Here is a 54,918-nt window from a genome sequence, read left to right as displayed (position 1 = left end):
GTGAGGGCAGAGCTGAGCCGCTCACACCGGGCAGAGAGAGGCAGCAGCCAGCGGACAAAAGTGTTTAAAAAAACAAAACAAAACACACTGCTTTGCTTTAAATGCACAGTAAGCTATTTCAGATGATCAGCGTGGCCCGTCTTTTTCCTAAAAGGCTTTATTTCACTCGTTTGTCACGTTGGAAAGCTGTAGCTTTTGTGCTAATTTGATTAGCATTTGTTCTACTACTTCTTGGTTTTCTGGGGGCATTACAGCGCCACATACAGGCCTGGCATATGTACTACAACGTTAAACGAAGCTTCGAGGCACAGAATTTGCCTCGAACATTTTTTGTAATCGAATTATTCGAATTACTCAACTAATCGTTTCAGCCTTAATTTGGTTTAATCTTTTTTTGTAGGTTGTGGTGGCTTCGAGGGTGAAGATAGAATGTTTCTGCGCCTTTGGCGTCAGTTTCAATTTCCATTCCCAGCCCACAGTAGTCAACAAGCGCTTTAGCTTTACCGTTAGCATTAGCCATTCCCTTATTAGCTTTGGCTATCAGTACATTAAAAGTCGTTAATTTAATAAAGTTTTTACTTATTCCGGTCCCGGTGAGACTTATTGTTTGTCCAAGTTGGTCAGAAGGTTAATCTTGGTAATGGTGGTCCAGTTAATGTTTATTCAGGTTTTGCTCTGGAGGTCAGTTAAACTGAATGGAGACGGCACCTGTCCTGCAGCAAATCGGTCACGTGATTGAAAACCTTCTATTGCATTTGTTGAAATAAAGTTTTGAAAAAAAAAAAAAAAGTCACTCTGTGTGGAAGTCACGTGTTTCCCGTCATGACGTGTTTCCGGTGTGTTGGTGTCTGATCGTCATGTTTCTGGGCTTCGATTTCAGCACACAGCAGGTAAAAAAAAAGAATAAGTTTAACGCACGCGCATTCCGCGCAGCTGTGGCAGAAGTTTGTTTTTTTGCGTCAGCGTTGCGTTAAAAAGTTTAATTTCGAGCGTGTTTGCGCTGGTGAACTTTGAACTCGCACGCACGCGCTTCAGTCTTCTTCTTCTTTTATGTTTCCGGCAGACTAGACGCCCCCGGGCGTGTTGCTGCCTCTCACAGGTTGCTGTCAGTACTACGCGGGTTTACACAAATCTTTAGATGGAGATTTGTGCAGTAAATAAACTACACAAAAACTTCCTCTCTGTGTCTATCTGGACCAAGAAGAGTCTGCAGAGAGATTTTTTTATAGAGGCGCCTAGGGCTGCAGCTATCAAATATTTTTGGAATCGAGTTTTCTATCGATTATTTTATCGATTAATTGCGTAATCGGATAAAAAAGTACTTTTGTATTTTTTAAACAATATCAGTCGTGGCAGGGCTCTCCCTAAGCAATGGCACAATGTCGCTGTGTCGTCATGCAGATGTTTAACTTTAGGATGTTCCCTCTCTCTGTTTAGGTCATTATTTATTTTTTCACATTATTAAGACTTTTGGAGCTTTGTCAAACCATAAGCCCAGGTGTGAAATCTTCAGTCTGCAGACAGGACATTCTTTTTTTTTTTTTCTTATTGCACGTTTCATTTGCACTTTTTATTGCTGTGATTTATTCAGTGTTTAGTGTATATTTCTACATGCCGAACAGAGTCAAATTCCTTGTTTTCTGTGGACACTTGGTGAATAACAAAGCCTTTGAAAAAACAGCTGTGGAGTGCAACATTTCCACAACAGCTGCACTGATAAATTAACTCTACAGCCTGTTGATAAAAACTCTTATCAAATCTGAATCTAGGCATTTTTTGAATAGTTAAACATGATTCATTTAAAGTGTGCTTCCTTTCGCTTCATCTGTGGAGGTGGAGAGCAGCCAGTGGAGACAAAATATACATCTAAAAACACACTGCTTCACTTTAAATGGACGATCAGCACAGACCCTTTCTCTTAAAAGGCTTTATTTTACTCAGCATGTGGCTTTGTAAATTTTGTAGCATCACCTGCTACATTAGTTATAAACCTGGAATGTTCGTGCGCGCCTCAATCTGTTACCGTCACTAACCACAGGGCGGCGCCATTACTAAGGGTGGAGATGTGCAGATCATCAATAATAAACTGACTGCTTTTTTTGCACTAGCGTCGCTATTTCTTAACGAATTTTAATAAATGTAGGCTTGTTTTAAAGCCATTTGAAAGCTCTTTCCAATGAACCTATGCATGTGTGGGTGAAAAAAAAGTTTATGTAAAATTCAGAAATTTGGGGAAATTCTGACAAACTGTGCTGCTTTTCTCTCTCTATTGTCACCATTTGTTAACAGATTTTAATAAAAGTAGGCTTGTTTTAAAGCCCTTTAATTGCTCTTTCTAATGAACCCATACATGCCTGGGTAGAAAAAAATGTTTTATGTAAAGTGTGGAAATTTGGGGAAAAATATACTATTCTGTTAATTCTCGATGGATTTTTATAAATGAAGCCTTGTAAGTTGTATTTATGCTGATTCAAAGCTCTAATGAACCCATACACGTCTGGATAAACAATCCTTATGTATTAAAATATAAATCTGAAGTCTTGCCATTGTGCTCATTTATCTTGCTGCTTTTTCCACTGTAATATTATTACTAGTCTTTTAATGACAACAACATATATCTGATTTTTACTAACATTTTATTCCAAGTAGATATAAAGCCATTCAGAATTTATGACTTTTGACCCTCAGTCAGGGTAAAAAGTACCTCCTCCATCCCATCCAACCACACTGTTCAAATTTAAATGCCTCCTGTCACCACCATGAACATATCATATTAAACACTGCAAGTATATAGACATAAATATATTTAAACATTTTTGTTTCCGCATGTGAACACAGCTTAATGAAAAGAACTTATGGTGTTGAGTTATAGTCTCAGTATATTGATATTAAATTATGACATAACGACTTTAAAATAGACATTTGTTTTACATAATTACATTAAGGCTCTTGTACAGTTCATTTTAGTATTTGGAGAATTTGTTTTTGTAGTTGGTGCAGTTGATGGTGAAGCACTGGCTGCCTTTTTTTTCCCTCATTTCACTTGTTTAACTGGCTCAAGGTCTCTGTCCATCCTTAGTAATGGCCGCCGTGCTGCACGCCGCTAGTCACGTGACGTCCATTCCAGGTCTCTATTTTTATTTGCCCTACTGACGTTTCAAATCCCGCAAAACTTCAGAGAGGTCGCCGCACTGCAAGATCTCAGTAACATTGAGAACTGCATTGAGACTCTCTGATCACGCTGCACTTTAACCGCTGCACACGGACAACACCATTAACATCACAACATAAAACTATTTTTATATTGTGCCTAAAACTCTCATGAATATATTGTCTGGGTTTATAGACGTTGTTATTGTGTTTGTTTTATGTAAACGTGAGAATCACAGTCTGTCTCTCCGTTATTTTCAATGGGAGCTGCTGTGAGCTACAATCGCTTCCTGATCATGTTGTTCTGGGGGAAAGTGAAGTTTGCTCTTTAATGTCTTGATTATTGTTCTTTACAACACTGTTTGTCTATGGGGTTAAAATTGTCTCATTAATATTTGTAAATGCACACAGGGTGATCTACAAATAATCATTGATTTGCAAATGTGTTCAGATATCCACAAATGCAAATTTCATATTTGTAACTTGTAAATTGGTCTTTGCAAATAATGTTGTATTTGCAAATATAAAACTTAATTTGTAAAAAAAAAAAATTCCATTTGTAAAACTGGAAATTGTATTTGTGAATTGAGTTTCAGCATTTGTGGATCACCAATTACACGCATTCATCGCTTTCCTCTGCGACGTGATTTTGAGACATTCTTTTTGCGAAATCCACAGGGATCCACAAACAAATGCCTACTGATTCACAAACACACACTCATTATGGGATACACCAATAGAGCAAATGGTTATGGGCATGCTCTACAGTCTTCTTCCCGGTTTTTGTGGGAGTGCTACAGTGCCACCTACAGGCCTGGCATATGTACTACAGCTTTAAACAAAGCTTCAAGGCAAAGAATTTGCCTCGAACATTTTTTGTACTCGAATTATTCGAATTACTTGATTCATCATTTCAGCCCTAGAGGTGCCTTCTCTCCACTTTATAGGTGAGACACTCCATCAGGACACATGCTTTACGGCAGGGGTGCTCATGTTTTTCGTCTTTAATGCATTTTATCAACATCTTGTTTTGATATTGCTGTCAAAAATGTCACTGTACTAATGTTATAAATGTTTACATGGGGTATTTAGGGGCTATTTATTACACTGGTTGCACTTTTTTTTATTATGCATGTGGATGCTCCAGACATAATTTCATTGTTCTTTGTGGCAATGACAATAAATGCTTGAATTAAGAACTGAATTAATTAAGCTGGATGTCTAGAAACTTCCTACTTTTAAACTCTGATAAGACTGAAATGATGGTTCTTGGTCCAGTGGGACATCGGCATCAATTTGACCAGCTAGCGCAGGGGTGCCACATGGGGTGTGCAGCCAGTACATTCTGAGTGCCGGTCCCAAGCCCGGATAAATGAGGAGGGTTGCGTCAGGAAGGGCATCCGGCGTAAAACAAGCCAACCCAACTATGCAGACTCAGAATCGAATTCCCATACCGGATCAGTCGCGGCCCGGGTTAACAACGTCCGCCACCGGTGCTATTGTCCAACAGGGTGCCAGTGGAAATTGGGCTACTGCTGGGCGAAGATGACGAAGAAGAGGAGGAAAACGTTGCCACGAACAGCAGGAGAAGAAGAAAACTAGAAGGGTGGAAATGAGAGTGGGGACTTTGAATGTTGGTAGTATGACTGGTAAAGGGAGAGAGCTGGCTGATATGATGGAGAGGAGAAAGGTAGACATATTGTGTGTGCAAGAGACCAAGTGGAAGGGAAGTAAGAGCAGGAGCATCGGCGGTGGGTACAAGTTGTTGTACCATGGTGAGGACAGGAAGAGAAATGGTGTTGGGGTCATTTTAAAGGAAGAGTGTTGGGAAGGTGTCGTGACACGGACCCACAACAGGGGGCGTTAATGAACGGACAATGGATAAGCCAAAAAGTAACAATTTAATGTTGTGAAGCGCACAACGAAGTACAGACAATAACAATAGTGCGGAATGTCAATCATACACAAGGTGGCGTGTGGCAGGCTCGAAGATAGAAGACGTCCGGTGATAGAAGAGCCGGAACCCACACAGCTTCCACCACCAACGGATCTGAAGAACACCGGAGCCGCCAAGCCCTGCGCCCCAGGTGGCCACTGTCTTCAGCAGTCAGACCCGGTACTGCTGGCAGAGAACAGAAACAGTTTGATGAGTGTGAGTACGCACACTCAGTAATCCCACAGTCTGTGTTCAGTTAGGAGGGAGCACCTCCACCTCCAATCACACACTCGTACAGCTCCTGTGAAACCACTTGTCTGGTTTGGGGTGTGAGGCGAAGCCGTCGCTGTCCAGACCAAACGCCAATACCGCAGATAAGGACACAGTCACAGGAAAACGGCTGCAAATGAGATCAGACTATTAGTCACAGTTAAGCTTAGCAGAGAAATTACCTGTATGGTAGATGATTTCTCGGCAGGGAGGTGGAGTTGCAGTCCGGCTTTTATGGAGGTTGACGTTGATGAGTGACAGCTGGTGGTGATGATGACAGCTGTCACTCCACTGGTTCCGGCGCCCTCTCGTGCTTGAAGCCCGCACTCCAAGCAGGGCGCCATCTGGTGGTGGTGGGCCAGCAGTACCTCCTCTTCAGCGCCCCACACAACAGAAGAGTATGTTAAAAGTGTGTTGGAGGTTAAGCGAGTGTGAAGATTTCTGGAGTGTATTAGATGAGGTGGTGGAGAGTGTGCCCAAGCATGAAAGAGTGGTGATAGGAGCAGACTTCAATGGGCATGTTGGTGAAGGGAACAGAGGTGATGAGGAAGTAATGAGTAGATATGGTATCAAGGATAGGAATGGGGAAGGACAGATGGTAGTTGATTTTGCAAAAAGGATGGAAATGGCTGTGGTGAATACCTACTTTAAGAAAAGGGAGGAGCACAGGGTAACATATAAGAGTGGAGGAAGGTGCACACAGGTGGACTACATTCTTTATAGGAGATGCAAGCTAAAAGAAATCGCAGACTGTAAGGTGGTAGCAGGAGAGAGTGTCACTAGACAGCATAGGATGGTTGTATGTAGGATGACTTTAGAGGTAAAGAAGAAGAAGAGAGTGAGAGCTCAACAAAGGATCAGATGGTGGAAGCTGAAGGAGGAAGACTGTTGTGTGAAATTTAGCGAGCAGGTGAGAGAAGCACTAGTTGGAGGGGAAGCAATTTTGGACAACTGGAAAAGTACTGCAGATGTGGTGAGGGAGACAGCTAGGGCAGTACTGGGTATGACATCTGGACAGTGGAAGGAAGACAAGGAGACTTGGTGGTGGAATGAAGCGGTCCAGGAAAGCATAAGGAGAAAGAGGTTGGCGAAAAAGTTTTGGGATAGTCGGAGAGATGAAGAAAGTAGACAGGAGTACAAGGAGATGCAGCGTAAGATGAGAAGAGAAGTGGCAAAAGCAAAGGAAAAGGCATATTGCGAGCTGTACAAGAAGTTGAATATTAAGGAAGGAGAAAAGGACTTGTACCGATTGGCCAGACAAAGGGACAGAGCTGGAAAGGATGTGCAGCAGGTTAGGGTGGTAAAAGATGCACATGGTAATGTGCTGACAAGTGAGGAGTGTGTGCTGAGAAGGTGGAGGGAATATTTTGAAGAGCTGATGAATAAAGAAAATGAGCGAGAGAAAAGGCTGGATGATGTGGTGAGAGTAAATCAGGAAGTACAAGAGATTAGCAAGGAAGAAGTGAGGGCTGCTATGAAGAGGATGAAGAGTGGAAAGGCAGTTGGTCCAGATGACATTCCAATGGAGGCATGGAAATGTCTAGGAGAGATGGCAGTAGAGTTTCTAACCAGATTGTTTAATAAAATCTTAGAAAGTGAGAGGATGCCTGAGGAGTGGAGACGAAGTGTGCTGGTTCCTATTTTCAAGAACAAGGGTGATGTGCAGAGCTGCAGTAAGTACAGAGGCATAAAGCTGATCAGCCACAGCATGAAGTTATGGGAAAGAGTAGTAGAAGCTAGGCTTAGAAAACAGGTGAAGATCTGTGAGCAGCAATATGGTTTCATGCCGAGAAAGAGCACCACAGATGCAATGTTTGCTCTGAGAATACTGTTGGAAAAGTACAGAGAAGGACAGAAAGAGTTACATTGTGTGTTTGTGGACTTAGAAAAAGCTTATGATAGGGTGCCAAGAGAAGAGTTGTGGCATTGTATGAGGAAGTCTGGAGTGGCAGAGAAGTATGTTAGGGTAGCGCAGGACATGTACAAGAATAGTGTGACAGCGGTGAGATGCGCAGTCGGAATGACAGACTCATTCAAGGTGGAGTTGGGATTACACCAAGGATCAGCTCTGAGTCCTTTCTTGTTGCAGTGGTGATGGACAGGTTGACAGATGAGATCAGACAGGAGTCCCCATGGACTATGATGTTTGCAGATGACATTGTGATCTGTAGTGAGAGTAGAGAGCAAGTTGAGTCTAGTCTGGAGAAGTGGAGATATGCTTTGGAGAGAAGGGGAATGAAAGTCAATAGAAGCAAGACTGAGTACATGTGTGTGAACGAGAGGGAGCCCAGTGGAATAGTGCAGTTACAAGGAGTATTAGTGGTGAAAGTAGATGAGTTTAAATATTTGGGGTCAACTGTTCAAAGTAAGGGAGAGTGTGGTAGAGAGGTGAAGAAGAGAGTGCAGGCAGGGTGGAGTGGGTGGAGAAAGGTGGCAGGAGTGATTTGTGACCGAAGAATATCAGCAAGAGTGAAGGGGAAAGTTTACAAAACAGTAGTGAGACCAGCTATGTTGTATGGTTTAGAGACGGTGGCACTAACAAAAAGACAGGAGGCAGAGCTGGAGGTGGCAGAGCTGAAGATGTTGAGATTCTCTTTGGGAGTGACAAGAATGGACAAGATTAGGAATGAACATATCAGAGGGACAGCTCAGGTGGGACGGTTTGGAGACAAAGTCAGAGAGGCGAGATTGAGATGGTTTGGACATGTGCAGAGGAGGGACCCAGGGTATATAGGGAGAAGGATGCTGAGTATGGAGCCACCAGGCAGGAGGAGAAGAGGGAGACCAAAGAGGAGGTTCATGGATGTGCTGAGAGAGGACATGCAGGTGGTTGGTGTGACAGAGGAAGATACAGAGGACAGGGTGAGATGGAAACGATTGATCTGCTGTGGCAACCCCTAACGGGAACAGCCGAAAGACAAAGAAGAAGCGCAGGGGTGGCCAAGTTCGGTCCTCGAGAGCCACCTTCCTGACACTCTTAGTTGTCTCCCTGCTCCAACACACCTGAATCCAATGAAAGGCTCATTAAAAGCCTGCTAACGAGTCTTTCATTGGATTCAGGTGTGTTGGAGCAGGGAGACAACTAAGAGTGTAAGGAAGGTGGCTCTCGAGGACCGAACTTGAGCACCCATGCTTTACGGTTTCTTCTTTTCCACACGAGCAGAGCGCATCAGTCCTTTTTCCAATCAAACACAGGTCAGGAGTCAGGCCACAATGTCCCAGCCTTAATCTTGAAAACTCACTTGCTCTGAGCTGCTTTTCCCCCTTTAATGTCCCTCTGCACTCGATGGTGACGCCTCCCTCTCTGCTCAGAGTCCCACTCTCACTGCCACTGACTCAGCACCTTTCTGACCACCGCACTCAGGACTCCGAGAACCCCAATGTGGTAAACACACTGATAAAATCCTGCCTCAGAGTCTGCTTGGCAGTCAGGTCTGCCACCTCGTTCCCCGCCACGCCCACATGGGCTGGTACCCACATAAAAGCGACAGATGAGTCCACCATATCAGCTCTTTGTAGAGCAACTAACATTTCAAAAATGAAGTCAGTCCGCCCCCGTGGTGCTCCAGCCTCCAAAGACATTAACGCAGCAGCTGAATCTGTACAAATTAAAGCATGTTGAGGCCCAGTTTTGCCCATTCTAGAGCACAAAACAAGGCTGTAACATCTGATCTGGAAGTCCATAACCCCGAGGCTCAAGCCAGCCTCAGGAATGTGTTCAGGAAACGTAATCGTTAATTCAGAGATCTATCATTGTAAACGTGCTTCAGTCTGAAACAGTCTCATGAAAAAGACTTTTCACACTCTGGGAATACGCATGCGCGGCCAGGCCGGGTCAAAGGTCAAGAGGTTAAAAACGTAAACAGACACTGAGTCAGTCAGTGACGGCATCAAACAACTGCCTAAATCCAAAATAAACATAATTTTACAGATGCTTATAAGAAGGAGTGAAAATGCAGCTGTTTTACCAAAACATTACAATATAAATATTATAAATAATTACCTTTGAGATGATCACAAACGCTTTTTTCACCCGCACAAGAAAAGCTGCTGTAGAAAATTCCTCTGTGTTTCTGGAGCGATTAGAGATGGTTTTATCAGACAGTCTCAGAGCAAATCATTAAATCCACTGCGAAATAATTTTTTTTATATAGGGCAGCATCCAGCAGCACGCAGCGCGGCGTCCAGCAGCACGCAGCGTGGCGTCCAGCAGCGCACAGCGCGGCACGCAGCGCGGCACGCTGCGCGGCGCCCAGCAGCACACAGCGTCCAGCAGCACGCAGTGCGGCGTCCAGCAGCACACAGCGAGGCATCCAGCAGCACACAGCGAGGCGTCCAGCAGCACGCAGCGTCCAGCAGCACGCAGCGCGGCGTCCAGCAGCACACAGCGAGGCGTCCAGCAGCACGCAGCGCGGCGTCCAGCAGCATGCAGCATCCAGCAGCACGCAGCGTGGCGTCCAGAGGCACGCAGTGCGGCGCCCAGCGGCACGCAGCGCGGGACCCAGCGGCATGCAGCGCGGCGTCCAGCGGGTCGTGTTGGTCCGGTGAATTGTGCAGCAGTGCCATTGAGTCCTGCTGCTCTACAACCCCTGGCAAAAATTATGGAATCACCGGCCTCGGAGGATGTTCATTCAGTTGTTTAATTTTGTAGAAAAAAAGCAGATCACAGACATGACACAAAACTAAAGTCATTTCAAATGGCAACTTTCTGGCTTTAAGAAACACAAAGAGAGTAAATCATCATGCAATGTTGCAAAAGATGTTGGTTGTTCACAGTCAGCTGTGTCTAAACTCTGGAACAAATACAAACAACATGGGAAGGTTGTTAAAGGCAAACATACTGGTAGACCAAGGAAGACATCAAAGCGTCAAGACAGAAAACTTAAAGCAATATGTCTCAAAAATTGAAAAATGTACAACAAAACAAATGAGGAACGAATGGGAGGAAACTGGAGTCAACGTCTGTGACCGAACTGTAAGAAACCACCTAAAGGAAATGGGATGAAAATTTACAGGGTGATTCCATAATTTTTTCCTCAGAATTGAGTGATTCCATATTTTTTCCCTCTGCTTGGTCTAAAAAAGTAACCGTTACTGACCTCCACAATCTTTTTTTCCTAATTTCTTATAGTGTTTCTTAAAGCCAGAAAGTTGCCATTTGAAATGACTTTAGTTTTGTGTCATGTCTGTGATCTGCTTTTTTTCTACAAAATTAAACAACTGAATGAACATCCTCCGAGGCCGGTGATTCCATAATTTTTGCCAGGGGTTGTATTATCCAGACAGCCGGACTCAAATTCAGATATCGGGTCGGGGAATGATTTGCCGTCATCATTTTTTCAAAGGGCAGTGTAATCTGTCGCTGCTCTGTTGTGATACAGATCAGGTTTAAGGATATGATTCCTTCTTTATGTTCTCTAATGCCATATACCAACACAGTGCAGAGTAGCTACCTAAACTCTGTAAGTGAGATAGAGTATCTCATCAATAGTTTTACATCCTCATTGTTGACAACTTTGGATGCTGTAGCTCCTCTGAAAAAGAGAGCTTTAAATCAGAAGTGCCTGACTCCGTGGTATAACTCACAAACTTGCAGCTTAAAGCAGATAACCCGTAAGTTGGAGAGGAAATGGCGTCTCACTAATTTAGAAGATCTTCACTTAGACTAGAAAAAGAGTCTGTTGCTCTATAAAAAAGCCCTCCGTAAAGCTAGGACATCTTACTACTCATCACTAATTGAAGAAAATAAGAACAACCCCAGGTTTCTTTTAAGCACTGTAGCCAGGCTGACAAAGAGTCAGAGCTCTATTGAGCCGAGTATTCCTTTAACTTTAACTAGTAATGACTTCATGACTTTCTTTGCTAATAAAATTTTAACTATTAGAGAAAAAATTACTCATAACCATCCCAAAGACGTATCGTTATCGTTGGCTGCTTTCAGTGATGCCGGTATTTGGTTAGACTCTTTCTCTCCGATTATTCTGTCTGAGTTATTTTCATTAGTTACTTCATCCAAACCATCAACATGTCTATTAGACCCCATTCCTACCAGGCTGCTCAAGGAAACCCTACCATTATTTAATGCTTCGATCTTAAATATGATCAATCTATCTTTATTAGTTGGCTATGTACCACAGGCTTTTAAGGTGGCAGTAATTAAACCATTACTTAAAAATCCATCACTTGACCCAGCTATCTTAGCTAATTATAGGCCAATCTCCAACCTTCCTTTTCTCTCAAAAATTCTTGAAAGGGTAGTTGTAAAACAGCTAACTGATCATCTGCAGATGAATGGTCTATTTGAAGAGTTTCAGTCACGTTTTAGAATTCATCATAGTACAGAAACAGCATTAGTGAAGGTTACAAATGATCTTCTTATGGCCTCAGACAGTGGACTCATCTCTGTGCTTGTTCTGTTAGACCTCAGTGCTGCTACCCGCACCGTAAACAGTGCCGGTGGAGAGCTGCTTCCACCTCCTGAGGCGTCGGACAGTTTGCCAGAATCTCTTCGAGGCCGACCGATAGTCCTCCTCCATAGCCTCCCGAACTCCTCCCAGACCCAAGTTTTTGCCTCTGTGACCGCACGGGCTGCGGCACGCTTGGCCTACCGGTACCTGTCAGCTGCCTCTGGGGTCCCACATACCAACAAAGATAAGTAGGACTCCTTCGTCAGCTTAAAGGCATCCCTTACTTCCGGTGTACTACCGGGTTCGGGGATTGCCGCCGCGACAGGCACCAGAGACCTTGCGACCACAGCTACGAGCGGCCGCATCAACAATGGAGGTGGAGAACATGGTCCACTCGGACTCCATGTCTCTAACCTCCCCCGGGATCTGGGAGAAGCTCTCCCGGAGGTGGGAGTTGAAGACCTCCCTGACAGAGGGTTCCGCCAGTCATTCCCAGCAGACCCTCACGATACATTTGGGCCTGCCAGGTCTGACCGGCTTCCTCCACTCCCAGCGGATCCAACTCACCACCAGGTGGTGATCGGTCGACAGCTCTGCCCCTCTCTTTACTCGAGTGTCCGAGACATGTGGTCGAAGGTCAGATAATACAACTACAAAGTCGATCATCGACCTCCGGCTCAGGGTGTCCTGGTGCCACGTGCACTTATGGACACCCTTGTGCTCGAACATGGTGTTTGTGATGGACAAACTGTGACTAGCACAGAAGTCTGAACACCACTCGGGTTCAGATCAGGGAGGCCGTGCTTCCCTATCACCCCCCTCCAGGTCTCACTGTCGCCGCCCACGTGGGCGTTGAAATCCCCCAGGAGAACAATGGAGTCCCCAGTCGGAGCGCTATCTAGTACCCCTCCCAGGGACTCCAGGAAGGTCGGGTACTCTGCACTGCCGCTCGGCCCGTAGGCCATTGACAACGGTCAATAAGCAATGCAACCCCAGCTCTCCTCCTCTCCCCGTGGGCAACGCCAGAAAAATGAAGCGTCCAGCCCCTCTCCAGGAGTTGGGTACCAGAACCCATGCTGTGCGTGGAGGTGAGCCCGACTATCTCTAGTCGGTATCTCTCAACCTCCCGCACAAGCTCAGGCTCCTTGCCCCCCAGCGAGGTGACATTCCACATCCCAACAGCCAGGGGCTGTGAGCATGGACCGGGCCGCCGGGCCTCCCGCCCTCGACCGCTACCCAGTCCTCTCTGCACCCGACCCCCATGGCCCCCTCTGCAGGTGGTGAACCCACAGGAGGGCGGGCCCATGTTGCTTCTTCGGGCTGAGCCCGGCCGGGCCCCATGGGCTAAGGCCCGACCACCAGGCGCTCGCGCGCGAGCCTCAACCCCAGGCCTGGCTCCAGGGTGGGACCCCGGCTCCGCCATACCGGGCGACGTCTCAGTCCTTGATCTTTCACTGGTCATGGAGGTTCTGAGCTGCCCTTAGTTTGACCAAAACAAACTGTCATTAAACTTAAATAAAACAGGGATGAAATGGAGGTGTGACAGTCACTAGGTGTTCACAGGTAACACTTATTTATTTCTGTATGTATTTATTTTTGTTCATTGTTAGTTGGTTTTATATTTTCTGTTGTGTTTTAATCAGGTTCTTTTTGTCTCTTTCTCTAAAATTGTATTGTAGCATTATTAGTTATTACTATTATTGGTGTTATTATTATTAATATATAAACAAAAATAAATTTAAAAAACATTACAATTTGTAATACATTTGACTCTTTACAACAACAAACGCTGAGCCATTAATTATTATACAAAAAACAAATGCACACAAACATGCTGTGATGCGAACAGCTTAATGCTAACTTTAACATTGAAAACGCTACAGACATGCTAACACGTTAGTATCGGTCCCGTTTTTAAGTTATAAAATACATCTATCAACTGTTTCAGAAGACCATAACAGGTCGGTTTAATGTAAAAAAGGTAAATAATACTCACAGACATATGCTCTTTGGGGTTTTAGCGGGGAAAAATTAAGATAAAGCGAAATAAAACAAAGAACCACGAAGCAGTGGGTCTGATGAATGCTTCATTGCTTCAAGCTTCAAAGAAGAGCTGCGCTGCAGAAACGGTTAATTACAGACCCTGCAGGGGTCCTTTTCATTTTCTTAGCAAACACCCCCAAAAACAACGGCCGCTCTGAAGGACCGATACGGGAATCATTTAGCAAAAAGGTTATTGATGTCGGTGGATCGAATCATTTCTTAACGATACCTGAAAAGAACCGGTTCTCGATACCCAACCCTAGTCATGATGCCTCCAGACTGCAGTTTACACCTCTTGCCCTTTGACCCGGAAGCGAGTGAGACTGTGAAAAGGCTTATAATCAATTTGAAATCATTCTTTGGTGTTTTCAGCCAATTAAATAAATCCTTGAAAAAAACCCTCTCCGGATCTGGATCACGTGGTTCACCTGGAAAGAAGGATAAGAGATTAAACCGGGATTCCGTGGTTATTCTTGTTCAACTCCTCCATGAGTAACTCCCAAATTTTTTCCAGATTTTCCCACCAGAGATTCAGTGATGATACAGGATACTGTCACACATTAAAGTATGTACAGTTGGGTAAAAAAGTATTTAGTCAGTCCCTGATTGTACAAGTTCTCCTACTTAGAAAGATGAGAGAGGTCTGTAATTTTCATCATAGGTACACTTCAACTACGAGAGACAAAATGAGAAAAAAAAAATCCAGAAAATCACATTGTAGGATTTTTAAAGAATTTATTTGTAAACCATGGTGGAAAATAAGTATTTGGCCAGTAACAAAAGTTCAACTCAATACTTTGTAACATAATCTTTGTTGGCAATGACAGAGGTCAATCATTTCCTGTAAGTCTTCACCAGGTTTGCACACACTGTAGCTGGTATTTTGGCCCATTCCTCCATGCAGATCTCCTCTAGAGCAGTGATGTTTTGGGGCTGTCGCTGGGCAACACGGACTTTCAACTCTCTCAACAAATTGTCTATGGGGTTGAGGTCTGGAGACTCGCTTGGCCACTCCAGGACCTTGAAATGCTTTTTACGGAGCCACTCCTTCGTTGCCTGAGTGGTGTGTTTGGGATCATTGTCATGCTGGAAGACCCAGCCACTCTCACTGATGGAAGGATGTTTTGGCTTAAAATCTCATGATACATGACCACGTTCATTCTTCCCTTAACATGGCTCAGTCGTCCTGTCCTCTTCGCAGAAAAACAGCCCCAAAGCATGATGTTTCCACCCCCATGCTTCACAGTAGATATGGTTTTCTTGGGATGCAACTCAGCATTCTTCTTCGTCCAAACACGACGAGTTGAGTTTTTACCAAAAAGTTCTATTTTGGTTTCATCTGACCACATGATATTCTCCCAATCCTCTTCTGGATCATCCATATGCTCTCTGGAAAAGTTCAGATGGGCCTGGACACGTACTGTCTTAAAAAGGGGGACACGCCTGGCACTGCAGGATTTGAGTCCCTCTCTGCGTAGTGTGTAACCTTTGTTACTTTGGTCAACAACAATAATCAAGACGTTAAAGAGCAAACTTCACTTTCCCCCAGAACGACATGATCAGGAAGCGATTGTAGCTCACGGCAGCTCCCATTGAAAATAACGGAGAGACAGACTGTGATTCTCACATGTCTAAAAACCCAGAGAATATATTCATGAGAGTTTTAGGCACAATATAAAAATAGTTTTATTATTGTGATGTTAATGGTGATGTCTGTGTGCAGCGGTTAAAGTGCAGTTTTTGTAAATTAAGTTTGAAAAAAAAGCTTCTGTTTACGTTTTGCTTCTGGAAACATGAGTCCGACATGTGGTTTTTGAATGTACAAGTACAGTGATTAAAAATATCAGCCCAGCTTCAGTTTGAATACTGCCATGAACACTACTGGCCAGTAGATGGCAATAGAGACCTTGAAAACTTGCAAACACAAAATTCCAGATAATCTTTGTTGCTACTTACTACGTTTAAGATGCGCGGAATCTAATAAACGCAAACACAATAACGACGTCTATAAACCCAGAGAATACATTCACGTGAGTTTTAGGCACTAGAGTTTAATGCTGTTGTCCTGATCAGAGTGTCTGAAATGCATTTCTCCTGTCGTGAACGTACTGAGATTACCCTACCCCATAATGCACCTGGACACAACATGCCCCGCACTAAAACCTTAAAAATTAGCGCATTACTTTAAAACTAAAACATATATCTGATATTTTCACTTTATAAAACTTCAGAAGTGACGTTAATTTAAATAACTTGTCTGAAATAAGTCTGGTTTAAGTCTTATTTGAACCATAAGTTAACTAGAAGCACTCAGAGAGTGCAAACCTCCGCCAAGGCCATGGGGTCACTGACACCATAACATCTACACACCTTGGAATCATTGAACCTAAAAAAGTCTAACAATGATGTTTGCTCAGTAGTAAAAAAAGTTTCATCTGCTGTGACTGGATAGCATGTATCCTTAGCGCTTGGCCTCACAGTTTATTGCAACTTGCACCTTTCCCAGAATCTACTGTCATCTGAGCACTGATATTGATATTGCATGTGCTTATAGACAAAAACAAATAAGAGACAAAATTCAATTTATTATTCAACTAAACTGCAAATATATGAATTTATTAACATTTATGAAACACTTCTCTAAACAAGGCCATAGGGTCACTGACCCTAAAGAGATTCCCTCCTTGGCACAGCGATCTATTTCTTTTTGTCTCTTTCTCTAAAATTGTATATAATAATCATTAGATTATTAATATATAAACAAAAATAAATTTAAGAAATATTACAATTTGAAAACAAATGCACCCGAACATGATGACAGCTGCAACTGCTTAATGCTAACTTTTAACATTGAAAATGCCATAGACATGCTAACGCGTTAGCATCGGGATCCGGATCGTGATCCGGATCACCACTAAAATTTAATCACTTGTTCCTCTTGACATTTCCAGCCACTCCAAAAAATTTCATCAAAATCCGTTCAAAACGTTTTGAGTTATCCTGCTGACAAACAGACAGACAAACAAACAAACAAACAAACAAACACAACCGAAAACATAACCTCCTTGGCGGAGGTAATAAAGATGTATGCCTCTGGATGGCTTTTGTGATATTGGCCACATATCAGTATGGGGTTAAAAAAATTAGTTTTTTTTTTTCTTTGTTTGTTTGTTTTTGTGACCAGTTCTCCTTTGACTGCAGAGGATAGAGCGGTTTCTTCTAGAAGCAGCTCTCCTCTGTTTGCAGAGGGTAGAACTATACATCTGTTCACTTTTGTTTACCACGTTAATGGTCTAAAAGTTATCGGTCAAAAACTTATTGGGAGGTAATTAGTCCGATAATGGTTTTCAAAGTTATCTGAAAAGATAACCCGATAATGAAAACTTTATCTTCGATAATTATCGGTTATCGGATTATCAGAACTGTGCCCACCACTGTTGTTTACAGATAAATGTGCTTTTGTAAAATATTCTATTTTTTTATTTGTAAAAACAGGCATTTTTTAAAAAACAAAAAAGCCAAGTTGTAATTAGATAACCGTCTGATATAACCGGTGTCAAAATAAATAGAACACTGCCATGATCTACTGGTGCCAGATGTTCAGGACTTAAACTGGGTTTACACTGTGCGAGTTTTGGCCCTTTGTCAGCTGATTTTTCATTCGTGCGAGAATTTTTTGGATCGCACTGAGTTTCAGGATAATCGCGCGTCATGCATCGTTTAGTATACATGGAGTAACGAGCTGCGTTTAACATCTCACGACCACCTTCTGATTGCCGATTGTATGGTCGGATGAAAATCAAACCTGTTTGATATTCTGGTCGGCCGTCGTGAGGGTATCCTGTTGCTGAAGAGCTACAACCATCCAACCTCTCGCACTGTGCATGTGCAAACACCGCAGACCTGTCTTGTAATGTTTTTTTTAAACTTTGATGTCTCTCATCGAGAGTTTTTGTAAAAAAAAAAAAAAGAAATGTAAATTAAATTTGAAAAAGCTTCTGTTTACATTTTGCTTCTGGAAACACGAGTCCAACGTGTGGTTTTTGAACGTACATTGTGTGTGAGAACATAAATCGTGCGCTCTGAACTTTAACTGCATGCGGTTCTGTGGTACAGTTTGAGCTGGAACCGAGTACAGTGATTGAAAATATCAGCCCAGCTTCAGGGTAAATACTGCCATGAACACTACTGGCCAGTAGATGGCAGTAGAGACCGTGAAAACTTGACAAAACAAAATTCCAGATAGTCTGTGTCTGCTACATTTAAGATGCGTGGAATTTAACAAACGCAAACACAATAACAACGTCTATAAACCCAGAGAATATATTCACGAGAGTTTTAGTTTTAGGCACTAGAGTTTAATGCTGTTGTCCGTGGAGCCTGAACAGAGTGTCTGAAATGCATTTCACATGTCGTGAATGTACTGAGATTACCATATCCTACCCATAATGCACCTGGACACAGCATGTCCACACTAAAACCTTAAAAATTAGCGCATTACTTTAAAACTAAAACATATATCTGATATTTTCACTTTATAAAACTTCAGACGTGATGTTAATTTAAATAACTTGTCCGAAATTAGTTTGGTTAAAATTTGAACCATTAGTTAAAAATGTATGCCTCTGGATGACTTGGGTGATATTGCCCACGTAAGTATGGGGTTAAAAGAAATTTTTTTTTTTTTTTTTTTTTTTTTGGTGACTAGTTCTCCTTTGCCCACCCGGAGGGTATGGTGCTTTCCCAACAACCACCCCTGGGTGACCCCTGAGCTGAAGGTTCTGATGAACCAGAAGAAGAGGGCTTTCAACTCGGGAGACAGAGAGGAGCAGCGTAGAGCCCAACAGGAGCTCCAGTGGAAGATCCGTGCAGCCAAGAAGGTGTATGGAGAGAAGATGGAGGAGCAGCTGGCCAAGAACAACGTCAGGGACATGTGGAGATGTCTCAAGACCGCCTCCGGATTTTGGGCAGGATGCCAGCAGGACTGCAGATGGAGATTTTCGGTTTGCAGAGGAGCTAAACAGCTACTTTTAACGTTTTGGCTCCTCCACGCCTGCCCTCCTGCCTGCTCCCGGCTCTCCAGCAGCCAGCCCTCCAGTCCCTCTGTCCACCCACCTTCTACCCCCTGGTCACCTCCACTGCACCCCGGACTTTGTCCCTCCTCCCCTGGACTGTATTCACCACCAGTACACCTCAGCTCACACCTCAGCTCCCCCCTCCCTCCCCCCTCACTGTAACTCTGACTGAGGTGAGAGGCCAGCTGCTGCAGATAAAGCAGAGGAAAGCAGCAGGACCTGATGGGATCTCCCTGAGGCTGCTGAGGACCTGTGCAGATGAGCTCTGTGAGGTCCTCAGCCACATCTTCAACAAGAGCCTCAGCCTGGGGGTGGTCCCCACCCTGTGGAAGACCTCCTGTGTGGTCCTGGTTCCCAAAACACCGCACACCAAGGAACCGGCCCACTACAGACCTCTGCTTAAGACCTTCTATGACTCTGTTGTAGTCTCAGCTCTCCTCTATGCTGTCGTCTGTTGGGCCCCTGGCAGCACAGAGCGGGAGCGGGAGAGAAAGAGACTGAACAAGCTGGTTAGGAAGTCCAGCTCTGTCCTGGGCTGTCCTCTGGACTCTCTGGAGGAGGTGGCTGAGAGGAGGGTGTTAACCAAGTTCAAATCCATCATGGACAACTCCTCTCACCCTCTGCACCAGACTGTAGTGGAGCTGAGCAGCTCATTCAGTGACAGACTGAGGCACCCTCAGTGCAAGAAGGAACGATACCACAGGTCGTTCCTCCCTGCTGCTGTCAGGCTGAACAATAACACTGTGAAATAACCACATGCAATAATATGTCCACAAATCACGTGCAATATTATTAATACGAGGTCTATTAGAAAAGAAACCGACCTTTTTATTTTTTCAAAAACTATATGGATTTGAATCACGTGTGATTGCATCAGACAAGCTTGAACCCTCATGCGCATGCATGAGTTTTTTCACGCCTGTCGGTTGCGTCATTCGCCTGTGGGCAGGCTTTGAGTGAGCACTGGTCCACCCCCCTCATCGGAATTCCTTTGTCTGACTTCTTCCTGAGAGACTGGCGCTTTGCTTGATCAAAATTTTTTCTGAAACTGTAAGGCACATCCAAGTGGACACCATTCGAGAAATTCAGACGGTTTTCGGTGAAAATATTAACGGCTGATGAGAGATTATGGAGTGTTACTGTCGTTTTAAGGACAGCCCACGGAGCCGGACGGCGCGCCACGCCCCGAGCCGCGCCCCGAGCCGCCGTCGTCAGCCTGTTTCGAGCTGAAAACTTCCAAATTTAAGCCTCTGTTGACCCAGGACGTCGTGAGATAACAGAGAACTTTCAGAAGAGGTCGGGATCAGCAGTTTATCCGGACATACCACTGTTAAAGGAGATTTTGTAATGAAAGACGTGCGGATGGATTTGCGCGTCGGCACCCAGCCGCTCATGGCGCGGCGCCACAGGAAAACACCTCCGTTGGAAGCATTACAGGACAAGTTTGAACATGCCCAGCTGTTAAACAATTTCTCGGATACTCACTCGACTGGATGCCATCGAAAACTGCCTGAATTTTACGAATGGTTATCAACACGTATGTCCACAACTCATGTGCAATATTATTAAAATGTCCACAAATCATGTGCAATATTATTAATATGTCCACAAATCTTCTGCAGTATTATTAATATGTCCACAAATCATGTGCAATATTACTAATATGTCCACAAATCTTCTGCAATATTATTAATATGTCCACATATCTTCTGCAATATTATTAATGTCCACAAATCATGTGCAGTATTATTAATATGTCCACAAATCTTCTGCAATATTATTAATATGTCCACAAATCATGTGCAATATTATTAATATGTCCACAAATCTTCTGCAGTATTATTAATATGTCCACAAATCATGTGCAATATTATTAATATGTCCACATATCTTCTGCAATATTATTATGTCCACAAATCATGTGCAATGCAATATTATTAATATGTCCACATATCTTCTGCAATATTATTAATATGTCCACAAATCATGTGCAATATTAATATGTCCACAAATCATGTGCAATATTATTAATATGTCCACAAATCTTCTGCAATATTATTAATATGTCCACATATCTTCTGCAATATTATGTCCACAAATCATGTGCAATATTAATATGTCCACAAATCATGTGCAATATTATTAATATGTCCACATATCTTCTGCAATATTATTAATATGTCCACAAATCATGTGCAATATTAATATGTCCACAAATCATGTGCAATAACAACTTGTTTACAAATCCCTGCACTAATGTCACCTTATCACATCTAAATTCCATTTCACATATTGTAAAGAAGATGCTCCTATCTCCTTTTCAGTCCCAATCATGTTTATATATATATGCATATGTGTATGTGTATACATGTGTGCATGTGTATATATATATATATATATATATATATATATATATATATATATATATTCTATTTCTACCTCATTTTCTTATTTTATTGTACTGTTGCAAGTATTATTATTATTGCTTATTCTTGCACATGCTGTTGATGAACATTTTCTTCTACTTGCACCCATCTTGTGTGTTTTTTAAAAGCTGACGTAAAAGGTGAATTTCTCCTCTGTCAGATCAATAAAGTTTTATCTTATCTCTGCCTGCAGAGGATAGAGCAGTTTCTTATAGAAGCAGCTCTTCTCTGTTTTGCAGACGGTAGAACTACACATCTTCTGTGAAACATTTAACAGGTTGGTGCTCAACTGATTTTAAATTTGATAAATGTTTGTAGCTGTTCAGCTTTATTTACCATGTTATCGGTCTAAACATTATTGGACAAAAATTTATCACAAGATAATTAGTCCGATAATGTTTTTTTAAAGTTATCTAAAAAGATAATCCGATAATGAAAACATTATCTTTGATAATTATCGGTTATCGGATTAACACAGAATATACAGAAACTGTATAGTTGTTCAGCTAAAACGAGAGCGTCCGCTGCCTGAGCTTGTGGTGCGCGTGAGAGTATGTGGATTACATTGCAGCAAGTCATGACGCGTCTATGTATATAATGTCTATGTGGGAGAGTGAGACGTGTCAGGACATAAAAGCCCCCAGAGAGTCAGTCCGTGGAGCTGCTCCAGACCAGGATCAGAGATCAGATCCTGGATCTGAACATCTGATCTCAGTCAGCAGATAAACTGTGATGGCAGCTGACGTCACAATCATTAGAGAATCTACAGGGTCAAATGACCAAAATACACATCAAAGAGTAAACTGATGTACCTTTTTATTGAATAAGGATCAATCAAAGCAGGTAAAGTGACGTCACACACAGACTAAACACACACTCAGAGGTCTGATTAACACTCAGCACACCAACGGATCCAAACACACGCACAGATTAAACACACACTCGGAGGTCTGATTAACACTCAGCACACCAACGGATCCAAACACACGCACAGATTAAACACGCACTCGGAGGTCTGATTAACACTCAGCACACCGACGGATCCAAACACCCACACACTCGGAGGTCTGATTAACACTCAGCACACCGGCGGATCCAAACACACGCACAGACTAAACACACACTCGGAGGTCTGATTAACACTCAGCACACCGACGGATCCAAACACACACACACAGACTAAACACACACTCAGAGGTCTGATTAACACTCAGCACAACAACGGATCCAAACACACACACACAGACTAAACACACACTCAGAGGTCTGATTAACACTCAGCACACCAACGGATCCAAACACACGCACAGATTAAACACGCACTCAGAGGTCTGATTAACACTCAGCACACCAACGGATCCAAACACACGCACAGATTAAACACGCACTCAGAGGTCTGATTAACACTCAGCACACCAACGGATCCAAACACACGCACAGATTAAACACGCACTCAGAGGTCTGATTAACACTCAGCACACCAACGGATCCAAACACACGCACAGATTAAACACGCACTCAGAGGTCTGATTAACACTCAGCACACCAACGGATCCAAACACACGCACAGATTAAACACGCACTCGGAGGTCTGATTAACACTCAGCACACCGACGGATCCAAACACACACACACAGACTAAACACACACTCGGAGGTCTGATTAGCACTCAGCACACCGACGGATCCAAACACACACACACTCGGAGGTCTGATTAACACTCAGCACACCGGCGGATCCAAACACACGCACAGACTAAACACACACTCGGAGGTCTGATTAACACTCAGCACACCGGCAGATCCAAACACACGCACAGACTAAACACACACGGAGGTGTGATTAACACTCAGCACACCGGCGGATCCAAACACACGCACAGACTAAACACACACTCGGAGGTGTGATTAACACTCAGCACACCGGCGGATCCAAACACACGCACAGACTAAACACACACTCGGAGGTGTGATTAACACTCAGCACACCGGCGGATCCAAACACACGCACAGACTAAACACACACTCGGAGGTCTGATTAACACTCAGCACACCGGCGGATCCAAACACACGCACAGACTAAACACACACTCGGAGGTCTGATTAACACTCAGCACACCGGCGGATCCAAACACACGCACAGACTAAACACACACTCGGAGGTCTGATTAACACTCAGCACACCGACGGATCCAAACACACGCACAGACTAAACACACACTCGGAGGTGTGATTAACACTCAGCACACCGACGGATCCAAACACACACACACAGACTAAACACACACTCGGAGGTCTGATTAACACTCAGCACACCGGCGGATCCAAACACACGCACAGACTAAACACACACTCGGAGGTCTGATTAACACTCAGCACACCGGCGGATCCAAACACACACACGGTAGCTGTGGGACAGATTGAACTGAACTAGAATCAAACTGGTCAACACGCTTTTTCTTGGTTTATTTTTGGTGGAGAGTGAGACACCGACTGAAACCTGAGATGATCAAAACCACCGAGAACTGAACCACCGTCCAGATTTACAGCCAAATATCATTTATTCGTTATGAATCGTCATCCACAACTTAAACTTCAGTTCTTCTTCTTCTGTGTGTGGTGAAGGTGAAGGTGGTGGTGATCGACCAAAACCTGAACGTGGTTCATCAGAACAATGTCCAGTTTGATTCTGAGCTGCCAGAGTTCAGGTGAAGCCACACACACTTTTATTATTATAAGTATTATGAGTAATAATAATTAATAACAACAATAATTATTATAATTGTTATTAATTGATAATAATAATATGATACTAATAATAGTTATTATTATTCATAATAATATTACTAATAATAGTTATTGTTGTTGTTATTAATTATTATTATGAATCATAATATTCAGTGCAAAATTTGTGCCACAAGTGTTTCAAACTATGTCCACTAGGGGGCACATGAGAGCTGATGATGATGTTTTCTGCCTGTCACAATGATGCCGCTGTTTGACGATGATGTTTGCAGATGGTCACATTTGCTTTACCGTATTAAACACACGTCCACTAGGTGGCAGTATTTCATTTAACATTTTTTTTTTAATCTAAATGGTAGAATGGACCCCTAGTGGAAGTTTAAATAATTACAGCTGAAATTAGTTGATTATTCATTATTTGTATTAATTGTTTTTGTCTCCTGGGTCATTTTTGAGGTCAGTGCTGAGTGGCTTGTCTTTTTTACATCAGGCACCTTGTTGGGCAGCTCAGGGGTCCTCAGGATGATAATATTGATCGTTATAATATCATTCGCTTTTAGATTGATGGCAGTCTGTGTTTGTGATATAAACGGTCTGTTAACGATTGTTAATTTGTTCTTTCGATATGCAAATAGAACAGCTAATTTGTCCACAGGACTCCCCCCCCCCCCCCCAGTAACTTTGGGTTTCAGCTTCTTTTTTCTTTTTTTCACCACTTTCACCTCTGTAATTAGTTGATTGAAAGAAAAAAACTTATCTCATGAATAAAGCACATGACCTGATCACAGTAATCAATAAGAATCAGCACAGTCCTGATGCTCCTGGTGTCTCTGTGTCTCAGGACCGAGGGCGGCGTCCACCTGCACTCGGACCGGCTCACCGTCACGTCTCCCGTGCTCATGTGGGTGAAGGTATGACCTTTGACCTCTGGCACCGACCTTACTCATCATCAAACAGGCCCAGTGTTTGTCTATCAGGCTGTTGTCTGATTGGTCTGTGTATCTCTGGCTGCTCTCAGGCTCTGGACCTGCTATTGGACAAGATGAAGGGGGCGGGGTTTGACTTCTCCCAGGTCCGAGCGTTGTCCGGCAGCGGGCAGGTGAGTGCGCCAGGAAACGTTAATTATTAAACAAACCCACCAAATTGTTTAACATTTAACACTTTAATGACCATGCAAAGCTCCCTCTGCTGGCCACTGCAAGTACTGACAAAAGAAAATGTTAATTTGGAAATTAAGATTATTAAAGTGACGCATCAGTGATCCAGATCCTAGTTCAGATGATCTAAAACCTGGTCCAGATGATCCAGATCCAAGTCTAGATGATCCAGATGCGGGACTGAAGTTTTGTGCAGATTTACAATCTTATTAAAATGTTTCAGATGTGACGTTTGTCCACAGACCTTGTGGACATGGGGACATGCGCGTGCGACTCCTTAATGAGTGTCTTTTGTCCCTCAGCAACACGGCAGTGTGTACTGGAGGAAAGGAGCGGCTCGGACCTTGAACGAGCTCGACCCGGAACGCCCGCTGCACCACCTGCTGCAGGTGAAAGCTGCTCTCTGTACTTGGACTGGATCAGGACCAGGATCCAGTGTTCTTCAGTAGCGCTGTCCGTGTGTCTCACAGGACAGTTTCTCAGTGTCTGACTCTCCGGTCTGGATGGACTCCAGCAGCACGCAGCAGTGTCAGTACCTGCAGGCAGCAGTAGGGGGCAGTCTAAAGCTGGCAGAGATCACTGGATCCACAGCTTATGAGGTCAGAGACTGTCTGTCTGTACCTGTTTCTCTGTCTGTACTTGTCTATCTATCTGTCTCTGTGTCGGTCTGTACCGGTCTGTCTGTACCTGTCTGTTGGTCTGTACCTGTCTCTCTGTCTATCTCTGTGTCGGTCTGTACCGGTCTGTCTGTCTGTCTGTACCGGTCTGTCTGTCTGTACCTGTCTCTCTGTCTGTCTCTGTGTCGGTCTGTACCGGTCTGTCTGTCTGTCTGTACCCATTTGTCTGTACCTGTCTGTCTCTGTGTCGGTCTGTTGGTCTATCTCTGTGTCGGTCTGTACCAGTCTGTCTGTCTGTACCCATTTGTCTGTACCTGTCTCTCTGTCTATCTCTGTGTCTGTCTGTACCTGTCTGTCTGTCTGTGTCTGTCTGTACCTGTCTCTCTGTCTATCTCTGTGTCTGTCTGTACCTGTCTGTGTGTCTGTACCTGTCTGTACCTGTCTCTCTGTCTATCTCTGTGTCTGTCTGTCTCTGTCTGTCTGTCTGTACCTGTCTGTACCTGTCTCTCTGTCTATTTCTGTGTCTGTCTGTACCTGTCTGTCTGTCTGTACCTGTCTGTACCTGTCTCTCTGTCTATTTCTGTGTCTGTCTGTACCTGTCTGTCTGTCTGTACCTGTCTGTCTGTCTGTACCTGTCTCTCTGTCTGTACCTGCATTTGTCAATGTCACTCACCTGTTCACCGAGTTAACGACTGACCTTTTTAGGCTAGCCTGTTAGCTATGCCTGCTAGATTGGCTAGTTAGCATTGAGCAAACATGAAACTATGTTTATTGTTTTTCGCTTGTTTGCTTTGTGTTTGTGTTATTGCAGCGATTTACAGGAAACCAGATCGCTAAACTGAGACAGAAGCGACCGGTGGAGTTCCAGGATACTGAGGTAAACAGACGCCACGTCACTGCGAACTTTGACTCCATGATGGCAGAGTGCTGAGGTTAAAGGTCGCAGTGAGCAACAACTTTAAATGCTTTATGACAGTAATCTTACAGACTTTTTTGTGTTTTAGAGGATCTCATTGGTCAGCAGCTTTGCCGCCTCCCTCTTCCTCGGTGATTACGCCGCTATCGACTACAGCGACGGTGAGAAGTGGCGGGAATTTTCTCAGTGACTGACCGCTGGTCTTTGGTCAATAACCCGAGTCCTTTTGGATGTGGATCCGGAATCTTTATTTTTATTTTGATTATTCTCAACTTGTCCTCTAACACTCCGAAACGGAGGTGTTCCTTTGTCTTGCTCGATCAGCGAATCGGTCCTGATGCGCGAAGCCTCCGCGTGGCTTTCCATGACAAAGTCTCTTGTAAAAAGTGAAATCTGCTGGGAAATGGCTGATGTCCAGCTCTTATGATAACCAGAGAAATTGCTCACGATGGTCCCGGCTCCACACAGCCATCCGTTTAGAAATGATGTGGTGTTTTCTGCCTCTCGATGGCCGCATGGAGGGCAGCACGCCGTGCGCCATTGTGGGGCGTCCTTAAAGCTGTAGTAACACTCCTTATTCTCTGTGAAGCCCGTAAAATTTTCACCGAAAGCCAGATAAATTTTTCGAGTGGTTTCCAGCTGCCTGTCTCTAACAGTTTCTGAAAAAATTCTGATGGAAAAAAACCCCAAATCATTCCGCCATTTCCTGACAATGAAAATCCGACGAGGGGGTGGACCACTCCTCCCACAAGGTGTGCTCACAGGCGAATGACGCAACCGACAGGCGTGGAAAAACTCATGCATGCGCACAAAGGTTCAAGCTTGGCTGACGTAAAAACATATGAATCAAATCCATATAGTTTTTGAAAAAAATAAAAAGGTACGATACTTTATGGACAGACCTCGTATATTCACTCATAGTCACAGACTCACACATACTACTTTTAAGATTAGGCTTAAAACTTTCCTTTTTGCTAAAGCTTATAGTTAGGGCTGGATCAGGTGACCCTGAACCATCCCTTAGTTATGCTGCTATAGACGTAGACTGCTGGGGGGTTCCCATGATGCACTGTTTCTTTCTCTTTTTGCTCTGTATGCACCACTCTGCATTTAATCATTAGTGATCGATCTCTGCTCCCCTCCACAGCATGTCTTTTTCCCGGTTCTCTCCCTCAGCCCCAACCAGTCCCAGCAGAAGACTGCCCCTCCCTGAGCCTGGTTCTGCTGGAGGTTTCTTCCTGTTAAAAGGGAGTTTTTCCTTCCCACTGTAGCCAAGTGCTTGCTCACAGGGGGTCGTTTTGACCGTTGGGGTTTTACATCATTATTGTATGGCCTTGCCTTACAATATAAAGCGCCTTGGGGCAACTGTTTGTTGTGATTTGGCGCTATATAAAAAAAAAATTGAATTGAATTGAATATCACTACACAGACACACATATCACTACACAGTCACAGACTCACACATATCACTACACAGACACAGACTCACACATATCACTACACAGTCACAGACTCACACATCACTACACAGTCACAGACTCACACATATCACTACACAGACTCACACATATCACTACACAGACACACACATATCACTACACAGACACACACATATCACTACACAGTCACAGACACACATATCACTACACAGACTCACACATATCACTACACAGACACACACATATCACTACACAGACACACACATATCACTACACAGTCACAGACTCACACATATCAGGACACAGACTCACACATATCACTACACAGTCACAGACTCACACATATCACTACACAGACACAGACTCACACATATCACTACACAGACACAGACTCACACATATCACTACACAGACTCATACATATCACTACACAGACACAGACTCACACATATCACTACACAGACTCACACATATCACTACACAGACACACATATCACTACACAGACACAGACACACATATCACTACACAGTCACAGACTCACACATATCACTACACAGACACAGACTCACACATATCACTACACAGACACAGACATATCACTACACAGACTCACACATATCACTACACAGACACAGACTCACACATATCACTACACAGACACAGACATATCACTACACAGACTCACACATATCACTACACAGTCACAGACTCACACATATCACTACACAGACACAGACATATCACTACACAGACTCACACATATCACTACACAGACACAGACTCACACATATCACTACACAGACTCACACATATCACTACACAGACTCACACGTATCACTACACAGACACAGACTCACACATATCACTACACAGACTCACACATATCACTACACAGACTCACACGTATCACTACACAGACTCACACGTATCACTACACAGACACAGACCCACACATATCACTACACAGACTCACACATATCACTACACAGACTCACACATATCATGACACAGACCCACACATATCACTACACAGACACAGACTCACACATATCACTACACAGACACACACATATCACTACACAGTCACAGACTCACACATATCAGGACACAGACACAGACTCACACATATCAGGACACAGACTCACACATATCACTACACAGTCACAGACTCACACATATCACTACACAGACACAGACTGACACATATCACGACACATACTCACACATATCAGGACACAGACTCACACATATCACTACACAGTCACAGACTCACACATATCACTACACAGACACAGACTCACACATATCACGACACAGACTCACACATATCACGACACAGACTCACACATATCACGACACAGACTCACACATATCACTACACAGTCACAGACTCACACATATCAGGACACAGACTCACACATATCACTACACAGTCACAGACTCACACATATCACGACACAGACACAGACTCACACATATCACGACACAGACTCACACATATCACGACACAGACTCACACATATCACGACACAGACTCACACATATCACGACACAGACTCACACATATCACTACACAGACACACACATATCACTACACAGTCACAGACTCACACATATCACTACGCAGACACAGACTCACACATATCACTACACAGACTCACACATATCACTACACAGACTCACACATATCACTACACAGACACAGACATATCACTACACAGACTCACACATATCACTACACAGACACAGACTCACACATATCACTACACAGACACAGACATATCACTACACAGACACAGACATATCACTACACAGACTCACACATATCACTACACAGACACAGACTCACACATATCACTACACAGTCACAGACTCACACATATCACTACACAGTCACAGACTCACATATCACTACACAGACACACACATATCACTACACAGACACAGACTCACACATCACTACACAGACTCACACATATCACTACACAGACACAGACTCACACATATCACTACACAGTCACAGACTCACACATATCACTACACAGACACAGACTCACACATATCACTACACAGACTCACACATATCACTACACAGACACACACATATCACTACACAGTCACAGACACACATATCACTACACAGACACACACATATCACTACACAGTCACAGACTCACACATATCAGGACACAGACTCACACATATCACGACACAGACTCACACATATCACGACACAGACTCACACATATCACTACACAGTCACAGACTCACACATATCACTACACAGACACAGACTCACACATATCATGACACAGACTCACACATATCACGACACAGACTCACACATATCACGACACAGACTCACACATATCACTACACAGACACACACATATCACTACACAGTCACAGACTCACACATATCACTACACAGTCACAGACTCACACATATCACTACGCAGACACAGACTCACACATATCACTACACAGACACAGACATATCACTACACAGACTCACACATATCACTACACAGACACAGACTCACACATATCACTACACAGACATAGACATATCACTACACAGACTCACACATATCACTACACAGACACAGACTCACACATATCACTACACAGACATAGACATATCACTACACAGACTCACACATATCACTACACAGACACAGACTCACACATATCACTACACAGACACAGACTCACACATGTCACTACACAGTCACAGACTCACACATATCACTACACAGACACAGACTCACACATATCACTACACAGACACAGACTCACACATGTCACTACACAGTCACAGACTCACACATATCACTACACAGACACAGACTCACACATATCACTACACAGTCACAGACTCACACATATCACTACACAGTCACAGACTCACATATCACTACACAGTCACAGACTCACACATATCACTACACAGACTCACACATATCACTACACATTCACAGACTCACACATCACTACACAGACACAGACTCACACATATCATGACACAGACCCACACATATCACTACACAGACACACACATATCACTACACAGACACAGACTCACACATATCACTACACAGACTCACACATATCACTACACAGACAGACTCACACATATCACTACACAGACTCACACATATCACTACACAGACTCACACATATCACTACACAGACACACACATATCACTACACAGACACAGACTCACACATATCATTACACAGTCACAGACTCACACATATCACTACACAGTCACATATTCATACACTCACACAAACACATGATACATACATGTCCACACACACATATATGCATATATTTGTCCATAATTAAACAAGACCTATAATTCATATCATATTTTCTTCACTGTAATACTTTGTTATAATATTCTTTTTAAATAATCTCTTAGTGCCACTAAAGTGCCACACATTCTAATCTCTGTTGGACATTCATTCCACTTCTTCACCCCAATCACAGACACACAAAACCCTTTGCATTTGTTCTTACTTGTGGTTTCTTAAAAATTGCACAACCTCGTAAACTGTAACCGGATCCCTTAATACTGATATTAATTAACTGCCTGATTGGCAGGCAAGTAATTGGAGGACTCATCTGATTGGCCGCTGGTGTCTCTGTCTTACAGGATCAGGAATGAACCTGCTGGACATCCGGAGCAGAGACTGGTCTGAGGTCTGTCTGGAGGCCACTGCTCCTGGTCTGGACCAGCTGCTGGGAACTCCTCAGCCCTCCTCGTCTGTGCTGGTAACTCTGGTCTGGTTTTCCATCTGGAAACACCAGAACTCATACCTGTGTGACATCATTAAGCAGAACCAGAGGCTCTTGGGCCAGAACTGTGGAATGAATCCAGGACTTTGAGCTCAGACTCCTTGTTCCTGAACTTGGTGCCAGTGTCGCCGACTAAACGTCCCCCCTAAAAATCGGTCCCCCCTAAAAATCGCTCCCCCTGCGTTCACTGCGCCTGCATCATTTCAAAGCATCAGTAACGACTCGCCAATTATCGCCTTGTTTTCTGCTTCAAACTGACTTTAGAATGATTCAGAGGTTTGACTTTGTAATCTGATGGTTAATAAACACATTAATCCCTTTGATCACTTTGGGTGACGAGACTCAGAAGAGCTGCTGTGGTCTGAAATGACGCGTGCGCAGTGAATGTAGGGGGACCGATTTTATGGGGGTCCATTCAGTCGGCGACACCGGAATGAAAAATCCGTTGATGCTAACGAAGTCTTTGTGTCCGCAGGGCGCCGTCTCCTCCTACTTTGTACAGCGATATGGTTTCTCCAAGAGCTGCAGAGTCGTAACTTTCACTGGAGACAATCCAGGCAGGTACCGAACCACAAAACCCGGCAGGCTGAAGGTTTTTTAAAGACAGAAAACAGGCGGAGCAATAAAGTTTGATCATTACAGCCAATAAACTCGTCAGGAAAAGCTGCAAAGTTCAACTGTTGGAAAGAAAAGTCACATAGAATCACCTTAGAAATGGAGCGACGCCCAGCAACCAAGTGATAACCGAGCAACCATCTCAAAAACTCAGATCAGATCAACTTTACTGATTCCCTGAAGGAGAAAATTAAATATCACAGCAGCTGAAGAATCAAAAAACAAACAAACACAGAACACGTTAAAAGTTCTTATGTCCTCAAAAACTACTAATAATTTGTTTCTTCCTCTCATAGCGTCTCTGGCGGGAATGCGGCTCAGTGACGGAGACGTCGCGGTGAGTTCCTGTTTACAACGTCTTTCATGTAGTTGCTGCTGTCGTTTTCAATTGTCACGTGTCTGTGTGTGTCTGTATGTATGTGTATGTCTGTATATGTGTGTGTGTGTCTGTGTGTGTGTGTCTGTATGTATGTGTGTGTGTGTGTATGTGTGTGTGTGTGTGTCTGTATGTGTGTGTGTGTATGTCTGTATGTGTGTGTGTGTATGTGTGTGTGTGTCTGTGTGTATGTCTGTATGTGTGTGTGTCTGTGTGTGTGTGTCTGTATGTGTGTGTGTGTGTGTATGTGTGTGTGTGTGTGTATGCCTGTGTGTGTGTATCTGTGTGTATGTCTGTATGTGTGTGTGTCTGTGTGTGTGTGTGTGTATGTGTGTGTGTGTCTGTGTATGTGTGTATGTCTGTGTGTGTGTGTATGTCTGTATGTATGTGTGTGTGTCTGTGTGTGTGTGTTTGTGTATGTCTATGTGTGTGTATGTCTGTGTGTGTGTGTTTGTGTATGTCTATGTGTGTGTATGTCTGTGTGTGTGTGTGTGTGTGTATGTCTATGTGTGTGTGTTTGTGTATGTCTATGTGTGTGTATGTCTGTGTGTGTGTGTATGTGTGTGTGTATGTCTGTATGTGTGTGTATGTCTGTATGTGTGTGTGTATGTCTGTATGTGTGTGTGTATGTCTGTGTATGTGTGTGTGTGTATGTGTGTGTGTGTATGTCTGTGTATGTGTGTGTGTATGTCTGTGTATGTGTATGTCTGTGTGTGTATGTGTATGTGTGTGTGTGTATGTGTATGTCTGTGTGTGTGTGTGTCTGTCTGTGTGTGTATCTGTGTGTGTGTGTCTGTATGTGTGTGTGTATGTGTGTGTGTGTGTATGTGTATGTCTGTGTGTGTGTGTGTCTGTCTGTGTGTGTATCTGTGTGTGTGTCTGTATGTGTGTGTATGTCTGTGTGTCTGTATGTGTGTGTATGTGTATGTGTGTGTATGTCTGTGTGTGTGTGTCTGTGTGTATGTGTGTGTGTATGTGTGTGTGTGTGTGTGTGTGTATGTGTGTGTGTGTACAGGTGAGTTTGGGCACCAGTGACACAGTGTTTCTGTGGCTCCAGAAGCCCCGCCCAGCACTGGAGGGTCACGTCTTGTGTAACCCGGTGGACTGGCGAGCGTTCATGGCTCTGCTGTGGTACGACGTGCACACATTCCTCCACTTTAACACACAGCACGGAAACAACGTGCACGCGACGTGTGAAAACACTCCACCTGCTCTAACACAGCTTGAGGGCGGAGCCTAACGTGGTGCCAAAGTGTCACAGCCAACATGCGCCTGAAAAAAGTGTTTTAAAGTTGAAGGAAGTGAACCCAGAAGGATCAATAATCAAACATCAACATGTCCTGATCACGTCTGTGGGTGACAACATGACGCCGGCGTCAAGTTTGGTGTTTGTGGTTCTTGTTTGTTTACAGCTTCAAGAACGGATCACTGACGCGGGAACGCATCAGGAACGAGCGCACAGGAGGATCATGGGAACTGTTTTCACTCGCCTTGAGAGAAACGCCCCTCGGAAACCACGGCTACATAGGTGACTCCTCCCCGTCCTTGTGTGTGTGTTTGTGCGTGTGTGTGATTCGCTGCTCGCCGGCTGCTTCTTACTTTTTAGATCGTTCACTCTGCAGATATTTAGCGGTTCAAAGTTCATGTAAATCTGGTTTCTTCTGGTCCTCAGTTTGAACGTCTTCAGCGTGTCTGAAGGTGCCATGTTTCTGACACGTGATTGGCTGATGAGTGTTTGTGGTGTGACTGTTTGCAGGCTTTTATTTTGATGTCATGGAGATCACACCTCCTGCAGTGGGAGTTCACCGCTTCGACGCCAATGACAGTGAGGTGGGTGCAGAGACACGCCCCCTGATGTTTGTGTCTGTGTGTTTCATCATATGCTCACACCGTGCACGGACCAGGTTCATGACACCTGCCACACCCTCCGCCCATCAACCAGCGGGAGGAGACGGGTCACATGATTCAAATCTTGAGCTGATAGAAACACGCGTTTCAAACGGCTCTAAAAAGCTTCACTTCCTGTTACATCAGAAATCATCCAGAGATGTTTCTGTGTCCGTCTGTCGCTCTGACTGAGCTCCAGAACAGGAAGGTTTGAAATTACATCCGTGTCCTGCAGGTGTCCTCAGTGAGTGCTCAGGTGGAGGTTCGGGCATTGGTGGAGGGTCAGTTCCTGTCCAGGAGACTCCACGCAGAACGACTCGGATACTCCATCAGTAAGACCGTGTGTGTGTGTGTGTGAGTGACCCCCATCCGCTCTTCCCGATCAGCCTACAATATCCTACTCAAAGCCAACCGACAGCTTCTATCAGGAAGGGCCGACCACCAAAACAACACAAAGACAGACAAGAACGAGAGACAAGTGGTAAAGACAATAACTGTGACGTGAGACAACGAGGAGACGGGACCCCAACAACACAACTTACCAGGACAAACAACCACACATGAACAAACAGTGACAGCAACAGTCTGTTGTCTAATTATTGAGCATCCATACCAATCCAATCCAATCAATTTTATTTATATAGCGGCAAATCACAACAAACAGTTGCCCCAAGGTGCTTTAAATTGTAAGGCAAGGCCATACAATAATTACGTAAAAACCCCAATGGTCAAAACGACCCCCTGTGAGCAAGCACTTGGCGACAGTGGGAAGGAAAAACTCCCTTTTAACAGGAAGAAACCTCCAGCAGAACCAGGCTCAGGGAGGGGCAGTCTTCTGCTGGGACTGGTTGGGGCTGAGGGAGAGAACCAGGAAAAAGACATGCTGTGGAGGGGAGCAGAGATCAATCACTAATGATTAAATACAGAGTGGTGCATACAGAGCAAAAAGAGAAAGAAACACTCAGTGCATCATGGGAACCCCCCAGCAGTCTAAGTCTATAGCAGCATAACTAAGGGATGGTTCAGGGTCACCTGATCCAGCCCTAACTATAAGCTTTAGCAAAAAGGAAAGTTTTAAGCCTAATCTTAAAAGTAGAGAGGGTGTCTGTCTCCCTGATCTGAATTGGGAGCTGGTTCCACAGGAGAGGAGCCTGAAAGCTGAAGGCTCTGCCTCCCATTCTACTCTTACAAACCCTAGGAACTACAAGTAAGCCTGCAGTCTGAGAGCGAAGCGCTCTATTGGGGTGATATGGTACTATGAGGTCCCTAAGATAAGATGGGACCTGATTATTCAAAACCTTATAAGTAAGAAGAAGAATTTTAAATTCTATTCTAGAATTAACAGGAAGCCAATGAAGAGAGGCCAATATGGGTGAGATATGCTCTCTCCTTCTAGTCCCCGTCAGTACTCTAGCTGCAGCATTTTGAATTAACTGAAGGCTTTTCAGGGAACTTTTAGGACAACCTGATAATAATGAATTACAATAGTCCAGCCTAGAGGAAATAAATGCATGAATTAGTTTTTCAGCATCACTCTGAGACAAGATCTTTCTAATTTTAGAGATATTGCGCAAATGTAAAAAAGCAGTCTTACGTATTTGCTTAATATGTGCATTGAAGGACATATCCTGATCAAAAATGACTCCAAGATTTCTCACAGTATTACTGGAGGTCAGGGTAATGCCATCCAGAGTAAGGATCTGGTTAGACACCATGTTTCTAAGATTTGTGGGGCCAAGTACAATAACTTCAGTTTTATCTGAATTTAAAAGCAGGAAATTAGAGGTCATCCATGTCTTTATGTCTGAAAGACATTCCTGCAGTTCCAAGGTTGGAGATTGGTCTATAATTAGCTAAGATAGCTGGGTCAAGTGATGGCTTTTTAAGTAATGGTTTAATTACTGCCACCTTAAAACCCTGTGGTACATAGCCAATTAATAAAGATAGATTGATCATATTTAAGATCGAAGCATTAATTAATGGTAGGGCTTCCTTGAGCAGCCTGGTAGGAATGGGGTCTAATAGACATGTTGATGGTTTGGAGGAAGTGACTAATGAAAGTAACTCAGACAGAAGTAGAGAAGCTTGAATCTTCGACTGGACTGGGTTGCTTGACGCGAGGACGTTTCGCTTCAAATCGCAGAAGCTTCCTCAGCTAAAATTCCTGCTCTGGTAGTCTGACTTCTGTCTTGACTCTTGTAGCGAAGAATACACGGAAGCCACAAATGCTGGCGTTTTAAACCTAACCAGACCCCTCCTACCGAGAGGCCGACTGCTATAGGCTGGTGACTAAACAATAGCTCTCATTAGCACCTATTGTGCTCTAGTAAGCACCCTCCTAATGACAGGGCAGCTGTCCCTCCTAATGATGGGATGGAAGCCTCTCCTGATGGCTCCCTTGACAACTCTCCTGATGACGTGAATGACTCTTTACCATGAACAAAAGACTGAAACTGCTTTGACCTGAGTACCCCATTGTAAACAGGGGACAAAGCGTGTCTCAGACCTTTGACCCCTCTCTCAAACCATTTCTTCTCTCTGGCTAAGATTTTAACTTCCTTGTCCTCAAACACGTGGTTAGTGTCTTTCAGGTGGAGACGAACTGCAGACTGAGGTCCATTTGCGCCCTCTCTGCGGTGCTGGTATAGCCTTTTGTGTAAAGGTTGCTTAGTCTCACCTATGTAGTGTTTGTTACTGTTTTCCTGACATCTGATAGAATACACTACATTGCTCTGTTTGTAACTAGGGATCCTGTCCTTAGGGTGAACTAATTTCTGTCTCAAGGTGTTAACCGGTTTAAAGTAAACTGGGATTTTGTGCTGTCTGAAGATTCTCTGTAGTTTTTCCCGTACTCCTGCTAAATAAGGGAGAGACTGTCTCGTCTCCTGTCTATCTGGTCTCTTTGTTTTCTGGGACTTCTGTTGTGAAAGTGTAGTGACACGGACCCACAACAGGGGGCGCAAATGAACGGTCAATAGATGAGCCAAAATATAACAATTTAATGTTGTGAAGGTGCACAACGAATACACAGACAATCTCAGAATATGATTACAGTCAATCCACAAAGGTGATGTGTGGGCAGGCTCAAGGATAGAAGACGTCTGTCCTGAGAAGAGCCGGAACCACCCGATTTACGCCGCCACCGAACCTGGTGAATACTGGAGCCGCCAAGTCCCGAATTCCCAGGTGATCACCGTCCCCGACTGTCGGATCTGGTACTGCTGGCGAAGAACAAAGACAGTCAAGTGTGGGTGTGTGTACACCCAGTAACAATAACGGTGGGAATGCCACTTCCACCTCTCACTCAATATGCTGATGAATTTACAGTGATCCCTCAGAGGAAAAGAGTGCCGTCCTGCACTCACTCAGCCTCCACAGGAAGAGGGACCGGTACTCCTGCAAACACTCACAATATACAGCTTATAAGTAAACACAAATGGCTGAGGATATTACCTCCATTGAAGTACGATATCTCGGCGATGAGGTGGAGATGACGTCTGGGTTTTATGGAGTGGGATGATGAAGAATGAGTGACAGCTGTCAGGACATAATGAGTAACAGCTGTCACTCCCTGCTGTGTCCGTGGCGGCAGCGCCCTCTCGTGCCTGAAGCCCGCACTTCAGGCAGGGCGCCCTCTGGTGGTGGGCCAGCAGTACCTCCTCTTCTGGCGGCCCACACAACAACTTCTGCACTTTGTCCAGGGACCATCGTGGGTACCCACATACTGTGAGGGCTTTCCGTACAAGTTGTTGTTCTTTAGCCCTTCCCTCTGCAGTTGTGGGCACCTGTAGGGCTCTGTGTTGAAGAGTCCTGATCACCCCGAGCTTGTGTTCAAGGGGGTGGTTTGAGCCAAAGAGCAGATATTGGTCAGTGTGAGTGGGTTTTCTGTAAACCCCTGTCTGGAGCTGCCTGTTCTCTCCAATCGTAACATCACAGTCCAAGAAGGCTAAATGGTTGTTTCTGGCATCCTCACGTGTGAACTTGATATTGGAATCCACCGAGTTGATGTGTTCTGTAAAGTCCTCAACCTCCTGTTGCTTGATTTTGACACGTGTCATCGACATATCTGAACCAGTGTGTTATGTGTCGGACGCAGCTCGGAGAACCGACCAGCGTTTGAAGGACCCAGTATAAAATAAGCAGAGCACGGTACAAAGGCTAACTGAATTTAATACATAACAGTGATACAAAAAATAACAAAAGAAAGTGCGGTCTGGCGTGGTGCGCTCCCAGCAGCGCTAACGGTCCGGAGCCAGAAGCTGTTCGGACCCAAGGACCCCGCCGACACCCCCCAGGTGGCCGCAACAAACCGAGTCTGTGAAAGAAGGAACCATTATGTGAGTCCACACTCTACACACAGAGAGAACACTTAAAGGTGTACAAACAGCAAACACTTCCTGGCTTAATTACTAATCAGCTTCCCAACCTGCAGGCATGGAACATCCAGTTCACAAAACTCCACTGCAGTGGAAGCCGATACATGACTAACATACAGCTCAATATAAAAAGGTGTGAGGGACACCACATTTACTGACTGTATAAATGTTAGTCACAAAATCTAACGTACCTCAGGAAGTGTGCTGACGAGCGTGAGACCTCACCCCCCTCCTCTTTCACAGACCGTGCATCAAACCCTGGACGTTCTCTGCATCCACTGATGATGAGATGGCTCCCGAGACGACGATCTCACCCGTCTGGTCACAAGGTCGAGTCTCTGGCAAATACACACTGTATACTCCAGTCTTAAATGCCACCATGTTCCAATCCATATAGATGCACCACAGCTGTGAGTCCTGACGAGCCGCAGGTGATCAGGGTGAGGTCCTGATAACCTCAGCAACACAGCCACTCAGTCCCAAATGCAAGCCACCTGGAAGGAAAAACAAAAGACAGAAACAAAAAGGCAGCCAGGCCCCCCAGCCATACAACACAGTGACTGGGAGGGATGCCCATGAAAGACATCAAGGCTGTCTTCTCCACTCGCTCCATGTACACATTGGCCACAATGGGGGATATTGAGGAAGCTTCTGCGATTTGAAGCGAAACGTCCTCGCGTCATGCAACCCAGTCCAGTCGAAGATTCAAGCTTCTCTACTGTGGAAACCACCTGGACAACTGAGAGCCTAGACAGAAACATTGCGACCAACTGTGGGCATGAGGCCCTGGCACTGGTACGTAAGCTGGAAAAGACTGCTAAAAAGATAGCTAACTTTAGAAACCACTTAAGATTTAACCTGAGATGCAAACAAAACAATGTTATTCCCAAATGCATGAAGCAAAAGGCACTAGAAGCAGGTCACACAGCAGAAAAGATCCAGCACAGTTACCTTAGGAGGATTTTGGGTCTTAGAATTAGAAGGCTTCATTTTAAAATATTAGACCGCCAAAATAATCTTGATAGTCTTCACAAAAGGTTAGAAACCTTAGTGGGGGAAGAGGCCTATAATAACATCACAAAGTTCATAGTTAAAATTCAAATGGCTGAGCATTTAAAAAGTAAGGAGCGGCAAATCAGGAAGTTTCACAACCTTTTAGTGCAGAAAAGGCGTACTTTCAGTGGGAGTAGTTTTAAAGATACACCCAGACAAATTAGTGACAACAGGGAAAATTTGGTAAAGAATCTGTCCGACAGGGTTCTTACACAGACAGAAAAGGATGTGCTCGCTAAAGGACTAAATTTCTCAGTGACCCCTAAACATATACCGACAGTAGATTACATCACTGCAGTAGGGTCAGCCATTAAACATAACAGTTTGTCAGAGTCAGAAGCTGGGGACCTCCGACTGAGAGTCACAGCAGTGCTGAACAGTGCTAAGCCTCCTCCGTCCAACATCACAGGAGAAGAACAGAAAGCTTTGTCAGCACTGCAGAAGGACCAAAGCATCCTTATCCTGCCAGCGGATAAAGGCAGATGCACGGTGGTCCTGAACACATTGGACTATGAGGCCAAGATCAACAACTTGCTCAGTGACTCCAATACATACGAACGTCTGAAGAGAGACCCCACGAGCGGCTACAAGAAGAAAATCATTAGCTACCTCCAAAACCTGGAGAAAGAGGGACTCATCGACAGGCAGACATACCACAGACTGTACCCTGGGGACGCCACTCCATGCATCTATGGACTGCCCAAAATCCACAAACAGGACGTGCCACTCAGGCCTATTGTATGTAGCACAGATTCTATCACATACAATTTGGCCAAGCACCTCAAGTGGATTTTGGCTCCTCTAGTGGGTAACTCAGACCACCATGTGGAGAACACACAAGATTTTGTGAACAAGATCAAGGACCTGCAGCTGGAGGCAGATGAAACTATGGTGTCATTTGATGTGACATCGTTGTTCACCTGCATCCCCACTGCTGAGGCCGTCTCAGCTGTGAGGCAGAGACTGCTGGAGGATGTGTCTCTACTTGAAAGGACCAAACTCACACCAGACCACATCTGCCAACTCTTGGAGATCTGTCTTAACACCACGTATTTCCTGTTTAGGGGGAATTACTACAGGCAGATCCATGGTTGTGCGATGGGGTCTCCGGTATCACCCATTGTGGCTAATCTGTACATGGCGCGAGTGGAGAAGACAGCCTTGACGTATTTCACGGGCATCTCTCCCAGTCACTGGTTCAGATATGTCGATGACACATGGGTCAAAATCAAGCAACAGGAGGTTGAGGACTTTACAGAACACATCAACTCGGTGGATTCCAATATCACGTTCACACGTGAGGATGCCAGAAACAACCATTTAGCCTTCTTGGACTGTGATGTTACGATTGGAGAGAACAGGCAGCTCCAGACAGGGGTTTACAGAAAACCGACTCACACTGACCAATATCTGCTCTTTGGCTCAAACCACCCCCTTGAACACAAGCTTGGGGTGATCAGGACTCTTAAACATAGAGCCCTACAGGTGCCCACAACTGCAGAGGGAAGGGCTAAAGAACAACAACTTGTCCGGAAAGCCCTCACAGTATGTGGGTACCCACGATGGTCCCTGGACAAAGTGCAGAAGTCCCAGAAAACAAAGAGACCAGATAGACAGGAGATGGAGACAAGAAGAAGAGGAGTGTCTCTCCCTTATTTAGTAGGGGAAAAACTACAGAGGATCTTCAGACAGCACAAAATCCCAGTTTACTTTAAACCGGTTAACACCTTGAGACAGAAATTAGTTCACCCTAAAGACAGGATCCCTAGTTACAAACAGAGCAATGTAGTGTATTCTATCAGATGTCAGGAAAACTGTAATGAACACTACATAGGTGAGACTAAGCAACCTTTACACAAAAGGCTATACCAGCACCGCAGAGAGGGCACAAATGGACCTCAGTCTGCAGTTCATCTCCACCTGAAAGACACTAACCACACGTTTGAGGACAAGGAAGTTTAAATCTTAGCCAGAGAGAAGAAATGGTTTGAGAGAGGGGTCAAAGAGGCATTCTGTGTGAAACAGTTGAAACCCAGCCTTAACCGGGGAGGGGGTCTGATACATACTTTGTCCCCTGTTTACAGTGGGGTACTCAGGTCAAAGCAGTTTCAGTCTTTTGTGTTGGGAAAGTGTAGTGACACGGACCCACAACAGGGGGCGTAAATGAACGGACAATGGAAGGAGTTAAATTAGAACACTTTACTGTTGTGAATGTCACAACCAAACACGGCAGATTACAGAATGTAGACAAGTCAATTAATAAAGGTGTCGTGTGGGCAGGCTCGACGATAGGAGACGCCCGTCTGGAGATGAACCGGAACCACACGATTTCCACTGCCACCGAACCCGAGGGATACTGGAGCCGCCAAGTCCCGAAGTCCCCAGGTGGCCACCGTCATGGCGTGTCGGATCTGGTACTGCTGGCAGAAAGCAAAGACAGTCAGGTGTGGGTGTGTGAACACCCAGTAACAATCCTGGTGGGAATTCCACCTCCACCTCTCACTCTATAACTTGCAGAGTACTGTAGTGATTCCTCAGGGGAAAAGAGTGCCTTCTAGCGCTCTCTCAGCTTCCACCGACAGAGGTACCGGTACTCCTGCAAACACTCACAATATACAAATAATATTGTAACACAACGGCTGAGGATATTACCTCTTGAAGAAGAAGATATCTCGGCAATGTGGTGGAGGTGTCTTCCTGCTTTTATTAAAGATGTGAGTAGATGATTAGTGACAGCTGTCATGGATGATGAGTGACAGCTGTCACCACGGCTTGTTCCTGGAGGCGGCAGCGCCCTCTCGTGCCTGAAGCCCGCACTTCAGGCAGGGCGCCCTCTGGTGGTGGGCCAGCAGTACCTCCTCTTCTGGCGGCCCACACAACATTTTGTTCATGGTAAAGAGTCATTCACGTCATCAGGAGAGTCGTCAAGGGAGCCATCAGGAGAGGCTGCCGTCCCATCATTAGGAGGGACAGCTGCCCTGTCATTAGGAGGGTGCTAACTAGAGCACAATAGGTGCTAATGAGAGCTATTGTTTAGTCACCAGCCTATAGCAGTCGGCCTTTCGGTAGGAGGGGTCTGGTTAGGTTTAAAACTCCAGCTTTTGTGGCTTCTGTTTATTCTTCTCTACAAGAGTCAAGACAGAAGTCAGACTACCAGAGCAAGAATTTTAGCTGAGGAAGCTTCTGCGATTTGAAGCGAAACGTCCTCGCGTCAAGCGACCCAGTCCAGTCGAAGATTCAAGCTTCTCTACTATGGAAACCACCTGGACAACTGACACCCTACACAGAAACTCAGACAGAACAATCAGAGAGAAAGAGTCTAACCAAATACCAGCATTACTGAAAGCAGCCGAACATAAAGATATGTCTTTGGGATGGTTATGAATAATTTTTTCTCTAATAGTTAAAATTTTATTTGCAAAGAAATTCATGAAGTCATTACTAGTTAAAGTTAAAGGAATACTCGGCTCAATAGAGCTCTGACTCTTTGTCAGCCTGGCTACAGTGCTGAAAATAAACCTGGGGTTCTTATTTTGTTCAATTAGTGATGAATAGTAAGATGTCCTAGCTTTACGGAGGGCTTTTTTATAGAGCAACAGAGTCTTTTTCCAGGCTAAATGAAGATCTTCTAAGTTAGTGAGACGCCATTTCCTCTCCATCTTACGGGTTATCTGCTTTAAGCTGCGAGTTTGTGGGTTAAACCACAGAGTCAGGCACTTCTGATTTAAGGCTGTCTTTTTCAGAGGAGCTACAGCATCCAAAGTTGTGCTCAATGAGGATGTAAAGCTATTGACAAGATAATCTATCTCACTCACAGAGTTTAGGTAGCTACTCTGCACTGTGTTGGTATATGGCATTGAAGAACATAACAAAGAAGGAATCATATCCTTAAACCTAGTTACAGCGCTTTCAGAAAGACTTCTGCTGTAATGAAACTTATTCCCCACTGCTGGGTAGTCTATTAAACTAAATGTAAATGTTATTAAGAAATGATCAGACAAAAAGGGGTTTTCAGGGAATACTGTTAAGTCTTTAATTTCTATGCCATATGTCAGAACAAGATCTAAAGTGTGGTTAAAGTGGTGGGCTCATTTACATTTTGAGCGAAGCCAATTGAGTCTAATAATAGATTAAATGCAGTGTTGAGGCTGTCATTCTCAGCATCTGTGTGGATGTTAAAATTACCCACTATAATTATCTTATCTGAGCTGAGCACTAAGTCAGACAAAAGGTCTGAAAATTCACAGAGAAACTCACAGTAACGACCAGGTGGACGATAGATAACAACAAATAAAACTGTTTTTTGAGACTTCCAATTTGGATGGACAAGACTAAGAGTCAAGCTTTCAAATGAATTAAAGCTCTGTCTGGGTCTTTGATTAATTAATAAGCTGAAATGGAAGATTGCTGCTAATCCTCCCCCTCGGCCCGTGCTACGAGCATTCTGGCAGTTAGTGTGACTTGGGGGTGTTGACTCATTTAAACTAACATATTCATCCTGCTGTAACCAGGTTTCTGTAAGGCAGAATAAATCAATATGTTGATCAATTATTATATCATTTACTAACAGGGACTTAGAAGAGAGAGACCTAATGTTTAATAGACCACATTTAACTGTTTTAGTCTGTGGTGCAGTTGAAGGTGCTATATTATTTTTTCTTTTTGAATTTTTATGCTTAAATAGATTTTTACTGGTTATTGGTGGTCTGGGAGCAGGCACCGTCTCTACGGGGATGGGGTAATGAGGGGATGGCAGGGGGAGAGAAGCTGCAGAGAGGTGTGTAAGACTACAACTCTGCTTCCTGGTCCCAACCCTGGATAGTCACGGTTTGGAGGGTTTAATAAAATTGGCCAGATTTCTAGAAATGAGAGCTGCTCCATCCAAAGTGGGATGGATGCCGTCTCTCCTAACAAGACCAGGTTTTCCCCAGAAACTTTGCCAATTATCTATGAAGCCCACCTCATTTTTTGGACACCACTCAGACAGCCAGCAATTCAAGGAGAACATGCGGCTAAACATGTCACTCCCGGTCCGATTGGGGAGGGGCCCAGAGCCAGCAGTTTCAAATTTCCTTCAATGTCGCCTGCTCTGGCCCCCGGAAGACAATTGACTATGGTTGCTGGTGTCGCTAACTTCACATTTCGCAAAACAGAGTCGCCAATAACCAGAGTTTGTTCCTCGGCGGGTGTGTCGCCGAGTGGGGAAAAACGGTTAGAAATGTGAACGGGTTGGTGGTGTACACGGGGCTTCTGTTTAGAACTACGCTTCCTCCTCACAGTCACCCAGCCGGCCTGCTGGGGGACAGCTAACGGCGGCTAAGCTACCTTGGTCTGTACCAACTACAGGGGCCTGGCTAGCTGTACGATTTTCCAAGGTGCGGATCCGAGTCTCCAATTCGCCCAGCCTGGCCTCCAAAGCTACGAATAAGCTACACTCATTACAAGTACCGTTACTGCTAAAGGAGGCCGAGGAATAACTAAACATTTCACACCCAGAGCAGAGAAGTGCGGGAGAGACAGGAGAAGCCGCCATGTTAAACCGGCTAAGAGCTAATAGCTGTGTTAAGCTAGCAGATTCCTAAAAACACACAAAGTGAATAATGTGTGAATAATTTAGAGGTGATTCAGCAGAGAGAGTGCTTTAGTTAAGGCACGTGAAGATTACACTGTGAAATAAATCGTTATCTAGTTAACTAGATCAATCTAACTACGCAGATTAAACAGCTAACAGATACAGCAAAACACCGCTGTGCTCCGGAACAGGAAGTGATACAATACCGCAGTCAGAGCCAACCACCAGTAGAGTGCAGTCTGACTAGACAGACAAATGACAGCTGACCAGACCAAAGTACAGAACCTTACCATATGACCTGGACCACTCCAGCACGTCAGAATCCATACGGTCGACTGCACGCAACCACGGAAATGGGTCCAGGACGCAGGGCCCCAGGAGAAAAAGGGCAGCGGCAGGGCACAGGAGCAGAAGATGAATTGTTCTGTAATTTGTGTCTGTATCATGGCCCAAGCAGAGGGTCACCCCTTTGAGTCTGGTCTGCTTGAGGTTTCTTCCGCAGAGAGTTTTTCTTACCACTGTTGCTCTGGGGGTTGGTAAGGTTAGACCTTACTGTGTGAAGCACCTTGAGGCAACTCTGTTGTGATTTGGCGCTATATAAATGAAAATAAATTGAAATTGAAAATGAACAAATATTTTCACAAAAACAATAATGTTTATCAGTTTGAACATTAAATATCTTGTCTTTGTGGTGTATTCAATTGAATATAGGTTGAAGAGGATTTGAAAATCATTGTATTCTGTTTTTAATTTACATTTTACACAACGTCCCAACTTCACTGGAACTGAGGTTGTAAAAATGGTTTGTGAATGACTAAATATGACTCAAACTAAAAAGGACCATTTGACTAAAGACTGAGGCTAAATAAGAAAAAAAACAGGTGACAAAACTAACACTAGTTCCACCTGGTGGACATTTACTATTAATGCAGGTACAGTGGAGTTTCACTGAAAGGTCGAGTTAAGAGGCAGCAGATGTGACCGTGAACACGCTAATGCCTCTGGAAGGTGGTCACGCTCTCTTGCTTGCCTCTACTGGTGGTTGGCTCTCACTGCGGTATTGTATCACTTCCTGTTCCGATGCACAGCGGTGTTTTGCTGTATCTGTTAGCTGTTTAATCTGCGCAGTTAGATTGATCTAGTTAACTAGATAACGATTTGTTTCACAGTGTAATCTTCATGTGCCTTAACTAAAGCACTCCCTCTGCTGAATCACCTCTAAATTATTTACACATTATTCACTTAGTGTGTTTTTAGGAATCCGCTAGCTTAGCGCAGCTACTAGCTCTTAGCCGGTTTAGCATGGTGGCTTCTCCTGTCTCTCCCGCACTTTTCTGCTCTGGGTGTGAAATGTTTAGTTATTCCTCGGCCTCCTTTAGCAATAATGGTACTTGTAATAAGTGTAGCTTATTCGTAGCTTTGGAGGCCAGGCTGGGCGAATTGGAGACTCGGCTCCGCACCTTGGAAAATCCTCCAGCTAGCCAGGCCCCTGTAGTCGGTGCGGACCAAGGTAGCTTAGCCGCCGTTAGTTCCCCTCCGGCAGATCCCGAGCAGCCGGGAAAGCAGGCCGACTGGGTGACTGTGAGGAGGAAGCGTAGCCCTAAACAGAAGCCCCGTGTACACCACCAACCCGTTCACATTTCTAACCGTTTTTCCCCACTCGGCGACACACCCGCCGAGGATCAAACTCTGGTTATTGGCGACTCTGTTTTGAGAAATGTGAAGTTAGCAACACCAGCAACCATAGTCAGTTGTCTTACAGGGGCCAGAGCAGGCGACACTGAAGGAAATTTGAAACTGCTGGCTAAGGCTAAGCGTAAATTTGGTAAGATTGTAATTCACATCAGCAGTAATGACACCCGGTTACGTCAATCGGAGGTCACTAAAATTAACCTTGAATCGGTGTGTAACTTTGCAAAAACAATGTCGGACTCTGTAGTTTTCTCTGGGCCCCTCCCCAATCGGACCGGGAGTGACATGTTTAGCCGCATGTTCTCCTTGAATTGCTGGCTGTCTGACTGGCGTCCAAAAAATGAGGTGGGCTTCATAGATAATTGGCAAAGCTTCTGGGAAAAACCTGGTCTTGTTAGGAGAGACGGCATCCATCTCACTTTGGATGGAGCAGCTCTCATTTCTAGAAATCTGGCCAATTTTCTTAAATCCTCCAAACCGTGACCACCAATAACCAGTAAAAATCTATTTAAGCATAAAAATTCAAAAAGAAAAAATAATATAGCACCTTCAACTGCACCACAGACTAAAACAGTTAAATGTAGTCTATTAAACATTAGGTCTCTCTCTTCTAAGTCCCTGTTAGTAAATGATATAATAATTGATCAACATATTGATTTATTCTGCCTTACAGAAACCTGGTTACAGCAGGATGAATATGTTAGTTTAAATGAGTCAACACCCCCGAGTCACACTAACTGCCAGAACGCTCGTAGCACGGGCCGAGGCGGAGGATTAGCAGCAATCTTCCATTCCAGCTTATTAATTAATCAAAAACCCAGACAGCGCTTTAATTCATTTGAAAGCTTGACTCTTAGTCTTGTCCATCCAAATTGGAAGTCCCAAAAACCAGTTTTATTTGTTATTATCTATCGTCCACCTGGTCGTTACTGTGAGCATTACCCTGACCTCTAGTAATACTGTGAGAAATCTTGGAGTCATTTTTGATCAGGATATGTCCTTCAATGTGCATATTAAACAAATATGTAGGACTGCTTTTTTGCATTTGCGCAATATCTCTAAAATTAGAAAGGTCTTGTCTCAGAGTGATGCTGAAAAACTAATTCATGCATTTTTTTCCTCTAGGCTGGACTATTGTAATTCATTATTATCAGGTTGTCCTAAAAGTTCCCTGAAAAGCCTTCAGTTAATTCAAAATGCTGCAGCTAGAGTACTGACGGGGACTAGAAGGAGAGAGCATATCTCACCCATATTGGCCTCTCTTCATTGGCTTCCTGTTAATTCTAGAATAGAATTTAAAATTCTTCTTCTTACTTATAAGGTTTTGAATAATCAGGTCCCATCTTATCTTAGGGACCTCATAGTACCATATCCCCCCAATAGAGCGCTTCGCTCTCAGACTGCAGGCTTACTTGTAGTTCCTAGGGTTTGTAAGAGTAGAATGGGAGGCAGAGCCTTCAGCTTTCAGGCTCCTCTCCTGTGGAACCAGCTCCCAATTCAGATCAGGGAGACAGACACCCTCTCTACTTTTAAGATTAGGCTTAAAACTTTCCTTTTTGCTAAAGCTTATAGTTAGGGCTGGATCAGGTGACCCTGAACCATCCCTTAGTTATGCTGCTATAGACGTAGACTGCTGGGGGGTTCCCATGATGCACTGAGTGTTTCTTTCTCTTTTTGCTCTGTATGCACCACTCTGCATTTAATCATTAGTGATCGATCTCTGCTCCCCTCCACAGCATGTCTTTTTCCTGGTTCTCTCCCTCAGCCCCAACCAGTCCCAGCAGAAGAGTGCCCCTCCCTGAGCCTGGTTCTGCTGGAGGTTTCTTCCTGTTAAAAGGGAGTTTTCCTTCCCACTGTTGCCAAGTGCTTGCTCACAGGGGGTCGTTTTGACCGTTGGGGTTTTTCCGTAATTATTGTATGGCCTTGCCTTACAATATAAAGCGCCTTGGGGCAACTGTTTGTTGTGATTTGGCGCTATATAAATAAAATTGATTTGATTTGATTTGATATAAATTCACGGGAACGTTCTGGTGACGTTTAGTCTGACATCAGAGGATGTTAAAATGTGGGCGTGGCTGCTCCATCTGCACTTCCTGCACAGATCGTTAGCGTGATGTTAGCTTCCTGTGATCAGTGACGTTACTGCTGAAAGCCGTTTGTTTGTTTGTTTGTAATGACCTGCCGCTGTAGTTCAGCTGTAAATAATGACGTTAATGTTAAACTGTTCGTTTGTCAGCACTGACCCCTGTTTGGTGTTTTTAGTTCCTGGAACCAGAGTTCTGGCGACGGGTGGAGCCTCGTCCAATACAGACATTCTGCAGGTCAGTGATGTGGAAACTCGTTCTGTTAATTTAAGGTCTTGTTGGCGATTCAAGTTAAAAGCTGCTGATTTTGTATGTCTCAGGTTTTGGCCGACGTCTTTAACGCTCGCGTCTACACCATCGATGTGTCTGACTCCGCCTGCCTTGGCTCCGCCTACAGAGCTCTCCATGGTAATCTGCTCTAAAGAATAACATGAACTCTGACCGGACTGTAGGATCTGATGGTTCCTCGGGAACCCGCGTGCAGTCCAGCTGGAGGACTTGCAGACGTGGTGGAGTTAAATTTGTCTCATTCATATAGTGCAGCGGATAACTGAAAAAATGCTTCAAATGTTGATGTAAGCACCAGATTTGGCACACGTACTCCTTAGACATTACTCTTTTAAAAATGCTGAGTGGCCACATGAACTTTCAATAGGCAGCCAAGTAGGGGTCAACTGAATATTGAAAGGTATTCCATATTATTTGTCTGATCATAAAGATTCCAAAAAGGTATAGTTTGGACTATCTGTGAATGAATGTTCTGGAGTTATGGGGTAGAAACAGCAAGAATGGTGATAAAGGTCAATTTCAATTTGTCAAAAGTTAAAGTTGCTCCAATTTTGGTAAAATGTACTGCAAATTATTAGTTGGGTGAATACGGTTTTAAAAAGCAATAGTTTGCATCATGTATCATGCTTAGTTATCATGTTACAGGGCAGCATATGTCACATGTCATAGAATCCAATGGATGCTGATATTGTTTAACCTTTACTTTGCAAACCAAACACGCAACACAGTCAAAACTATTCCATTTATTAATCCTATTAGCTCAACCAGTAATTTGCACCACTTTTTACCAAAACTGGAGCAACTTTAACTTTTGACCCCTGTACAAACTGAAATTGACCTTTGTCAGTGTTTTTGCTGTTTTTACCCCATAACTCCAGAACATTCATTCACAGATAGTCCAAACTATACCTTTTTGGAATTTTTATGATCAGACAAATAATATGGAATACCTTTCAGTATGACTGGAACATTTTTAATTTTGACACCTGTGTAATTCTTAATTGACCCCTACTTGGCCGCCTATTGAACGTTCATGTGGCCACTCAGCATTTTTAAAAGAGGAAAGTCTAAGGAGTATGTGAGCCAGATTTGGTGCTTGCATCACCGTTTGAAGGATCCCTCAGTAAATGGTCAATTATCTGCAGCACTAATACCTATAAATGCACAGTGGCTGATTCTTTGATTTGCGAACCACAAACACAGACGTCTGATTTGTAACTCGTGTGTTGTTTCGCGCTGGATGGTCGTGTGAATCACGAGCTGAATGTCTGAGCAGTTTTGTGTCTTAAAATTGCATTACTGAACAAAGCGATGAGTGTGTGTGTGATTGCAGATCCACAAAGGCTCAATCACTAAACTAACAGAAACTTTCAGTTTTGCAAATGCCTTGAGCGAGAGAAAAGGCTGGATGATGTGGCGAGAGTAAATCAGGAAGTAAAAGAGATTAGCAAGGAAGAAGTGAGGGCTGCTATGAAGAGTGGAAAGGCAGTTGGTCCAGATGACATTCCAGTGGAGGCATGGAAATGTCTAGGAGAGATGGCAGTAGAGTTTCTAACCAGATTGTTTAATAAAATCTTGGAGAGTGAGAGGATGCCTGAGGAGTGGAGACGAAGTGTGCTGGTTCCTATTTTCAAGAACAAGGGTGATGTGCAGAGCTGCAGTAACTACAGAGGCATAAAGCTGATCAGCCACAGCATGAAGTTATGGGAAAGAGTAGTAGAAGCTAGGCTCAGAAAACAGGTGAAGATCTGTGAGCAGCAATATGGTTTCATGCCGAGAAAGAGCACTACAGATGCAATGTTTGCTCTGAGAATACTGTTGGAAAAGTACAGAGGACAGAAAGAGTTACATTGTGTTTTTGTGGACTTAGAAAAAGCTTATGATAGGGTGCCAAGAGAAGAGCTGTGGTATTGTATGAGGAAGTCGGGAGTGGCAGAGAAGTATGTTAGGGTAGTACAGGACATGTACAAGAATAGTGTGACAGCGGTGAGATGCGCAGTCCGAATGACAGACTCATTCAAGGTGGAGGTGGGATTACACGAAGGATCAGCTCTGAGTCCTTTCTTGTTTGCAGTGGTGATGGACAGGTTGACAGATGAGATCAGACAGGAGTCCCCATGGACTATGATGTTTGCAGATGACATTGTGATCTGTAGTGAGAGTAGAGAGCAAGTTGAGTCTAGTCTGGAGAGGTGGAGATATGCTTTGGAGAGAAGGGGAATGAAAGTCAGTAGAAGAAAGACTGAGTACATGTGTGTGAACAGTAGTGAGACCAGCTATGTTGTATGGTTTAGAGACAGTGGCACTAACAAAAAGACAGGAGGCAGAGCTGGAGGTGGCAGAGCTGAAGATGTTGAGATTCTCTTTGGGAGTGACAAGAATGGACAAGATTAGGAATGAACATATCAGAGGGACAGCTCAGGTGGGACGGTTTGGAGACAAAGTCAGAGAGGCGAGATTGAGATGGTTTGGACATGTGCAGAGGAGGGACCCAGGGTATATAGGGAGAAGGATGCTGAGGATGGAGCCACCAGGCAGGAGGAGAAGAGGGAGACCAAAGAGGAGGTTCATGGATGTGCTGAGAGAGGACATGCAGGTGGATGGTGTGACAGAGGAAGATACAGAGGACAGAGTGAGATGGAAACAATTGATCTGCTGTGGCAACCCCTAACGGGAACAGCCGAAAGACAAAGAAGACAAATGAAAAAATGATATATTTACAAATACACATTTATTTGTAAAAACCAACAAGTTGCAAATTGGACATTTGTGTTTGTGGATGTTAAAACACGTGTGCAAATGAAGGAATCAGCTTCATTTGCAGGTATGAATGAGACAAACTTGACTCCGTACGGTTGTAACTGGAACTGAGGTTGATTTGGAGTTGAACGTGTCCACAGGAGACGCTGTTTCATTTCTGAGGACACTCTGAATATCATCCAGAGGAGACAACATACTGCACGGCCTGCTGGATGTTCTAGGACAGTGAAACAGACTTTGAAGGACTTCAGAGTTTCAGGGTGACGTGTGTCGTATCCTCTCTATGTCCTCTGTAAATCCAAGCCACCGGTTTCATATGAAAGCTCAGAAGCTTCGTTATCGGACGAAGCAGTATTCGTTTCACTCTCTGTCGGCCATCGGGATGTTTTTGCTTTTCCTACAGTGTACCTCACACGCCAAGAAAAGCTAAGTAAGACGTTTTCTGGAAATGCACCTGCTAAGTCATCACACAAGAGGAATAATTAGCAATAAAATATATCAGCGATCATTAATTATTATCGTTTGTGCGCGGACAGACTTACAGTCATGAATACTTTGATGTTGTGTTGCTAACGTGAACAATAAATAACATGTAACATGTCCTTTAACAACTCATGGTGTCTGATTGGCTGATGATCATCTGACAGCTGTTGGTGTTGGTCAACGTGTGTTTCAGGACTGACGGCAGAATCTGGACATTCCTTCTTTGACGCTGTGAAAAAAGCACCAGAACCAAGACTGGTCACCACCCCGAACGTGACTGCAAAGGAGGTAAACACACACACACACACACACACACACAGACAGAAACATACACACAGACAGACAGAAACATACACACAAACAGAAACATACACACAGACAGAAACACACAAACAGACATAAACATACACACAGACACACACACACAGACAGAAACATACACACAAACAGACATAAACATACACACAGACACACACACACAGACAGAAACATACACACAAACAGACATAAACATACACACAGACACACACAGACACAGACAGAAACATACACACAAACAGACACACACAGACACAGACAGAAACATACACACAAACAGAAACATACACACAGACAGAAACACACACACAGACAGAAACATACACACAGACACACACAGACAGAAACATACACACAAACAGACAGAAACATACACACAGACACACAGACACAGACAGAAACATACACACAAACAGACACACACAGACACACACACACACAGACAGAAACATACACACAAACAGACAGAAACATACACACGCACACACAGACAGAAACAGACACAGACATAAACAGACACACAAACAGACAGAAACATACACACAGACAGACAGAAACATACACACACACACACAAACAGACACACACACAGAAACAGACACACAGACACAAACAGACACACACACAGACACACACACAGAAACAGACACACACACAGACACACACACACACAGAAACATACACACACAGAAACAGACACAGACACAGAAACATACACACAAACAGACAGAAACATACACCCAGACAGACAGAAACAGACACACAAACGGACAGAAACATACACACAGACAGACAGAAACAGACACACAAACAGACAGACAGACACACACACACAGACAGAAACAGACACACAAACAGACAGACAGAAACATACACACAGACAGACAGAAACATACACACAGAGACACACAGAAACAGACAGAAACATACACACAAACAGACAGAAACATACACACAGAGACACACAGAAACAGACAGAAACATACACACACACACACACAAAACAGACACACCCACACACAGAAACAGACACACATACACACAAACAGACAGAAACATACACACACACACACACAAACAGTGACAGAAACAGACACAGACAGAAACATACACACAAACGGACAGAAACATACACACAGACAGAAACATACACACAAACAGACAGAAACATACACACAGACAGAAACACACACACAGACAGAAACATACACACAGACACACACACACAGACAGAAACATACACACAAACAGACAGAAACATACACACAGACACACACACACAGACAGAAACATACACACAAACAGACAGAAACATACACACAGACACACACACACAGACAGAAACATACACACAAACAGACACACACAGACACACACAGACAGAAACATACACACAAACAGACACACACAGACAGAAACATACACACA

The 54,918-nt window shown here is 44.1% G+C and overlaps 1 protein-coding gene across 1 annotated transcript; it reads left to right on the top strand.

Moving 5' to 3' along the window:
• Positions 1-811: 811 nt before the first annotated feature.
• xylb (xylulokinase homolog (H. influenzae)) lies at positions 812-53,493 on the top strand (the record flags this gene model as incomplete). Its single annotated transcript, XM_034183453.1, has 18 exons — positions 812-890; positions 23,932-24,014; positions 24,893-24,962; positions 25,070-25,150; positions 25,511-25,597; positions 25,679-25,807; positions 26,637-26,702; positions 26,830-26,902; positions 31,844-31,962; positions 32,462-32,543; positions 32,898-32,938; positions 33,993-34,108; positions 34,390-34,505; positions 34,734-34,807; positions 35,100-35,196; positions 49,820-49,878; positions 49,962-50,049; positions 53,366-53,493. Coding segments are annotated over exons 1-18 (1,542 nt in total), but the record flags the coding sequence as incomplete, so codon positions are not given.
• Between the last annotated feature and the right edge of the window lie 1,425 nt (positions 53,494-54,918).

This window comes from Thalassophryne amazonica, chromosome 1, assembly GCF_902500255.1.
Source record: "Thalassophryne amazonica chromosome 1, fThaAma1.1, whole genome shotgun sequence".
Taxonomy (NCBI): Eukaryota; Metazoa; Chordata; class Actinopteri; order Batrachoidiformes; family Batrachoididae; genus Thalassophryne; species Thalassophryne amazonica.
This window is presented reverse-complemented; position numbering and strand designations above follow the sequence as displayed.